General features: G+C 43.4%; 1 protein-coding gene across 3 annotated transcripts; it reads right to left on the bottom strand.

The window, feature by feature from the left end:
• Positions 1–20,856: 20,856 nt before the first annotated feature.
• Positions 20,857–41,335, bottom strand: Prxl2c (peroxiredoxin like 2C). 3 transcript variants are annotated; one of them, XM_045142945.1, is made up of 6 exons: positions 41,147–41,335; positions 40,333–40,401; positions 35,979–36,032; positions 35,009–35,114; positions 24,757–24,888; positions 20,859–22,333 (listed from the first exon to the last, which is right to left on the bottom strand). In XM_045142945.1, exons 1-6 carry the CDS (start codon positions 41,333–41,335, stop codon positions 22,206–22,208), a joined length of 678 nt encoding a protein of 225 aa, XP_044998880.1. In that variant the 3' UTR covers positions 20,859–22,205. The 3 variants fall into 3 exon arrangements, 2 of the variants coding, with proteins under 2 accessions (XP_044998881.1, XP_044998880.1); XR_006635731.1 differs by having other exon boundaries at positions 22,199–22,333; positions 24,757–24,883; XM_045142946.1 differs by lacking the exon at positions 24,757–24,888 and having other exon boundaries at positions 20,857–22,333.
• Positions 41,336–72,089: the final 30,754 nt, after the last annotated feature.

Raw genomic sequence — 72,089 nt, 5'->3', positions numbered from 1 at the left:
TTAATGCTTTGTGGAAGGTGATTATGTCATGAGGGTCTCACCCTCTGAAGGAATCAACCCACGAACTAGATTTGTGTCTAAGAGAACCAGTTATTATAAGGGAGACTGGCATTTCCCCTGAATCTCTCTTCTGCATTCACTGCTTACTTCTTTCACCCTCTCCTACTCACTTCCGGCTTTGTTATCTACCATGAGATCCTCACCAGGGTTAATAGATACTGGTGCTATGCTTTTGTTTTGTTTATTTTGTTGCATTTGAGACACAGTCTCATTTGGCCCAGACTGGCTTTGAACTTGCTAGTAAGCCAAAGTTAGCCTGAAATTTCTGATCCATTTGATTCTTCCCCTAATTACTGTGTGTGTGTGTGTGTGTGTGTGTGTGTGTGTTTAAGGGTGCACCAGGGCCTCTTGCCACTGCAAGCAAACTACAGATGTATGCACCACTTTTTGTGTCTAGCTTTATGTGGGTACTGGAGAATCGAAATCAGGCCTTTAACCTCTCAGCCATCTCCCCAGCCCAAACCTCTTTTTAAAAATAAATAAATAGCTGGGCATGGTGGTGCATGCCTTTAATCCCAACAGACGTAGGAGAATCGCTGTGAGTTCAAGGCCACCTTCAGACTACGTAATGAAAACCAGGTCAGCCTGAGCTAGAGTGAGACCCTACTGAAAATAAATAAATAAATATAAAAAGTATTCAGGGGCTGAAGAGATGACTCAGCAACTACAGAGTTTGACTGCAAAGTCTAAGAACCTGAGTTTGACTCCCCAGTACCCACATAAAGCCAGATGCATACAGTGATACATGCATCTGGAGTCAGTTTGCAGCAGCTGGAGGCCCTAGTACACCCATTATCTCTGTCTGTCCCTCTTCTCTCTCTGTTTGAAAAGAAATTAAAGAAATATATCGCTTTTAAAAAAGCACCCAGCCTCTAGTATCATCTTATAGCAACACAAAATGGACTGAGAAGCTCCATGCCCACATGAGCTTGCTTTGCTGGGTCAGACCTCTGTGACCACTCTCCTGCTTCTGATTCTCTCCCCTTGCTGTGGCTTTCATTTTCTATCATAGACACAACTTGCTGGCCTCAAACCTGCTATGTACCTGAAGGTAACCTTGAATTTATGATCCTCCTGTCACTACTTTCTGTGTGCTGAGAGTACAGGTGTGCACCATCACAACTGGTTCATATGATGCTGAGGTTGATACCAGGGCTTCAAGGATGCTAGCAAACACTACCAATGAACCACATCCCCAGCCTCATCCTTGGCACAATTTCTTGGCTTCTGAAATTTCCCACTGGCTCTTTTCTCCTGACCGAGTTGGACAAGCTCTTCTGGCAGAGTCTTGTTCCTCTTAGTCACCTGAGGCTTGGAGAGTCTCTCTTGGACTCTGCAGAAATTGCCACAGATCCAAACTGACGACATTAGGATCCAGCTCCTAGGCCAGCCTCATTGGGCCTCCTCCAAGAGAACCCAGCACGACAGGACAGAGTGTGCCTTGCCGTCCCAATCCACTAAAATAATCAGGTAGTCTGAGGTAGCTAACAGCCTTCTTTACCCTTAGTACATATGATTATCTTGCTAGCTATGGCAAAACAAGAAGACAACCTTGTCTAACTCTCCCCTTATCCTCACCGAAGTAATTGAAAGGTACCCACTTCAAGTCTCTGCTGTGGTTAAAGAAGTGCTGTTTTTGTTTTTCGTGGTAGAGTCTCTCTCTAGACCAGACTGACCTGGAATTCACAATGCAGTCTCAGTGTGGCCTTGAATTCACAGCGATCCTCCTACCTCTGCCTCCCAAATGCTGGGATTCAAGATGCCACCATGCCCAGCCCTTTTATCTAATTCTATTCCCAATGAGTGTACTGACTAAATCTCTTTTTTCTGCTTATCAACTTTTAAAGAAGTGAATGGGGCTGGAGAAATGGTTCAGGGTTTAAGTGCTTACCATACAGGCATCAGAACCTGAATTCAGATTCCTAGCACTTACATAAAATGCCAGGTATGGTGGTACATGCCTGTAATCCCAGCTCTGGGGAGGCAGAGACAGGAGGACCCCTGGAGCCAGACTAGCTAGTGTAGCCAAATCAGTAAACTCTAGGTTCAGTGGGAGACCTTGTCTCAAAGAATAAAGTAGAGAATAATCAGGTAAGGGCTGGAGAAATTGCCCAATGGTTAAGGTGCTTGCCTGCAAAGCTGAATGACCCAAGTTTGATTCCCCAGTACCTAGGTAAAGCCAGATGCACAAAGTAGCACATGAGTCTGGAGTTCAACTGCAGTGGCTAGAGGCCCTGATATGTCTCCTCTCTCTTTCTTTCTCTCAATCTCCCTCTCTCTCTCCCTCTCCAGAGTATGGTGGCTCATGCCTTTAATCCTAGCACTCAGGAGGCCAAGGTAAGGGGATCACTGTGAATTCAAGGCCAACCTGAGACTACATAGTAAATTCCAAGTCAACCTGAGCTAGAGCGAGACCCGACTTTAAAATCTGAAATTAAAAAAAAAAAAAAAAATCAGGGCTGGAGGGATGGCTTAGCAGTTAAGGTGTTTGCCTGCAAAGCCAAAGAACCAGGGTTCGATTCCCCAGGACCCACATTAGCCAGATGCACAAGGTGGCACATGCATCTGGAGTTTGTTTGCAGTGGCTAGAGGCCCTGGCGCACCCATTCTCTCCCCCCTCTTCTTCTTTCTATCAAGAAAATAAATAAAAATAAAATATCTAAAAAAAAAAAAAATCAGAGAAACTGGGTGTGGTGGCGCATACCTTCAATCCTAGCACTCAGAAGGCCGAGGCAGGGGGATCACTATGAGTTTCGATGCCAGTCTGAGACTACATAGTCAATTCTAAGTCAGCCTGGGCTAGACACAGACCATACCTTGAAAAACAAAACAACACAAAACAGCCGGGCGCGGCGGTGCATACCTTTAATCCCAGCATTTGGGAGGCAAAAGTAGGAGGATCGCTGTGAGTTCGAGGCCACCCTGAGACTACATAGTGAATTCCAGGTCAGCCTGAGCTAGAGTGAGACCTTACCTCGAAAAAACAAACAAACAAACAAAAAATCAGGTGAGATATGTCCAACCTTGACCTCCACATGCAGGAATTCACATCCACTTACATGCATGAACATGCATATATGATAATATTTTTCTAAGGAAAACCAATTGTATTTTCACATTGTTATGTTCATTAGTTTTTGCTCCATATATATTAGATTTTTTAAAACTTATGCACACATACATGCACCCCAACAAACAAAAAACACTCCACCACCAAAAAACAAAACCTCTCATATGCTTTTTAATTAAATCTAGTTGCCAAGCTAAAATGAAGCTGTTTTTAGCTTGTAAATCAGCTGTTCTTAGGCCTTCAAAAGGGCAACTCAAGTGTTTTCCCTTCAGCAGTTAAGATGCCCCTGGCCATTTAGCAAAAGTCTACCTGACTCTAAACATTTGTAAGCATGATCTTTCCTTGTTTGTTTTTAGTTTCTGTTGTTTTTGCTCAGAAATTTTCACATCTGTGGGCACACTAACTTATAAAGAAGCATTTAATTACTGAGCCATCTGACAGTATAACCTGTGTGCCCCCCTGCCCTTCTTTTAGACAGGGTCTCACTCTAGAACAGGCTGATCTAGAACTTACTGTGATCCTCCTACCTCAGCGTCCTGAGTACTGGGATTTAAGGGCTAAGCACAATCTGCGTCTTCCAGGAGCAAAGACATTCTTACATAATAACCACGTAACTGTAATTCAGTTGTTAAATTCAGGAAGCTCCTTGGGGGCTGGAGAGATGGCTCAGCAGTTAAAGGCACTTGCTTGCTAAGCCTGAAAGCCAATTCCCAGTACCCACATAATGTGTCTAGAGTTCATTTGATGCAGCAGGAAGCTGAGATTTCACTAAGTGTCCAGAGAATATCCTTTTTAGCAATCTCCCCCTGTCCCCCGGAAGCAATCCTAAATTTTCTAAGGATTCTCCTCAGGAATTTTCCATAGTGATACTGCGTCTTCATTAGATTAGGAAGCCCGTGGCAACAGCTTGTCCCATAAATCCATTAAGGTAGTGTTTACCCATTTTATCTCTCAATACTGTCATTCTTTTCTCTGAAGTGACCCTTTATGGGGAGATACTGTAAAGACCACAAACTCATGAACACTGATTTGGCACATGAATGATTCTGGACTAGTTGTTATGATAATGGTTATAGCATTATCTGCATTTATTATCATTCTATAGGGAGATGATCATGTAATTGTGTGTGTATTTATGTGGATGGACGATTTAATTTTTGTTTTACACAATGAGTTATAATCCCTTGCTGTTCTTTTTTTTTGGTTTTTCAAGGTAGGGTCTCACTCTAGCTCAGGCTGACCTGGAATTCACTTTGTAGTCTCAGAGTAGCCTCAAACTCTCGGTGATCCTCATACCTCTGCCTCCTGAGTGCTGGGATTAAAGGCATGCGCCACCACGCCTGGCTAAATGTGTAGCCCAGGCTGGCCTCGAACTCCTGATCCTCCTGCCTCCGCCTCTTCAGCAACATCCTACCAGCGTGCGCCACCACGACTGGCTACTGTTCTTATTTTGATGCTCAAATTGTCCCAGGTTTGACTAGTAAGGACTGTATCACATTGACTTTTCTGTCCCCATCATTTTTTCAATGCTTTCTGGCCTCAGCATGTTCCAGGTTTCTTGGGTTTTTGTTTATTTGATGTTGGGGATGGAACCCAGACCTTGAACATGCTAAGCAGTGCTCTGCTGCTGCTGAGCTACATGCCAGCCCTGTTTCATGTTTAACTCCTTTTCTCACCCCAGCCGTGTAGTTAACCCTTTCTTTCCCCAGGCAGGCCTTCTTCCTTTCAGGGGCAATGGTGTTGAGAAGCGGGCCAGCCTCCCCACCTCACAGTGCACCCTAAGCAGCAGCATGTCCTCCTACTGGTCTTTCCCCTGGCCTGTGTGTGTCAGCCACATGCCCTCCCAGTTTGAGCCTCCAAAAGTGCCACTGCCCCTTCACATGCCAGCTTTCATCCATGCTGTGCATCTTCTAGAACACCTTCACATTCTCTTCTCTGCGGCTGGTTCCTACGCCCTGCCATGGGTGGTGGCTCACACCTTTAATCCCAGCACTCGGGAGGCAGAGGTAGGAGGATTGCCATGAGTTCAAGGCCACCCGGAGACTACACAGTGAATTCCAGATCAGCCTGAGCTACAGTGAGACCCTACCTCGAAAAACAACCCCCTCCCCCCAAAAAAGAGTTAGCCTTTGTGAGTGTTTCCCTGGCCTTCTTGGAACCCACCCTGGGCAAGACTAACACAGCACCTCCTCTTTCCCTCTCCAAGGGAGAAGCACAGCATCTCACTGCTTTAATTAACATTCCCCAGGGCTGGAGAGGTGGCTTAGTGGTTGGATTGCTTACTTACCTGCAGGCCCAAGTTCAATTCTCCAGTACCCACGTAAAGACACAAAGTGGCACATGTATCTGGAGTTGGCATAAAGGCATGTTATGTTTCTCTCTCTCTCCCTCCCTCTTCCCCCATCTCAAATAAATACTACTTAAAAGCAAAAACACATAGCCGGGTGTGGTGGTGCACGCCTTTAATCCCAGCACTCGGGAGGCAGAGGTAGGAGGATAACTGTGAGTTCAAGGCCATGCTGAGACTCCATAGTGAATTCCAGGTCAGCCGGGGCTAGAGTGAGACCCTACCTTGAAAAACCAAATTAATTAATTAATTAATTAATAAAAGCAAAAACACAGGGCTGGAGAGATGGCTGGAAGGCGCTACATGATCTATCGGGAGAAAGTGGCCAACGTGTGTGCAAGCAACTCAAAGTCTAAGTGACTCAGAAGCAAACAACCTGATGTGATGCTCACGTAAGTGCAATAGTGCCACACAGCCTTAGTGGGTAACCAAATGCTCTTGGATTGACTTGAAAGGCAGGATAGAAAATTTTCAAGTAAACTTAGTGAAGAAACAGCTGGTTGCTACAGCTAGGGGACAGCCTGAACTGTATATTCAGAAAGGAGTAAATCAAAAATAGGCTAAAAGATAGGCTGCAGGTGGCCCAAGATATGGGTTGCTCAGGTCAACCTAAACTTTGTGTCCTGGGAAGAGGATAAACAAAAATACAGTTTTGAGAAAAACCAAAATAATAAAATAGTTTCCCAAGACAGCCTGACCAAGGACTTAAACTCTGGTTATGCACAAATAAGATATGTAGACATAACTGTACAAGCTTGGCAAATGCCCTTGTGAAACCCCCTCCCCTTTCCCTTCCTTGCTAAAAACCCTATAAAAAGAAACACCCAATAGGGCTCAGGGTCGACTCCTCTGTCTCCTGCATGAGATACATGTCGGCCCCAGAGCTCTGGTTTCCCGAATAAAGCCTCATGCTTTTGCAGCAAGTTTGGTCTCCCGTGTGTCTTTGGGTGCGTGCTATCTCGAGACTTGAGTGAAGGTCTCCCTCTGGGGGTCTTTCAGGCTAACAAATCCACTCAGTGTAAAGGAAGCCATATCTTGAACTGGGAAACAAGTCAGAATCATATCCAGATAATGATTCTGCTTTACATTGTCAAGCTCCCACTAGCCTTACACTAGAAGAGGGTCTGAACCCTTTAAATTCTCTCTAAGTTAATAATGGTTATCCCATCTAACCAGTAGTGCTGACTTCACTATCCATTGGAGAATCTGCTTCTCTTTTTCTGACAGGAGTGGAACCTGAGGAGATAAATGATCCAGTGCACTTCAGCCTGGCCCCAGATGAAACCACAGAGGAATTGGGGAATGAGCAAGAGTGCTGCTTGCTTAGTGAATCTAATATCAGCACAAGGGTGATGGAGATAGACACTCAACACCTACCAAACCAGAGATCCAGAGGCTCCTAAGTGCCCATCTCTGAAGTAGACTTAAAATGTTCCCAGTATAGCTCAAGGAATTTTGTGGAATAGAGGGTGGAAAGATCGTTAGAGCCACAAGTTGGTACATTTTTCACAGAGACATTGCCTCTCCCCCACCCCACAAGGCATGACCCACAATCCTCATGGGGTTTACCTGCATCCCCAGCGAGGAAGGCCTCTTCAGAAAAGGGATCGGGAGGAGGGAAAGGATGTTACTAACATGTGTTGTTTACATACTAAATATGCCCATATCTAATAAAAATATAAATAAAAAACAAACCTCATCTCATTAATGACTCCAAATGTCCAATATCTTCCTTATAAAGTGTTTGCAAAGCATAACTTATTATGTACAAGCATGTGCATGTGCACGTGCACACACATATATGTACATACACTACATATACATGTATTCCCTATATATGGTCTATTATGTTTCTATCTTATGACAAAATAAACTTGAAAAAAAACCCAATATATATTCAGATATATTCAATGCTGGGGATTGAACCCAGAATCTTTCACATGTTTAGCCCAATGCTTTACCAGTGAGCTATATCCCCATCCCTACTTTTATAGTTTTTAATAGAGCTACATGTGGTCACATTGGAAGCCTAGGGATTCTAAGTCAATATTAGACTGTTTAATTTCCCCCAACCTAGGGAAGTGATGTATTTTCTCTCTTGAAAAGTAGCAGAGAGGTATTCAGGTTACTTATATGTAGTTAGTTACAGTTTTCCTACCAGGATGTCTCTGAAGCTATATTTTAATGTCCCAAAAACATAACATATACAGATAACTTCTTCAGATGTGTGTGTTTGTATAAATCCCTAGCCTTAAGCATCCTAAGGCAAGTGCTCAACCACTGAGCTACCCTTCCTGCTCTTTTCCTCTATTTTGAGACAGGGTCTCAATAAGATGCCCAGGCTAATTTTTATTTTGTTTTGTTTTGTTTCCAAGGTAGGGTCTCTCTCTAACCCAGACTGACCTGGAATTCACTCTGTATTCTCAGGGTGGCCTCGAGCTCTCGGCAATCTTCCTACCTCTGCCTCCTGAGTGCTAGGATTAAAGATGTGTGCCACCATGCCCAGCACCAGGCTAGTTTTGAATGTGCAATGTCCCGGCCCTATCCTCTCAGTATCTGAGATTACAGGTCTGTTTCCATACTCAGCTTCTTCCCTAAGCGTTTCCTTTGCTTCATTTTCCTTTGGGGTAGCAAACACCCAAGTCACAGGAGCCTCTCAGACTTGCCAATATAAACATGAGCAGCAAAATATCAAAATGTGGGCTTTCCATCTAGAAAAATGGAGTGGAAAGCCCAGGGATTTAGGCAGAAAGAGGGAAGAATGTTGTACTTGCAAGACATAGATGCATGCTGCTTGGAAATAACAAGCTATTTTTTATTTACATCTAGTTGGCAAATACATTCACATATGGCATTTTAAGTCCTTATGAGTTAAGTCTGGAAATGTCAGCACTCACAATCTGCTCTTTGAGGGAAGTTCAACAACAGAGTTCTATAATGATTACTTTAGAAACCTTCAAAACATTCTCATTACCTACCTATTTTTAAAAAATGGCATTGTGAGAAGACTGGCATATTTAAAATAATTTTCTAGACAAGTATTCCTTCCATAAGAGCTTTGATCAATTACCTCACATGATGAATAGGGCTAATTACACCTGCAGTTTCTGTGAGAGCTTTTAAACCTTCCACACAGACCGCTGAGCACTTCAATTGACTGATCCTCCAAGACTGTCAAACTCCTTTAAGACTGCACCACGCAAAAGGATGCTTGTCATTTATCATTTATGTGTCGTCCCCCCCACCTTTTGCTCTCTCGTAAAATAAGAGATTTATTTAAAAAAAAAAAAAGTGGGTGAAAAAGCTACGGAGCATCCTCCAGAATCTACAGAAAAGGAAAAAAGAAAGAGATGCAGGCTGGAGAGATGGCTTAGTGGTTAAGTGCTTGCCTGTGAGGCCTAAGGACCCCAGTTCAAGGCTCGATTCCCCAGGACCCACATAAGCCAGATGCACAAGGTGGTGCATGCATCTGGAGTTCGTTTGCAGTGGCTAGAAGCCCTGGTATGCTTATTCTCTCCCTCTCTCTTTCTCTCTCTTGTGTATATGTATGTGTGTGTGTGTGTGTGTGTGTGTGTGTGTGTGTGTGTGTGTTTTGAGCTCTCTCTCTCTCAAATAAATAAGGTGCTAGCATGCACATTTTCTATATGTCTCTCTTTTCTTTCTCCCAAATAAATAAAAATATTAAAAAAAGAAAGAAAGAAAAAGGGCTGGAGAGATGGCTTAGCAGTTAAGCACTTGCCTGTGAAGCGTAAGGACCCTGGTTCGAGGCCGAATTCCCCAGGACCCACATTAGCCAGATGCATAAGGAGACACACCCATCTGGAGTTCATTTGCAGTGGCTGGAGGCCCTGGTGCGCCCATTCTCTCTTTCTCTGACTCTTTCTCTCTCTGTCACTCTCAAATAAATAAATAAAAATAAACAATTTTTTTTTAAAATAAAAGAAAGAAAAAGATCTGCTTTCTGAATTAGAGCCTGGAGAAGTGGGTGGGCTCAACAATGAGGACCTGCAATAACTGCCATTGTCCTCTTTTGTTGTGTTTCTTCTCTTTCTTTTCTTTTCTTTTTTTTTTTTGAGACAGGATCTGAGCGTGAACTTCTGTTCTTTCTGCTTCCACCTCCTGAGTGCTGGGATTTCAGTCACGCACCACCACACTTGGATTATGTAGTGCTGGGGATTGGACACAGGACTGTGTGCATGTTAGGCAAACACTCTACCTACTGAGCCACACCTAAGCCTCCCTTTTGTCTGTGGTATTCTCCCAGCCATCTTCATGGTCATGTGGAATGATTAAAGACCCACATGCTGCCTTAGTTATCCTTCAAATCTGGCACCAAACACCAAACAGCCTTGGGGCTGGGCAAATGCTCAGTGGTTGAAATGATACAGGAGCCTTGGGAAGAAGAATCAGATCTCCATAAAGATGCAGAAGATCCCCAGACCCAGGACCTCCGGGTCCTTGTCCAAGTAATCACCAAAATGAAAATGTGGATTCAGAGAAGGGTAAATTATGAGATTTATTTCAGGGAAAGTTAAGAGAAGAGGGAAAGCAAAGCAGGGAAAGTCGAAAGAAGTTCTCCCTGTTCCCAGTCTAGGAGATGAGACTGGGAGAATTGCTCTTACGTGCTTTGGAGAAAGGGAAGAAGAGAGAAATGAGAGAAGAACAGAAGGGAGAAGGCACTTACATGCACAACGCAGGCCCATTTACATGAACCAGACATCTAATTAGAAAGAGCCTCATTATCAGCTCAGGGCTCAGGACTCAGGAAGGGCCCAATCATGGGGGCTAAACCTGTGGAAATTTAGGAAGAAACAGGAAGTTGTTGCTGAGGAGGGATTAGGAGATTGCTGTTTTTAGCCATCTTGGATAAGACTGGATCAAATCCAAATTTTAATCCTACCAAGGCAGGCACGGCAGTATCCATGTTTCTGTGGGCCAGTCTCTAGCTAAATGCCTATCAGAAAAAGCTGTCTTGCTTCTCCTGATCCTCATCGGAAGTACCTGCTGTGCAAGCTGGGCCACCAGAGTTCAGGTCCCCAGAACCAGACACAAGTAGTCCATGCATCTGGAATCCCAGACACTCCTATGGCAATAGGGGGTTAGTCAAGAGAACCCCAAAGTTTCAGTACCAGCTAGTTGGCATTTGGAGTAGTAAAGCAAGAGACTATCTCAAACAGCATGAACGATGTGGCACCTCAAGGTTGTCTTCTGATCTCCATATGTATGCTGTGGCTCATATGTGCCCATACAGACACACATAAACAGAGATACACTCATACACGAAGAGAGGGAGAAAGGGGCTGGAGAAATGGCTTAGTGCTAAGGTGCTTGCTTGCAAATCCTAAGGATTCAGGTTTGATTCCTCATGATCCATGTAAGCCAAATGCACAAGGTGGCACATGCTTTTGGAGTTCGTTTGCAGTGGCTGAGGCCCTGGCATGCCCATTTTCTCTCTCTGTCTCTTTCTCTATCTCTCTCAAATAAATTTTAAAAAGTAAAAAAAAAAAAAAAAAAGAAGAAGAAAGAAAGAGAGAAGGGAAGGAAAAAATGAGTGTCAGGTTCTTGGCACTATCTTTAAAACAATGGTTTCAGTTGGGCTCGGTGGTGCAGGTACACATTTTTAATCCTAGCATTTGGGAGGAAGAGGTAGGAGGAGCATTGGGAGCTTGAGGCTAGCCTGGGACTTATGGAGTGAGTTCCAGGTCAGCCTGGACTACAGTGAGACCCTGCCTCAAAATAACAATAAAAGAATAAAAATGGGCCAGGCGGGTGGTGCACGCCTTTAATCCCATCACTTGGGAGGCAGAGGTAGGAGGATCGCCATGAGTTCGAGGCCACCCTGATCCTCCATAGTGAATCCCAGGTCAGCCTGGGCTAGGGTGAAACCCTACCTTGAAAAACCAAAAAAATAAAATAAAATAAAATAAAATAAAATAAAATAAAATAAAATAAAATAAAATAAATAAATAAATAAAAGAAGAAGAATAAAAATGAGGGCTGGAGAGATGGCTTAGTGGTTAAACACTTGTCTGTGAAGCCTAAGGAACCTGGTTCGAGGCTCGATTCCCCAGGACCCACATAAGCCAGACGCACAAGGTGGCACTTGTATCTGGAGTTCGTTTGCAGTGGCTGGAGGCCCTGGTGTGCCCATTCTCTCTCTCTTTCTCCTCTGTCTTTTACTCTCAAATAAATAAATAAAACTAAACAACAACAACAAAAAGAATAAAAATGTAAAGCTGACAAGACAGATATTCGTGTACACACTATGCTGCCAAGTCAACCAAAGCTTCTGGGTCTGTAGCTCCCTGCTCACTTAGGTCTTCATCCCTAAGGAGACTTGCGATCTTTAGGTGCCACTGTCTTTCTTTCTATGTTTTTGTTTGTCTGTTTTGGGGGCAATAGCATAACACTCTAGCTCAGACTGACCTGGACCTCATTTTGTAGCCAAGGCTGGCCTCACAGTGGTCCTCCTATCTCAGCCTTCCCAATGCTGGGATCACAGCTGTGAACCACCATACCCAGCCTCTACTCTTTTTTAATTTGTTTATTTTTATTTATTTATTTGGGAGTGACAGACAGAGAGAGAAGGAGGCAGAGAGAGAGGGAGAGAATGGGTGTGCCAAGGCCTCCAGCCCCTGCAAACGAACTCCAGACACGTGCGCCCCCTTGTGCATCTGGCTTATGTGGGTCCTGGGGAATCGAGCCTCGATCCGGGGTCCTTAGGTTTCACAGGCAAGCCCTTAACCACTAAACCATCTCTCCAGCCCACCCAGCCTCTACTCTTGAAAACACTTCACAAATAATGTAGACTTCACATAAAATGGGATTTTAATTTTTTTTCCTGAGCTGCTGTTTGCTGGGATCTTCTCTGTATGACTCAGCTTTTCTGACACACACAGTTTTGGTTTGTTTTTCCTGGGTGTACATAATATTTGATTGCATAAATACACCGCAGTGTCGTCACCTGTTTTCCTGTGAGTGTTTAGCATGTGGCCAGCTGCAGCTATGGCGACAGTGAGACTGTGCTGCAGGTGGCGTTCTTGTGCATTTCATCTGCTTGCTACGTGAAGCTGACTCCAGAGATGTAAACATGGTCCTTTCGACTAGGATTTGCCAAATTGTTTTCCAAATTGTTTTTCCAGCTGATTCATCCCTGGCAGCGCACACAGGCCCCTAGGGTCCTACATCTTCTACACTTGTTACTGTCAGATTTGGGGGGCAAACTGCTCAGTATAATCAGCATAAAATTGTATCTTTGAGCCGGGCGTGGTGGTGCACGCCTTTAATCCCAACACTCAATAGGCAGAGGTAGGAGGATCGCCGTGAGTTCAAGGCGGCCCTGACTCTACATACTTAGTTCCAGGTTAGCTGGAGTCAGAGTGAGACCCTACCTCGAAAAACCAAAATAAATAAAAATAAAATTGTATCTTTGGCTTGGCGAGGTGGCACATGTCTTTAATCCCAGCACTTGGGAGGCAAAGGAGGAGGGTCACTGTGAATTTGAGGTCATCCTGGAACTACCAAGTGAGTTCCAGGTCACCCTGGGCTAGAGTGTGACCCTACCTCAAAAAAAACAAAAACAAAACAAAAAAAAAACCCAAAAAATAGTATCTTTGGTTTAGGAAGATGGCTCAGTGGATAAAGTGCTTGCTGCTCAAATCTGATTATCCAAATTCATATCGCCAGCAGTCAAGAGCTGTGGCAGGCTTCCACAATCCCAGCATGGTGACAGTGAGATGGGCCATGCTAGCCTTAAGAGTGCAGCAATGAATGTCATCAGGCGTGGTAGCATGCGCATTTAATCCCAGCTCTTGGGAGGCAGAGGTAGGAGGATCTCTGTGAGTTCAAAGCCACCCTGAGACTACAAAGTTAATTCCAGGTCAGCCTGGGCCAGAGTGGGACCCTACCTCAAAAAAACCAAAACAGAGTGCAGCAGTGCACAACAATGAACAAAAATAGAAACCCTGCCTCAAAATGTGGTGGAAGCTGAGGACTGACTCTGCACAATGATCCTCTGACCTCCACTTGCATGCTGGGCAAGTGCACGCACAAACACACACATGAACACATGCACACACATCACGCACACGTACAAAGAGAAATATTATTTTCACTGTGGCTTTTATCTTCTAGGTATTATGTGTGTGTGTGCAAGTGCACACATGCCTTGGTGCACATGTGGAGGTCAGAGGATAACTTTGGGGATGACCTTGTTTGAGACAGGGTCTCTTTGTTGTTCACTGCTGGCCTGTGAACTTCTTCCTACCTTACCTTAGGAATGTTGGGATTATACATACACACTATTTGTGTCCAGATTTATTTTATTTTATTTTTAAATTTATTTTTTATTTATTTGAGAGTGATAGACAAAAAGGCAGAGAGAGGGAGAGAGAGAATGGGCACTCCAGGGCCTCCAGCCACTGCAAATGAACTCCAAATTGCATGCACCCCCTTGTGCATCTTGCTTACGTGGGTGCTGGGGAATCGAGCCTCGAACTGGGGTCCTTAGGCTTCACAGGCAAGTGCTCAATAGATAAGCCATCTCTCCAGCCCCCATGTGTCCAGATTTATAAGGGTTCTAGGGATCTGAACTCGGGACCTTATGCTGTAGTCCAAGCTGACCTGAAACTCATGGCAATCTTCCTACCTCAGCCTGTCAAGCACTGGGATTACCATGACTGACTTGATTTTTCACTTTAAATAACATTATCAGTAACTTCCAAAGTTGCATTTTATAGCTAAACGTCTTAAAATTGTTGACCATTGACTTCTCTGTAGATAGAGTTTCAAACTGAGATGATTCTCTGTCTACGGGTAGCTGGCATGTCTGGTACATTTCCTACATGGAGATTATTTACAGATCCATTTTCTGTATTAAGAGCATAACTACGTTAGCTGGAACATTTCCACATACTGCTGTTTGCTTCCATTCAGAGTTCCTTTGCTTCAGCCATAATTTAAATAAAATGTCTCTTGTTAAATAAATTATCCACTTACACAGTTGTTTTGAAAGTTTCCAATTTTGATGCTGCAAAATCATGGACCACTTTACTCCTGTCTTTTCTCCCCATTCATGCATTCCTCATGTAGAATTCATTCTTCTAATTAAAACCAGGAGTTCAGCCAGGCATGGTGGTGCATGCCTTTAATCCCAGCACTCCACTCGGGGAGGCAGAGGTAGGAGGATTGTCATGAGTTCGAGGCTACCCTCAGACTACATAGTGAATACCAGATCAGCATAAGCTAGAGTGAGACTCTATCTTAGAAAAACAACAACAACAAAAACCTAGGAGTGCCAACACAACACTCTGTAAGTTGAGATGCTGCAAAGCAAAGCTGTATGATAATAAGACCAGATACTGTGTCCCATTTCTGTCCTCAGTGGTCTGTATTTGTCTTGGTTTTCCCCCTTTCTTTAGGTGCCCAATTTTATTTCTTATTTATGAGGCTTGATTTCAAATTTACTAAAACTTTAGAGGTTCTTTTTTTTTTTTTTTTTTGCACACCATTCACTGAATAACTTCATTCAAGATTTCTTACTTAAATAAGAGAAACCAAAACATATACCACACAAACAAAAACTACATGGAAAACCAAAAAGCTACTACCTAGCCAAGCATAGTGGCTCACACCTTTAATCCCAGTGCTGGGGAGGCTAAGGTGGATTGTTAGGAATTCAAGGCCAGCCTGTGCTACAGAATGAGTTCCAGCTTTGAAAAAAAACAATCAAAGTCATCATTCTTCTGTTTTGTTGTTGTTGTTGTTTTGTTTTTTTGAGGTAGGCTCTCACTCTATCACTCTAGCCTAGCCCAGGCTGACCTGGAATTCACTATGTAGTCTCAGGGTGGCCTCTAACTCACAGCAATCCCCCTGCCTTTGCTGTTCAAGTGCTGGGATTAAAGATGTGAGCCACCACACCTGGCTGTTTTTCCTTTTCTTGCAGGTATATGTGTGTGGTCTGTATGTATGCAAGCGGGCACACATGTGGGTGCATGTGTGCATGTGCACATGGAAGCCAGAGGTTGATGTTGGCTGTCTTCCTTGATTGCGCTTCACCTTAGTTTTTTAAATTTAAATTTTTATTCATTTATTTATATGTGTGTGTGCATGTGTATGTGTGCCAGGGCCTCTTGGTGCTTCAAATGAGCACCAGATGCTTGTATCACTTTTTGCATCTGGCTTACATGGAAGGATTGGGAAAGTTTTACAAGCAAGCACCTTTAACAGCAGAACCATCTTCCCTCTCCCTTATTGAGACAGGGTTTTTCAGAGTCCAGAACTCGCCAATTGGGCTAGTCCAGCTAGCCAGCTTGCTCTAGGGATCCTCTTTCACTACCTCCCTAATTCACATGTCCTATGTGTGGGTGCTGGGACCTGGACTCAGGTCCTCACATTTGCATAGCAAGTGCTTTTTAACAACCATCTCCCCAGCCCGTTTGTTCTTCCCTTTCTTCTTCCTTTCCCCCCTTCTTCCTCCTTTCCTTTCCTTTCCTTTCCTTTCCTTTCCTTTCCTTTCCTTTCCTTTCCTTTCCTTTCCTTTCCTCTCCTCTCCTCTCCTCTCCTCTCCTCTCCTCTCCTCTCCTCTCCTCTCCTCTCCTCTCCTCTCCTCTCCTCTCCTCTCCTCTCCTCTCCTCTCCTCTCCTCTCCTCTCCTCTCCTCTCCTCTCCTCTCCTCTCCCCTCCCCTACCCTTCCTTTCCTTTCCTAACCTTTCCTCTCCCCACCCCTCAAGGGCCCCACTCTAGCCCAGGCTGACTTGCAATTTCTATGTAGTCTCAGTGTGGCCTTGAACTCACAGCAATCCTCCTACCTCTGCCTCCCGAGTGATGGGATTAAAGGCATGCACCACCATGCCCGGCAAGATCCTTCATATATTTTTTAAAACACTTTTTTTGTTTGTTTGTTTTTCCAGGTAGGATCTTACTTTAATTCAGGCTGACCTAGAACTCACTATGTAGTCCCAGGCTGGCCTCAAACTCACGGTGATCCTCCTACCTCTGCCTCCCAAGTGCTGGGACTAAAAGTGTGTGTCACTATGTCCAGCTCTAAACAAAACATTTTTATTATTGGCAAACAGGGAGGGGTGGGGAAATGAGCACATCAGGGGCCCCTGCCACCACAAATGAACTCCAGATGCCTGCATCACTTAAAAAAAACTTATTTTTATTCATTTATTTCACAGCGACAGACAGAGAGAGGAAGAGGCAGAGAGAGAGAGAGAGAGAGAGAATGGGTGCGCCAGGGCCTCCAGCCACTGCAAATGAACTCCAGACGCATGCACCCTCTTGTGCATCTGGCTAACGTGGGACCTGGGGAATTGAGCCTCAAACTGGGGTCCTTAGGCTTCGCAGGCAAGCGCTTAACTGCTAACCCATCTCTCCAGTCCGCATGCATCACTTTTATATCTGGCTTCACATGGGTACTAGAAAATTGAACCCAGGTTGTTATGTTTTGCAAGCAAGCTCTTCTAACTGCTGATCCACCTCTCCAGCCCCTCTCTCCTGCCCTTAAAAATTGCTACGGATGGAACCCAGTGCCTTGTACATGCTAGGCAAGCACTCTGTCAAGGAGCTACATCATTAATCCCTAAAACTTGAACATAATTTATAGTACTGAGGCTCAAACCCAGGGCTTCACACATGCTGGACAAGCACTCTAGCACTGAAAGACAAGTCTGACTTTCTGCTTTGTTGTGTGAAACAGGAGCTGCAGATTGCCCAGGCTGAGTAGCTAGGACTACAAGCATGCACACTGCTCCTGGCTCTCAACCTCCCTCCTTTTTTTCTTCCCAAGGTAGGTCTCACTCTAGCCCAATCTAACCTGGAACTCAGTCCGTAGTTCTAGGCTGGCCTCACACTCTCAGTGATCCTACCTCTGGCTCCCAAGTGCTGAGATTCAAGGTGTGTACCACCACATCCTGCTCAGGACACTCTTTATGTTTGGGTCTTAAACTCTACTGTCCCAGGTGTGTGAAGTGGCCAAGGAAGAGCCTTCTCATAATCCTGGGGTTAATGAATTTCTGACTCAGGGCAGTCCATGGCTTTATTGTCAGCCTGCTTTCTGGGTCTACTTTTGGTCATGATGGAGTTTCCATACTTTCTCAGCTTGAAGAGAGACCACACTTCTCTGTAAAGTAGGTGCACTGCTGCTGTTGCTAATAGCAGTTCTGCAAAGTTCATAAAGCACTTAGATAATCCCTGACAAATGCTTAGCACCATGGAAAGTTAGAGGTCTGTGATGTTGAGGGTGAACCCAGGGCTTAAACACGCAGACAAGCACCGAACCACAAGAATTTCTACATACATGCATACATACATATATAGTGTGTGATGTGAGGTACATGCACATGTACAGATGTGTCATGCACATTTAAGTAGAGGCCAATGAGAACTTCAGGTGCCCTTTTCTATTGCTCAACCCTGTATTTCCTTGAGACAAGGTCTTATTCTCAACTCAGAGCTACCATTTATCCATTTGCATGTGTGCATATGTGCGTGCGTGCATTTTGTGGGAAGCACATGAACATCAGCCCTCTTGGGGCAGCAAATGAACACCAGGTGTTTGTGCCACTTTCTACACCTGGCTTAAGTGGGTGGTTGGAGTTGAGTCCATGCCAGCAGACTTTGCAAGCAGGTGTCTTTAACAATTTGGCCATCTTTCTAGATTCCTTGGAACTGCTAGTTTTGATTAGCAAGCACCAGTGATTCTCCTGCCTCCATTCCTCTTCCCCTCATCCCACAGACTGGGGCAATAGAAATGCATGGCCATGCTGTTTGTTGCTGCTGTTTGAGGTAGTCTCACACTAGCCTAGGCTGGCCTGGAATTCACTATGCAGTCTCAAAGTGGCCTCAAATTCAGTGATTTTCCTACCTCTGCTTCCCAAGCACTGGGATTAAAGTCGTGTGTCACCATGCCTGGCTCCTTTTTTCCTTTTTTGACATGGTTTCTGGGCATTAACTCAGAGGTCTCTGGCCCAGGAGACCTTCATGCTTAAGCAGTGAGCACTCTTCAATAATAAGCCATCTCTCCAGGAGCAGCATTGTTTTATGTGCTATTTCTCTATTTCACAGGGCATGTTTCAGAATGTCGAGTCTAGCATATGACTGGATTTGCAGGTATGCAGCTATGCTCATACAGTTCACACAGCACATGTACACACAGTGCTGTCCTGAGATCCTGGTTCCCGTGATCCTCGAGCCCCAGCCTCCCAAGTATCTCAACTACAGGCACACGCCACCAAATCCAGCTATGCTCAGGTATTAAATACACTTGTTTACAACTCACCTGTGCTATTCTTAGGTAGCTGCGAAGGCACATGAAGAGCATTTATTCATCCAGAAAAAATGTGGACACTTGCCATTGTATAATTTTGGGTAAAGCTGGCAAAGGCATCTCCGTGATCTCTTATGTTAAGATAGTGCAGGCTGGGTGTAGTGACACACACTTACAACCTCTGCACTTGGGAAGAGAGGCAGGAGGACTGAGAGTTCAAGGCTAGCCTGCTATATAGGGAGTGCCTGAGCCTGCAAAACAAAACAACTACAAAAATACCACAAACAAAAAGAGCACAAAAGTTTGTTCTGAAATTTTTCATTTTTATTGACTAAGAATGTGACTGTGTACATACTGATGAAAATACATTGAATATATAGTTCTGTGACTTTCATGTGCTTTCCATATAAGTATCCTAAGTTCATAGCAGTATTGCAGTTGCTAATAATAACCAATATTTTGATTCTGTGATACTTTTTATCAGGATTACCAGAGACATTCCCCAAAAGAGTAAGAGCCTAGAAAAGTCCAATATGACAATAGTTCTCTAAAAAAGCAACTAGAGGGTAAGAAAAAGTGCTGTCTAGGAATGTCCATCCAAGCCACAGTGCATGTTTTTTGTTTGGTTTTCTTTTGAGACATTGTTTCACTCTATAGCCCAGGCTGGTCTCCAGAGAACACTTCTGTTGTCTCTGCCTCCTGAGTACTTGGAAAACAGGCATGGGTTGTGACCCAGCTACCAGATTAGACACAAGTTACAAAGTTTTGAAAATTTAAATAATTCTTAAAAATCCTTTGGAAGCTGGGCGTGGTGGCGCACGCCTTTAATCCCAGCACTTGGGAGGCAGAGGTAGGAGGATTGCCGTGAGTTCAAGGCCACCCTGAGACTCCATAGTGAATTCCAGGTCAGCCTGGGCTAGAGTGAGACCCTACCTCGAAAAACCAAAAAAATAAAAAAAAATAAAAAATAAAAAATCCTTTGGAGACTAATGGAGAGAAGGGGATAAAATGGAGAATAGAGTTGTGAAGGGGAAAGTGAAGGGGAGCGAATTATCATGGTTTATTGGCTATAAGTATAGAAGCTGTCAGTAAGAAAAAATAATTCAAAACTGAAAAAAAAGTCCTTTGTATATACTAGGAGTTCATTTTAGTTATTTAAAATAAGTTCGGTCCTAAGATGGGAAAAGGCAGTTTGAAGAGGAGGGAGTGACTAACAGAACACACGGGGTATGAACATAAATTTCAGAGGCAGAAGCACAGGCGGATCAGGGGATGAGGGAGAGGATGATCAACAAAAACAGATTATATATGAAAATGACATAATGAAACCTACTACTTTGTATGCTAATTAAAAATAAAAATAAGTGCCGGAAAGATGGTTCAGTGGTTAAGGCACTTGCCTATAAAGCCTAACAACCTGGGTTCAATTCCCCAGAACCCACATAAAGCCAAGTGCACCAAGTGCAGCATGCATCTTGAGTATGTTTGCACTGGCACACCTATTCTCTCTCTTTCTGCTTGCAAATAAATAAATAAAAATGGTTAAAAATAAAAAAGCAGAGCATGGTGGCACACACCTTTAATCTCAGCACTTGGGAGGCAGAGGTAAAAAGGTATTACCATCAGTTTGAGGCCACCCTAAGATGACACAGTGAATTCCAAATTAGCCTGGGCTAGAGTGAGACCCGACCTTGAAAAACAAACAAACCATAATAATAATAATAATAATAATAATAATAATAAAATATGGTCAGGGCTAGAGGATTAGCTCAGTGATTAGAGTATGTACTCTGTGTGCATGAGAACTTAAAAAAATTTATTACTCTTCTGAGAGAGAGAGGCAGATAAAGAGAATGGACACGTCAGAGACTCTAGCTACTGCAAATGAACTCCAGATGCATGCTGTATCTTGTGCATCTGTCTTACATACGTACTGGGGAATCACACCTGGGTCCTTAGGCTTTGCAGGCAAGCACCTTAACCACTAAGCCATCTCTCCAGCTTGCATGAGAACTTTTTTTATTTTTCGAGGTAGGATCTCTAGCCCAGGCTGACCTGGAACTCACTATGTAGTCCCAGGCTGGCCTCAAACTCTCAGATATCTTCCTACCTCTGCCTCCCAAGTGCTGGGGTTAAAGGCGTGCGCCACCACACCGTACAAGGCATGAGAACTTTTAAAACAAAACCCCATAGTATTTTTTTCGACCCTCCTCACTCCATCAGTAACTCCCAGTGAACTGGGTGGTGGGTGTGTAGTGTGCAGGAGCTCTGGGCCAGTGGCTGTGAGATGTTTGAGGTTTCATTAGCGCAAACACAATGGAAGTTCAACCTGGGCACTCCGCTCCCTGCGGGAGAGTTCTGTAGGCAGGTGTTGGCCCTTTCAAGACCATTCTGGTCAGGCAAGTCACTCAGGCTCACCAGAGAACAGGTGAAGTACTGTGAAGTTTGGAAGAGCAAAAACACCTGTCATCACCCTGCACACACACGGTGTATCATTTCGTCTTTTCTAAGCATACAAAAATATTTTTAAAAAGTGGTTATACTACAAATTTTTTTCTTTAACTGAATAAAATGGTCTTGAGTGGCTTTCCCTTCCCTTCATTCTTCCCTCTCTTTCACTGTTTGATGACTGACTGTTTTTCTGGGGCAAGGTCTCACTGTGTGGAGCTCGAACTGGCCTCCTGCCTCAAGCTAAGCCTAAGATTATAGCTATGCACCATCATATCTGACCTTGCCTTCCCTTTATACAGTTCAATTGCCAAAAATTCTTTTATTGAATGGATTTACTATATATAAAATGGTATTCATAATGTTATAAGTATTAAAATGTTTTCTATAATTATTTGGTATAAAACTGCAAAAGCCATAAAAATGTATAAACTTTAGAAATGGTGAAGATGGCTTGGTCAGTAAAATCATTTGCCATGTAAACATGAGGACCTGAGTTCAGATCCCTAGAGCCCATGTAAATAAAGGGCATGGCAGCTACAACCTGCAATCCCAGCACTGGAGAGGCAGAGACAGGTAGAACCCTGGGACAAATTGGCTAGATATGCTAGCCAAATTGGTGAGATCTGGGTTCATAATTGGTGAAATTCTGTTTTGTTAAAAATAAGGTAGAGAACCATGGGATACTTTTTATAATCATGGAAAATGTTAATAAAAATTTTAAAAAAAATTGAGAAAAAAAATAAGGTAGAAAGTGACTGAAGAAGGCATCCAGTATCAGCCCCTGGCCTACACACACGTACAATGTGCATATACACCTATACACATACATGTGCTCACACACACAGACAAAAATATTTAAATGTGTATCACATTTTTGACAACAGGTACTCTCTGTGTTCATTACACATCAAGGGCTGGGAAGGGCGAGCAGGTGAGACACTGAACAGAGCTGTGACACCTTGCAGTGAAGACACATTTCCAGGACAAGAGGCAGATTCAGTGTCGAGTCACACATGGATAATGGAGGGTCTGCTTGTAAAGTTCACGTGCTGAACTCCTACAAGCTGTAACACAGAGTTTATGGGCTTGTGATCCAACCTATTCCTATCACGGTGTATAAAATGGATGATGTTACCTAGAAGAGAAGAAGAAGACTTAAGTACTAGTCGTTGGACTTACTGCTTAAAATAAAGGAGCTTTCCAACTTCCAATTAGTTCAGAGGGAGAAATTAATTACTGGGAGTGCATTATATTCTCTATACAGTGCTGTAATAATTTTGCATTACGGCAATAAAATATGACAAGGATATGATTACTTAGTGGTCTATGAGATCCAAGGGAGAAGGATCCTTAAATTATAGAGTTTATTAAACATCATTAAATAAAGAGTCCTGTCAGGCAGACTACAGAACTAAGTTAAGATACCAAGCTGGAAAAACACATCTGTCTCCTAAACATATGTAATAGAATAAATCACTGGCTTCAAAAAAATTCCCTCATACCTGAGACTCCATAGTGAATTCCAGGTCAGTCTGGGCTAGAGTGAGACCCTACCTCGAAAACCCAAAATAAAATAAAATAAAATAAAATAAAATAAAATAAAATAAAATAAAAAATAATTAATTAAAAAACATCAAAGAAGGGCTTCTTTTTAAACTAATCTAATTCTGTGAAACAGAGGAAAAAATGGTAGCCAGTGTGCCAGCTGCAAAAAATGACAGCAGTCGAAATCCTTCTCCTGAAGGCTTCCTTCTAGAAATCCAGAATTTGTGGAAGTGCTTAGTGCTAGTTTTCTAACTCGGCAGGTGTGCTCACTAGCAGCCTCAACAGTAATGAGGAAGAACCAAGAAAAATGATCCCATGTCACAGGGACTTATTGGTCCTGCCATATGTGTTGTTTGGGCCTCTTGCAGAACTTGAACATGACAGAGTCAGCTCTCCACGTGCAGCAGAGAAGCCTGGGGCATCTCAGCAGCCGAGAAAATCAATGTAGTCATTACTAACATGTGGTGCCCAACACTTCCACTGAATGAGCTGCCCTGACACTGACTTGCTTTCTGACACTGGGCAAGTCTCTTACTTTTGTTAAGTATAAATAAATAACTAGAAAGATTCTTTATTGTCAAAAAGAAAGTGTTGGCAATTTTGATTGTCACCTTGAATTCTATACCTATGGCTGAGCCAAGTATGATGGCTCAGACCTATAATCCCAGCACCCAGGAGGCCAAGGGAGGAGGATCTCCATGAGTTGTAATGCAATCTGGGTTCCATAGTTAAGTTCTAGGCCAGCCTGGACTACAAAGTGAGACCATGTCTAAAATGAACAAAGAACTGCCTCAGGCATTCATGAGACACATCTTTTCAGGAACCAGAGGGTGTTTCCACAGAGAGTTAGCTAAGGCAGAAAGACCCACCTTCTATGTGGGTAGCACCACCCTATGGGCTGGGTTGTGGACTGAATAAAAAGGGAAAAAGAGGGCTGGAGGGATGGCTTAGCAGTTAAGGCGTTTGCCTGCAAAGCCAAAAGACCCAGGTTCAATTCCCTAGGACCCACGATAGCCAAATGCACAAGGGAACACACGTGTGTGGAGTTCGTCTGCAGCAGCTGGAGGCTCTAGCATGCCCATTCTCTTTCTCTGTCAAATAAATTAAAATTAAAATTAAAAAATATATATATAAAGGGAAAAAGGAGAAGAGAGCTGAGCACTAGTATTCATTGCTCTCTGCTTCCTGGTCTGATGAGATGTGCGCAAGCAGCCTCACGCCACACCACACGCTGCCTTCCTCACCAGGCTTAATGGTATCCTCAAACTGTGAGCCCGAACCAACTCTTCCCCACTTAAGTCACTTCAGCCACTTTTCTTATAGCAATCAGAAATCCAGCGAGCTGTTTATACATTTATTTGTTTTGGTGCTGGGCACTGAACACAGGGCCTCATGTATGCTAGTGTGTGCTCTCCTACTGAAATAACACCCTCAGTCTCCCCTGAGCTTTTGTGTTTGGTTGGTTGTTTCAAGGTAGGGTATCACTCTAACCCACGATGACCTGGAACTCACTCTGTAGCACTTTGCTGGCTTCAAACTCATGGTGATCCCCCCACCTTAGCGTCCTGAGTGCTGGGATTAAAGGCATGCATCACCACACCCCGCTCCAGCTAACCTTAATGAGCATAACCTGTACCAATCAGCAGCTGACAACTAACTTTTCTGTCCCAAGTCCCTGTCCTGCTCAGGCATGGAATGATAAGAAAACTCATGAAACTCAGGCATCAAAACACAGAAGCCTCTGGAAACAAAGATTATTTCAGTGTGATATTCTACTAGGGCAGGTTGTCCCTCACTGCAGCGTGATGCCCCACTAGGGCAGGTTGTCCCTCACTGCAGCGTGACGCCCCACTAGGACAGACTGTCCCTTACTGAAGTATGACATGCTACTAAGTCAGGTTTCCCACTGTCATATGGTATCTGTCTTAGAATGAGCAGTCTTTGGACTTGTAAAACACATGACCTATGAACTTGCAGAAGGCACAAGAATGTAATCTGGGCCTTGATGCTCACCTGGACCCAAAATGAGGGTTCCACCTTGCTGAGCTGGGTCACCTTGGAAATCAAAAAGAGGGCCCGTCACTGCCCGCCACAGGCTTTGCAGGCTTCCCGAGAGCAGGTTCGATTTTACATGGGGGCTCTGTCCTGAAACAGTGAGAGCTTCTTTAGATGTTTGATGTACATCCCGTTGAGCTGTTAAAATTACCTGAGCGTGCTCAGGGAACCACCTTTATTATGCTACATTGTGCTTTCCACACTCAGCAATGTAAAGCACAGCACTGAATTTGCACCTGTTTCTTCATCCTCCCAACAATGGCTTCTTAACGTTCCACTGCTGTTTTGGCCCAGGCAATCCTTTGTCTACAGCAATGTAAGGCCCTTAGTAACACCCTTGCCTTCTACACCCACTCACTGCCAATAACACTGTTCACCAAGTCTGACAAGTGAACATGTCTCTGGACAATGACACACATCTGAGTTGAGAGCAACTGCCCTACAGAAGCAGTGAGGGGGCTGGAGAGATGGCTCAGCAAATAAAGGCATTTGCTCGCAAAGCCTGCCATCCTGGGTTCAATTTCCCAGCACCCACATAAAGCTGGATGCAAAAACATGGCACATACATCTGGCATTAGTTTGCAGTGGTAAGATACCCTGGCATGCACACACATACAAATAAAAATTTTAAACAGGTAATGACATCAATTGTCTGCCACAGAAAAGTGTTATCTACAGATTTTCAAAATTATAGTATTTCCATCTCCGTTTTATTTTACCTCTCTCCTATACTTATCAGGCAGCTATAAAGTGTACTCCTTTTCAAGACATATTGTGGCATAGACTTTTAAATGTTTGTTGTTGGTCAAAAACACCTTCCTCCTTTCCTCACTCCTTTGTGCTCGCTATATTATTCTATATTATATGGTTTTGTTTTTGTTTTTGTTTATTTTTTTGAGACACAGTCTCAGTATCCCAGGCTGGCCTCAAAATTGCTATGTAGCTGAGAATGACCTTGAACTTCTGATCTTCCTGCCTCCACTTTCTGCGTGCTAGGACTACAGGAATGTGCCTCCATGCCAAGTTGATGCAGTGCTCGGGATGGAACCAGGCTTTATATCCTAGGCACTCTACCAACTGAGCTATACTCCTGGCTCCCTTTTCCTCCTCCTGGGCCCATGGCTAACTTGCATTTTTCTGTTTTTCTCACACTCAGGGTGGCACGTGTCTATATTCTAACCAGTGATGAAATGGGAGCTTTCAGACCAAGCTCCTAGAACCTCCCACCAGTGATTCTCTACATTCTTGGACGGCTTGTGTGGAAGTGATGAAACCCCGGGTGGAAGGAGTATGGGTTTTGGAAGTGCTGCCTGGAGACTCGGCATTCAAATACACACATTCTTGAAATTTAAAATAAATACCCCTGTTATGTTATACTACTGAGACGAGGGTCCACTTTTCCTAGCTGGTCTGTCAGTGTTGTTTGTTTTTAATATTTTATTTATTTATTTGTAAGAAGAGAGCAAGAGAGAGACAGAAAAAGAAAGGAAATGAGAACTCCAGATCCATGTGCTATTCTGTGCATCTGGTTTTATGTGGGTACTGGGGAATTGAACCTGTTTTATAGGCAGACACCTTAACTGCTGAGCCATCTCTCCAGACCCCATCCCCCCATCTCTTTTCTCATAGTGACACTTCAATTCCACACCTTCTGAGCACAGAAACTCAGGTCTTTTTACTAGCCCCCCCCCCCCCCTTTTTGAGGCAGGGTCTCATTCTATTCCAAGCTAACCCTAGCCTGGAACTCAGTAGCTTAGGCTGACCTTGAACTCCCCACAGTCCTATCTCAGCCTCCTGAATGCAGGGATTAAAGGTATGAACCACCACACCTGGCTCTTTACTATTCTTATAATTAACTTTTTAACCTATCCTTGCCATATTTATGTCTTGCTTTTATTACTTTCACTTTAATAACTGTATTTAAAAAAAAAAAAAACTGACTTGGTGCTAGGGAAACGACTCAGCAGTTAAAGGCACTTGCTTACAATGCCTAATGGCCTAGGTTCAATTCCCCAGTATCCATGCAAAGCCAAATGCTCAAAGCAGCCCATGTAGCTGAAGTTTGTCTGCAGTGGCAAGATACCCTGGTATGCCCACTTAATTCATTTTCATTCTCTCTCTAAAAAAAAAAAAAAAAGAAAGAAAGAAAGAAAAAAAGCTGGGCATGGTGGTACACACCTTTAATCCTAGCACACAGGAGGCAGAGGTAAAAGGATCACCAAGAGTTCTAGGCCACCCTGAGAATACATGGTGAATTCCAGGTCAGCCTGAGCTAGAGTGAGACCCTACCTCAAAAAACAAACAAACAAACAAACAAACAAACAAATAAAAAAAAAAACCTGACTCAAATTCAGCTTCCTTCTCCTACTGCCATCTCCCAATGCAGCCTGGGGCTGTTTCTCCACAGGCCAAGCCAGCAATCCATTCTGTAGTGACAACCAGCGGGGTATTCCCTAATTCAGTTGAATCATGACACTACCAGAAGGCAATGTCAGCTCCACAGGTGGAGGACTAAGTTTTCAAGACTGGCCCCCCAATAAGATATTGGACAGAAACCCCATATGGTTTATCCTGTGATTGTGATTAGCTATCATTTGGGGTTCCCATAATCCCCACCTTGGGTTCAGTTAATTTTCTTGCATGACTCAGAACTCAGGAAAACAGTCACTCAACATTGATTGTTTACTAGAGAGAATACTGCACAGCTGGCGTGGTAGTGCATGCCTTTAATCCAAGCACTCAAGAAGCTAAGGTAGCAGGATCACTGAGTTCAAGGCCAGCATGGAACTACATAGTGAATTCCAGGTCAACCTGAACTACAGTGAGACTCTACCTAAAAAAAAAAAAAAAAAAAAATGCTGGAAAGATGGCTCTTTGTAGTTAAGGTGCTTGCCTGCAAAGCCAAAGGACTCTGGTTCAATTCCTCAGGACCCAAGTAAAACACATGTGTCTGAAGTGTTTTTTGCAGTGGCTGGAGGCCCTGGCGTGCCCATTCTCTCTCTCTTTCTCTCTTGCCTGTACCCTCTGAAATAAATAAAAATGAAATATATATTTTTAAACACAGAAGAGATACATGGAGCAGGGCATGGGAGGGTGCAGAGCCTGTATGCCAGCTCTGGGTGCCACACCCTCCAGTCATCTCCCTGTGGTCAGAATCTGGAGGCTTGCCAGACCCCATCCTGTGGGTTCCACGGAGGCTTTGCCACACAAGCAGTGACAAGGCAACAGGAGTGTGGCAGGATGGGAAGCCTGGGATCTAATGCTTGACCAACATGGGAACTCAGTGAGGCCTCCCCTCATCTCTCACTTCCTAGCCAGCTTGTGTCCGGACAAGACCCACCATATGCAGCCTCTGGCTTGTGGATCCGCCCCCCCCCAACCTCTGAGGCCTTCTGACCCTGAGCCGCAGCAGTCTTCTTTGGCTCCTCTCCTTCCCCTTTGACTCCTTGGTCTATAGGTGCCGCCTGCTGTAGTTTGAATGTGACAGTTTGAATGGACAGCCCCATAGACTCGAGTGTTTTATTAAAACTGAACTCGTAACCTGCACCCCTAGCAGGCAGACCCCTGCTTCAGGGGCATGTCACTGGGGATGATCTTGGAGTGCAGCCCAAAGGTAGGTGGAGAGCAGTTTGGAGCTTTGGCTGTTTGATGGTATCTCTGTTTATCTATGGAAATGGGCCAGCTTCTTCTACCACTGGTGGTGTTCCCTTGGAGTCTGTAAGGCTGACACAAACCCCTTCTTCCATAAGTTCCTTCTGGACGGATGCTTGTCCAGCAATGCAAAGCTGGCAGCAACACTCCCATTTCTACAACTGTGGTCTCACAGCATGGGTATTTGAGCCTCTGTTGTTTTCACATACACCTCACACTTACATGTTAATAGCTTACATAATATTTAATGTATATAACTTCACATATATAATATAAACACAGCTATATGTGACTATACTGTCCATTTTATGTAAATATGGAACATAAAATTAAAGGAATTGAAAAGATTTAAATATTACCCTCTTGTAATTACAAGCATGTATTTGGTTTAAATTGTTTGATTTGCATTCAGTATCTTTACTGTGCCAATGAATGAGGTGTTACTAAAGTGACACTCACAGTTTGCATCTAAAGTGCTAAATGTTGAGCACACCTTACACATGCAGGACCGTTGCAGCACATGCAAACAGTGAACCGAAGAGTATGGTTTGCAATCTGAATGGCTGACAGTCCCTATGCTAAAGACAGGGGCGAGAACAACGGCTAGTTCACATCGTTTTAATAAAGTTTAGATTGCTCTCTTTCAAAACGGTGGTGAAAGGACACAGCCCCACAAGCAGCTCAGATTAGTCTCCATGAGGCCTCCCCTTCCTTCTGTCTGATTATTAGAACTTTTTTTCATTTTTTTTTGTTCATTTTTATTTATTTATTTGAGAGTGGCAGAGAGAGAGAGAGAAAGAGACAGATAGAGAGACAGGGAGAATGGGCGCACCAGGGCCTCCAGCTACTGCAAATATACTCCAGATGGGTGCGCCCCCTTGTGCACCTGGCTAACATGGGTGCTGGGGAATCGAACCTTGAACCAGGGTCCTTAGGCTTCACAGACAAGTGCTTAACCACTAAGCCATCTCTCCAGCCCTAGAACTTTTTTTTTTTTAACTTTTTTTTAATTTTGTTTTTTCAAGATAGGGTCTCACTCTAGCCCAGGCTGACCTGAAATTCACTATGGAGTCTCAGGGTGGCCTCGAACTCACAGCAATCCTCCTACCTCTGCCTCCCGAGTGCTGGGATTAAAGGTGTGCGCCACCATGCCTGGCTTTTTTTTTTTTTTTAAACACTTTTTATTTTTAAATTTTTTATTTATTTGAGAGAGACAGACACAGAAAGACAGATAGAGGGAGAGAGAGAGAATGGGCACGCCAGGGCTTCCAGCCTCTGCAAACGAACTCCAGACGCGTGCGCCCCCTTGTGCATCTGGCTAACGTGGGTCCTGGGGAACCGAGCCTCGAACCGGGGTCCTTAGGCTTCACAGGCAAGCACTTAACTGCTAAGCCATCTCTCCAGCCCCCACCCTTTTTTTTTAATTTGAGGTAAAGTCTCACTCTAGCTCAGGCTGACCTGGAATTTTTACTACATAGTGAATTCTAGTTCAGCGTGGACTAGAGTAAGACCCTACCTCGAAAAAACAAACAAACAAAAAAACCCCTCCAGGTTAGCTAAAATTTACTAAGGTTAATTACAAGGATAGGGAACATTATGAATTTGAATAAACATCAAACTCTTCCTCTAACACCCACTACTAACTACTTACCTACAGTGAATAAATGGCAGACTTTTCATCTAACTCCTGGCATAAGAGCCAGTCACCTAATGTGAGTAAACACCAACCTCCTCATCTAACTCTTGCTATGGCTAGCCACCTCATGTCCAGTAGCAAGGCATACAGTGAAGCACAGGGACTAGTCAAGTCCAAGGAAAGAAGCAATTCTTTCTGCTTGAAGTATTTGGACTAAGCATGATATACACATCTTAAATAAGTATTTTTAAGTGTTATTTACTTATTTACAAGCAGAGAGAAATAGAGAGAAGAGAGAAAGAGAAAGAATGGGTGCACCAGGACTTTCAGCTACTACAAACAAACTCCGGATGCATGTACCACTGTGCACCTGACTTATGTGGGTACTGGGGAATCAAACCCAAATTGCTAGGTTTTTTTAGGCAACTGCCGTAATTGCTGAGCCATCTCTCCAGCCATTTACATATTTTATTTATTTGTAAGCAGAGAGAGAACTGCCCCCCCCCCCCACATACAACCCTCAGAGAGAGAGGGAGAGAGAATATGGGCATGCCAGGTCCTCTAGACACTGCAAGCGAACTCCAGATACATGCACCACTTTGTGCGTCTGGTTTATATGGGTACTGGGGAATCAAATCTGGGTCATTAGGCTTTGCTGGAAAGCCCCTTAACCATTGAGCCATCTCTCTGGCCCCTTAAGTGGGATGTTTCCAGTTAAAGGACATGGAGGAGCCAATGCCATAGTACTATAGCATGTGAACTTAACATTGTTTTTCTAGTAGCAACAGAAGTCAGTAAAACATCTTCACAAGAAGTACAAATGTAGGGCTGGAGAGATGGCTTAGTGGTGAAGCGCTTGCCTGTGAAGCCTAAGGACCCCGGTTAGAGGTTCGATTCCCCAGGACCCACGTTAGCCAGATGCACAAGGGGGAGCACGCGTCTGGAGTTCGTTTGCAGAGGCTGGAGGCCCTGGTGTGCCCATTCTCTCTCTCTGTTGCTCTCAAATAAATAAATAAAAATAATCAACAAAAAAAGTTTTGTTTTTTTTTTTTTAAAAAGAAGTACAAATGTTGGGTTGGGTTGAAGCATTGTGGGGAGAGAGAGGAGAAGCACCAATTTTCTCCCTTTTCCTTTCCCCTTCCTCCTTTTGTTTTGACACAGGGTCTCATCCTAGCCTAGGCCGGCCTTGAACTCAAAGCAATCCTTCTACCTCAGTCTTCCAAGTGCTGGGATGGTAGGTGTATGTCACCACACATGACTCTGCCACAGTGTAGTCTAGGTTGGCCCTGAACTTAGAGCAATTCTACCTCAGCTTTTTTTGTTGTGTTTTTGTTTTTCGAGGTAGGGTCTCATGCTAGCTCAGGTTAACCTGGAATTCACTACGCCGTAGTTGCAGGCTGGCCTAGAACTCACAATGATCCTCCTACCTCTGACTTCTCAGTGATGGGATTAAAGGTATATGCCACCATGCCTGGCTCTACCTCAGCCATAAAAAAAAAAACAAAAACAAAAACAAAAAACACAAAACTATAAGAGCAAAAGAACTGATGCGCCAGGACCTACAACCATTGCACTCTAACTGAAGACACATGTGCTACTTTGTGTGCATGTGTGACCTTGCACTTACATCAACTTGTGCATCTGGTTTATGTGACATCTGGAGAGTTCAACATGGGTCCTTAGACTTTGCAGGCAAGCACCTTAGTCACTAAGCCATCGTTCCCGCCCTGTAGTCCATTTTAAAACCTTTTTTCGGGGCTAGAGAGAGAGCTCAGTGGTTAAAGGCAAAGTTGCAATTCCCCACTACCCATGTAAAGCGAGATGCACAAAGTGGCACATGCATCTGGAGTTTGTTTACAGTGACAAGAGATCCTGGTACACCCATTCTTATTCTCTATCTCCAAATAAATAAATAAATGAAACTCTTTCCAACACACACACCTTTACGTTTATGAAATAGGCTTCTGGTTTCACCAAAATGGGATCAGACTGAAAACATTTCTCTGGGGCTGGAGGGATGGCTTAGTGGTTAAGGTGTTTGCCTGCAAAGCCAAAGGACCCAGGTTCGATTTCCTAGCACCCACGTTAGTCAGATGCACAAGGTGACACACTATGTCTGAAGTTCGTTTGCAGTGGCTGGAGGCCCTGGCACACTCATTCTCTCTCTCCCTCCCTCTTTCTCTCTGTCAAATAAATGAAAATAAAATATTTAAAAAAATTTCTCTGCAACTCATTTGTGTCAACTCAGCATAGCTTTGCCAACAGCCTCATGTCACTTGCCATGGCATAGAAGGGTCCTCCCAGAGAAGTCTTAGAATGCTGCAAGCAGAGCTTAGTGGGATATGTTGGTGGGACTTTAGATGACCAGAATGCTGAAGGAAATGCAGTTAATAGACGTCAGGCTCATGGAGTTTCAGAGGAGAACAAGGATTCTGTCTGCAAGTGGACTACAGGCCATTCATGCTATAATCTGGCAAAAGAAAATCTGGCTACATTCTGCCTATGCCTGATAATTTGAGAGAAGCTCAATTCAAGAGTAAAGGACTAAGTTGCTTGTTGGAGGAAATTTCATGACCTGTAGGCTGTAACCATTACTGCTCACTACACCTACTCAGCTCTACAGTGACAAAAAGCAGAAAAGATAAAAAACACCCAGCTTGGCAAGGAAAGGAACGAGCTTAAAGATACAGACAAGACAGGTATAGGGAAAGCAGCTATAGCTATTAAAGAGATTAGTGTCACTAAAGGGACCTATTCACTGGAACCACAGGAAAGACATCCTGAGGGTAAGACTCTACCCAGTGAAGTCTCCAACTTGTGAAAATGCAAATGCATTTGAAAGAAGAGGGCTGAAACTGAGAATGCTGCTGAAGAGGTTCTCTGCTCAAAAATAACTGCCTAGGGAAAGGTCTCAGTAGGTTCAATCTGCCAAGTACAGAGGTCACGCCAGCTGTGACAGAAGGGAGCCAGACTACATGTTAAGCTGACAGCAGAATCTGGCAGTGTTGCTGTGGCAGTTTTAATTAGACACCCCCATAAGCTCATGTGTTTTAAATGCTTGGTCTCCAGCTGGTGGCAATTTGGGAGGTGGAGCCTTACTGGAGAAGGTTATGTTGATGGGCTAGAGTGAGAGGTATTATAGCCAGCTTCTTCTCCTGGACAGAGCTCAGCTCACTCTTGCTATTTTTCACCTGCTGGGGTAAGAGGTGATGCCCAGACTCTGCTCTACCATCCTTTCCCTGCCATCATGGAGCTTCCTCTCCAGACTGTGAGCCAAAATAAACTTTTCTCCCACCAGCTACTTTGGGTCATGTGTACTATTCCAGCAATGTAAAAGTAATTAGAATAGTTGCCACATGGTGCTGGTTTGGTTAGGCATGCAGAATTCAAGGGTTGCAGACCATAGAGGCTAACACCAAAGTTCTCCAAAGCTGCTAAAGGCAGGCAATGTGAGGCAGAGTACAAGCCCCTACAAGTAGACCCAGGGGCTATCAGTGAAGCTCTGAAGGTGAAGCAAGATGTAACAGAGGCCCCAGGACGTTGAAGGTACCGGCACTGTGGGACATCCACTGAGGAAAACTGCAGGGATGGAGAGAGGTTACACGTGCTGTAGACAGCAGAACTGGATCAGCAAGTCTGCCCAAGCTCACTGAAGCCCACATGCCACACAAGGAGCTAGAATTTGGTTGGGTTTTGGTTTTTTCTTGTTTTTCCCACATTCCTCCTTTTTGAAATGGGAATGTTTCATCTGTACCACTATATAGTACAAGTATTTATTTATTTATTTTTAATTTTTTTTTTTTGTTTGTTTTTTTTGAGGTAGGGTCTCACTCTGGCCCAGGCTGACCTGGAATTAACTCTGTAGTCTCAGGGTGGCCTTGGACTCACGGTGACCCTCCTACCTCTGCCTCCCGAGTGCTGGGATTAAAGGTGTGCACCACCACGCCCGGCTATTTATCTTTTTAAAAAGAGTTTACAGCCGGGTGTGGTGGCACATGCCATTACTTCCAGCACTTGGGAGGCAGAGGTAGGAGGATTGCTGTGAGTTTGAGGCTGGGCTGAGACTGCACAGTGAATTCTAGGTCAGCCTGAGCTAGAATAAGACCCTGTCTCAGAAAAACCAGGGGCTGGAGAGATGGTTTAGTGGTTAAGGTGCTGGCCTATGAAGCCTAAGGACCCAAGTTCAACTTCCCAGAACCCACATAAGTCAGATACACAAGGTGATGCATGTGCTCAAGGTAGCACATGCATCTGGTGTCCAATTGCAGTGGCTAGAGGCCCAGGAGAGTTAATTCTCTGTCACTCTTTCTTTCTCACACACACACTCATAAAATAAATTTTAAAAAAATTTACAGAGGCTCACAGTTAAGAGACTGCCTATAGAGGCCAGGGGTGGAATGTTACAATTTAAAGTGATATGTTTGGGTGTCAAATTGACACAAGGGAGACTTATGTTGGTAAATCTTCACTGTCAATGTGACAGGATTTACAATCATCTAAAAGATAAATTCTCCGGGCATGTCTGCAAAGGTATTTCCAGAGAGATTTAACTGAGGTACTAAGGTGACCCTGAATGTAGGCATCACCACCTTTTAGCTAGGGTCCCAAGCTAAAGAAAAAGGAAAAAGAGGAAACTAAGCACTAGAATTCATCTCTCTCCACTCTGTGATTAAACATGCAGGGTGACCAGTCACCTCGAGCTCCTGATGCCATGCCTTCTCATGGTAAATGGCATCTGCTCAAAATGAGGCAAAATGAAATCCTTCCTTCTTTAAGCTGCTTCTGCAAGTGCTTTGTCACAATAATGACAAAAGCAAAACAAACAAACAAAAAAAAACCACAACAACTTCCCTATCCCTATATGTACACGTGTGAAAACACACAGCGTTATGTCTTTTTTCCTTGAGGCATGTTACATCTTACCTGAGGAGACAACTTCTTCACCTCTTTTCATCCCCAATCTTTTATAAATTTCTCTCCCAGGATCAACATAAATTTCATGAGAATATCCAGTCAGTTTGCAGAAAGGCTAAAGGCAGGATTGAAATCTTTATTAGAACAAATAAGAGCAAAGTAATGACACACTAACTTCAGCCAATTTCACCTATACTCTGGCTCAACTAATGCAATTTTTATATCTGAAACAGATTTAACATGTTTTGTAAGACCCCCAGAACGAGGACCCCGCGCTCTGCCTGGGGCGACACCCCAAATCACTCACGAGAAACGGTCTTGATGCAAACAGCAAGAGGATTTTTATTCCAAGTGCGCTGGGGCCCACAGTCGTACACCACGCAGGGGTAGAGGACTGCAGAGCCCCAAATGCAGGAACGGGACAGTTTTTATAGGGTTTCTAACAAAGCCTGTGCATTAGAGCAATCATTTTTTTTTTTAACATCAGGAGCCCATGGGGTGCGAGCCAGTTAGTTTGTGCCACTCCATAGTTTCTAAGCCAATTAGTTTAACTTGTTCAAGCCCCTCGTGGACCAATCAGCCTCCTATGACCTTGGTGGTCAGCATTTGCGCAGGTCCTTGGGTGGGAGTAGCAGAGTGTGGTATCAGTCTCCTATGACCTTGGTGGTCTGAGGCAGGCTGCTACGGCTTATGGTGCAGGCTACTAAGGCTTATGGTGCAGGCTATTTACAGAAACCAAATATTATTACTCATTTCCCATCCTTTAGGGCTATCTCATGCCCTTTTTACCTAGTTTTATATTAGGAGCGGGCTCTGATATAATGAGAAGAGGGATTCTTTACTTGCTTCTAACAGAGAGTAAAGCCTGGAGTTTGAGGTATGCAGGGGTCCACTTAAGCTCCCTTTGGAGCGTGATAGTATTTCTGGGCTCTGAATTCTTGGGCCTTTCAGTTTCCTCCCCAATTTGCTAGATATTTACCTCAATGTGATGGTAAGAAGACTGTCCAATTACTATAAGGGTGACATTTGCTTCCTTTAGGAGAAAAAAAAAAAAGACATGTATGTATTATTAGAAATTACACCTTCCCCTAACCTAACAAAAGATTTGAATGCCAGGGCTGGAGAGGTGAAGCCTAAGAACCCAGGTTAATTCCCCAGTACCCACGTAAGCCAGATGCACAGGGTGGTGCATATATCTGGAGTTTGTTTGTACTGGCTAGAGGCCCTGGTGCGCCATTCTCTTTCCCTGACCCCCCCCTCAAATATATAAATAAAAATTTTCAAAAAAAGATTGTAATGCTACCTACAGACTTCTAGACAAATGGAATATAGCAAAATTGTAAGTCAAAGCAAAGACATATATATGCTAAAATATGTGATTGATTCAGATTTTTTTTTTGCTGCATAAGAATTTCAAGAATTAAACCTAAGTTCTAAAACTTTTAAGTGCTAGAAGAAAGCTTAAGAGAAAGGCTTTACAACACTTCTTTTAAACAATGATTTCATGGGGTGCTGGAGAGATGGCTCAGCAGTTAAGGCGCCTGCCTGCAAAACCTAAGGATTTGGATTTAATTACCCAGCATCCACATAAAGCCAGATACACAGGGTGGCACATGTATCTAGAGTTCATCTGCAGTGGCTGGAGGCCCTACAGCATGCCCAATTTCTCTCTGTCTGCCTCTCTCTCAAATAAATAATAAATAATTTTTTTTAAATTTTTTATTTATTTATTTGAGAGCGGCAGACACAGAGAGAAAGATAGATAGAGAGAGAGAGAGAGAATGGGCGCGCCAGGGCTTCCAGCCTCTGCAAACGAACTCCAGACGCGTGCGTCCCCTTGTGCATCTGGCTAACGTGGGACCTGGGGAACTGAGCCTCGAACCAGGGTCCTTAGGCTTCACAGGCAAGCGCTTAACCGCTAAGCCATCTCTCCAGCCCAATAAATAATTTTTTAAAAAATATAAAAACAATGATTTCTTGGATAGTTTCCCCAAAATATGGCAACCAAGCAAAAAATACACAAAGATAGTTGTCTAGAGTTAAATGCTTCTGTATAGCCAAGGAAACAAGATATGACCTATGGGTTAAAGAAAATATATGCAAACTGTACATGTTAGATTAAAATACATAAAATGCAATGAACTCAAACAACCTCATAGTGAGAAAATAACCCAATTTAAAGGAATGACAAAGGTGGCCTGTACATATGGATCAGTGATAGGCAGCTTGCCTAGCATGTACTTGAGCCTGAATTTGATACCTGGCACTGAAAAACAAATGGACAAAGGTCATGAAGAGAAATATCTTTTTTTTTGTTGTTTGTTTTGTTTTTGTTTCTCAAGGTAGGGTCTTACTCCAGCCCGGGCTGACCTGGAATTCACTATGGAGTCTCAGGGTGGCCTCAAACTCACGATAATCCTCCTACCTCTGCCTCCCGAGTGCTGGGATTAAAGGCATGCACCACCACGCCCGGCAAGAGAAATATCTTAAAAGACATACCAATGGCCAACAACTATATGATAAAAATGCTCAACAGCACTAATGTCTCAGGGGTAGGGGAAAGCAAATTCAAACAATTATGAAATACCACTTTATCCAAGTAGAAATGGCTATTGATCTAAAAGATAAGAGGCAAGTATTTGTGATATGGAGAACAGAGAACCTTCTACACTGTTGATGGGAATATGTATTAGTAAAGCTTTCATGAAAACAGTAGAGGTTCCTCCAAAAAAATTAAAAACAGAACTATTCCATATGCTCTAGCAATCCCAGTACTGGATCGATAGCTAAAGGAAATGAAATCAGTATGGTCAGAATGTCAAGGAGAAGACTGCATTCCCATGTTTATTGCAGCACAGTTCACACCAGCTGAGACACAGAAGCAACCCAAGTGCCCCTAAGTGTTTGAATGGATAAAGAACAGCATGGTTCCCAATGGGATATAGCTCAACCATGAACACAGATTTATTTTGTCATTTGTGACAACATGATAAACCAGTTAAGTGAAATATGCCAGGGACAGAATGACAATATTACATGATCTCATTTATAATATATATAGAATTCATAGACGTACGGAACAGTGGTTACCAGAGGCTGGGCAAGAGAAATGCAGAATGTAGAGTTAGTTGCCCAAGGGTACAGTTCCAGTGAATACACGGAGAATTATCTACGAACCTACTGCAGTGTAATGACCATAGTTAATAATGTATTATATATTTCAAAAGCACAGAAAGAGACTTCAAATGTTCTTTAAAGTATATGTGTGTGCATGTTTATTGCTGCACTATTCACAACAGCTGAGCTATAAAACCAGCCCAGCTGTCAAGTCAGTAGATTAGTGGATAAAGAAAATGTAGTATACATACATAATAGAATTTGATCCAGATGTGAAAAGAAGGAAATTATGACATATGCAGGAAAATGGGAAGAACTGAAGAGCATTCTGTAAAGCAAAATAAGCCTGGCTCAGGAAAATATTGCATACTCTCTCTCATGTGCAGAATCCAGATTTCAATTCATACACATACACGTGTAGTAGATGCGGGCAGAAAGGGGATGGAAAGAGAGGAGGAAGAGATCTAGATGGAGAAAGGAATGACAGGGTAATGCAATACAGTGTCAAAGTAGAGGGTGGCTCAGCACTTAAAGGTGCTTGCTTGTACAGCCTCATGGCTGGCGTTTAGTTCCCCAGTATCCAGGTAAAATCAGATGCACAAAGTGGTGCATGCACTGAGACCCTTTCTTTCTTTAAATTTTTTAAAAATATTTATTTACTTATTTGAAACAGGCAGAGGGCAGGTAGAATGGGCATGCCAGGGCCCCTGGCCACTGTCAACTTCATACACGTGTGCCACCTTGTATGCATGTGTGATCTGGGGAGTCAAACATAGGTCCCTAGGCTTTGCAGGCAAGTGCTTTAACTGCTAAACATCTCTTCAGCCCCAAAGCATTTTTCCCCCCAAGGTAAAATCTCACTCTAGTCCATGCTAACCTAGGAGTTACTATGGGGTCTCAGGCTGGCCTTGAATTCACAGTGATCCTTCTACCTCTGTCTCCCAAATGCTGGGATTAAAGGCATGTGCCACCACGCCCAGCCCTCTTTCTTTTTTTAAAAAATATTATACTTATTTTATTTTATTGGTTTTTTTTCGAGGTAGGGTCTCACTGTAGCCCAGTCTAATCTGGAAATTCACTATGTAGTCTCAGGGCCTTGAACTCACAGTGATCCTCCTACCTCTGCCTCCAAGTGCTGGGATTAAAGTTAAGTGCCACCATACCAGCTAAAAGTAACAATTTGGGCTGGAGAGATGGCTTGGTGGTTAAGCGCTTGCCTGTGAAGCCTAAGGACCCCGGTTCGAGGCTCGGTTCCCCAGGTCCCACGTTAGCCAGATGCACAAGGGGGCGCACGCGTCTGGAGTTCGTCTGCAGAGGCTGGAAGCCCTGGCGCGCACATTCTCTCTCTCTCCCTCTATCTGTCTTTCTCTCTGTGTCTGTCGCTCTCAAATAAGTAAATAATAAATGAACAACAAAAAAAATTTAAAAAAAAATAAATAAAAATAAAAGTAACAATTTTTTAAAGCAGAAAAGGACTATTTTAAGGAGGAAGGAGATCATCAAGAGATGAGTGTGGTGAATAAAAATATAGTATAATGCCACGCGCATGAAAATGTCACAGTGAAACCCATTCTTTGTATGATGAAAAATGTCCGATGCTGAATATGTTAATACCCTAATGTAATTACCCTATAATTAAAAAAACAGCATTAAAACATTGCCTCATAAACTAAAGGAATAAAAGGACAGGCTGAACAAACCATTTTCCCCCCACAAACTAGCCAAGAAAAGTGTGCTGAACCAGATCTTAGTTTTACAAATGTCAAATGCCTTTGCTCACAAAGTTCATCTGGAGCGGAACCTATCTATGCCTGAAGAAAATCAGTAGGGAGCGAACCTGTAGTTTATTAACAAGTACAAATGATATCTTTAAAATATATTAGCATTTCCATATAATGAACAACTATTTGTAGCGTGACTAAATAAAGACATTCCATTTGCATATTGTCAGCAACCTCTAGCCTTTGTTTTGGGGCATTATCATGTAAATACAACATATTTGTAAATACAAGGTTGCCATGCAACATCAAAATCATTACAATTCAGTACTTTCACAGGTGGGTAACCACGAATACATCAGGACAGAAATACATCCAGGGGGCCTCTGGGGCAGAAGAGATGTGCCAGCAGAAGGGAAGGCTCCCGGACCAACGGCAAACGACCCTCCCAAGGATACCCTGCAGTAGGACCCTGACGCCCACTCTCAGGAAACTTACTTGCAGGAAACTCTTGGGGATTTTAGCCAGATCTTCCACGTATTCTTTGCAAATGTAACACAGGAAATGCTGAAACACAACAAGGGGGAAAGGCAAGTTAGCAACATGGCACCTTCAGGATCTAGAAGAGACTGAAGGACTCAGGAACCAGAGGAATGCCATGACAGGCTTCAGAGTCACCAGTAGGCCTAAGTTTCTGTTTCCCAGCAAGGTTTAAATAAGAATTTAACAGTTACTGAAAAATGATCACAAATTGCTTATGCCATACATTTCTATAGTCATACGACAAGTTGTTTAAGTTCCTCAAACACACATAGCCAATCTGCTTGAAATTCCCCTAGTCCCCTGCCCACCAGCTCTGGCCCCCTGCATCCTAAGCCTATCAGAAAAATACAAGTGCATTTACTACTTAAATCTACCTATCATGTAACCATTCCCCAACTTCTTGGTTCAAATCCCTATAAATAAAAAAAAATAACCTGTCCCCCTGCTGCTCAGGGCTCTTGAAGGGATCTACTGCATAGGTGAAGTCAAGAGTCTGAGCTTAAACCCGAAATAAAGCTCCTTGCCTTTGCATAAGTGTTTGGTTCTCCTTGGTGGTCACTGGGGGCACCAAGAACTGGGCATAACAAGAGGAGATGCTGTGCATCACCTGAGTCAACCGGAGGGTCCAAGTCTCAGGTGCGCACCGCAATCTCAGCCCTCGCTAGGCCGCCCGCGGGTGGAGGGCCAGGCCCAGCCGAGCTCTTCCGGGCCCAGACGCGGGGCGGCCGCCCCCTTCCCGCCCCGTCCCGCGCCCGCCCGCCGCGCTCACCCGCACGAACACCACCACGGCCCGCCGCTCTGCGAACAGCGCGCCAAACGGCACCAGCCTGCCCGCCGCGTCCAGTACCGGGAGCTCTGCGACGGCGGCCGCCAGGCGCTGCCAGTGTTCCGGGCCGGCGGAGGCCGGGGCCGGGGCCGGAGCGGAGCCGCTGACCTGCCGGGTCACCGGCGCGGCCATCGCAGCCCGGGTCCCAGAGCACCGGGTCTGCGGCCGCCCCAACGGGTGGGGGCGCCGGGCTGAGGACCAAAGGAGCAAGGGGCGGGGCCTTGCGGGCGGAGGAGGGGCGGGGCCTCGCGGGCGGGATGAGGGGCGGGGCCTCGCGGGCGGGAGGAGGGGCGGGGCCTCGCGGGCGGAGGAGGGGCGGGGTCTAGCGGGCGGGAGGAGGGGCGGGGCCTCGCCGTAGCTTTTGCAGCCGGTGCTCAGGCCTGAGGGTGGAGGGTCAGGGACGAGGCGTGGCGGAGTCCGCGAGGCTCTGTGGGGTGGCCCCTGGAGCCTGGAGTTGGATGGCCGAGGTCGGATGCTCCTGGGGGTGGTGAGGTCGGGCTCGTTCTTTTCTGCCTAGCTGCGTTCTCACCAAGCTTCCCGAATGCGGGGCGCGCTCAGCTGCTCCGGAGCGAGACGTTTCCTGAGGGATTTGGTGAAAGGCTCCCCTCCCCTCCCCGTTCCCCCATAGGTACCTGGACCAGCTTTAGACCTACTCAACAACAGCCCCTGAGCAGATGGAAACAGATTTCCTACGCAGGACTAGTATACCTACTGTTATTAATGAACTTTTTTTTTTCTTTTGCTCCACCTTTAAAAACATGTTTTATTTCTTTATCTGCAAGCAGAGGGAGAGAGAACCTAGAGCGCCAGGACATCCAGCTGCCACAAAGGAACTCCAGACGCACGTGCCACTTTGTGCAGCTGGCTTTAAGTGGGTACTGGGGAATCAAACCTAGGTCGTTAGGCTTTGTAGGCAAGCGCCTTAACTATTGAGCCATCTCCCCAAGCCCCCTTTTGCTCCATTTTAACCAACCATCCTCCTAGGGTCAGGGTTGTTTTTCTTTTTTTCTTTTTCATATTAGGGTTCGATCAAAAATTTCCAAAATTTTGGGCCCGGCGTGGTGGCACACGCCTTTAATCTCAGCGCTCTAGAGGCAGAGGTAGGAGGATCACCATAAATTCGAGGCCACCCTGAGACTTCATAGTGAATTCCAGGTCAGCCTGGGCTAGAGTGAGACCCTACTTCAAAAAAAAAAAAAAAAAAAATTCCAACATTTTATCCAGGAAAGAAAATACTTTGGGAAGCAGGGTCTCACTCTAGCACGAGCTGATACAGGCTGACTCACTTTTGTAGCCCAGACTGGCCTCCAACTCACAGCAATCATCCTACCTCTGTCTCCTGAATGTTGGGATTAAAGGTTTTAGTCACCACACAGGGCTTACCACGAAAAATTTTAAGCATAAAGAGTTTAATCTTTTGGTTTTTCGAGGTAGGGTTCACTGTAGCCCAGGCTGACCTGGAATTCACTCTGTAGTCCTAGGCTGGCCTTGAGGCCTCAAACTCAGATTCTCCTACCTCTGCCTTCCAAGTGCTGGGATCAAAGGCATGTACCACCATGCCCAGCAGAGAGTTGAAATAATTTTACAGTGAGCCCTCCTTTATCCACCACTCAGATCCTGACATTTATTTATACTCTATCAGGTTATCATAATATCGTAGTTAGATGACCTTGCATTATTCACTCCTATTATTCACACCCTTATGAAAATTTGAACAGTTTTGCATTGGGAAAATGGTAATTAGAATCTATCTGTGGAGCTAGAGAGATGGTTCAGTAGTTAAGGTGTTTACCTGCAAAGCCTACTGACCAGAGTTCAAATCCCCAGTACACACATAGAGCCAGATGCACAAAGTGGTACATGCTTCTGGAGTTCCTTTGCAGTGGCTGGGAGCCCTGGCATGCCCATTCATTCTCATATTCTCTCTCTCTCTCTCTCTCTGCTTGCACATAAATAAATAAAAATCCAAGAAAATTATTTGTGTGTATAGGCGCATGTGTTGGTCAGGACAGCTTGGAGGTAGGTATCTGTGATCCACCTTCTTAGAGACAGGGTCTCTTCAGCTGCTACCAGACTCCAAAGTCAGCCTAGGTGACCCACAAGCTTAGGGTTCTTCAGACTCCACCTTCCATTGATGCATTGGGATCACAGAATGTAGAACTCGCCTATTCAGCTAGATCCTCCTGTCTCTACCTTCCAAGTGATAGGTGGTTCACCAAACCCATCCAGCATTTTACCTGAGTTCTGGGGATCTGACCTCAGGTCCTCATGCTTGTATGGCAAACACCTTACCAACAATCTTCACAGCCTCTAGATACCCTGTTTCTAGGGATCCAGAAACAGCTTGCATGATTCTGGCCAGTCCCTTCCCATCTCAAGATACTGCATGCCCAGTATATTCCACAGCTCTTGTTTTTTGAAAAATATACTTTAACAGGGCTGGAGAGATGGTTCTGCAGTTAAAGATGCTTGTTTGTAAACCCTGCTAGTACTAGTTTGAGTCCCCAGTACCCAGATAAAGCCAGATGCACAAAGTGGTTCATGCATCTGGAGTTTGTGGGGCAAGAGGCCTTGGTACACACTTTCTCTTTGATTCCCTTTTTCTGCTTGCAAATAAATAAATAAATAAAAGTATTATAAATGGGGTTGGATAGATGGCTGCATGCAAAGCCTAATGACCTGAGTTTGATTCTTCGGTACCCACATACAGCCAGATGTACAAAGTGGCACATGCACCTGGAGTTCATTTGCAGTGGCCCTGGTGTACCCATTCTCTTTCTCTTCCAGGCATGGTGGCACACACCTTTAAGTCCAGGACTCGGGAGGCAGAGGTAGAAGGATCACTGTGAGTTCATTGTGAGACTACATAGACCCTTCCTCAAAAAACCACCACCTGAAAAGAGAAACTTCTTTAACCAAAGGTGAGAGCAGCACTAATATAGAGGCATAAGGATGAGTATTTAGAGGGCAGTTTGGTGGGAGTAATATATCCATGTAGCCAAACAATAGTATTAACTTCCCTGCTAGTGTTTGTGACCTTCCCAGCCATAGGCTTTTCACTCGGTTTTGAGTATCAGGCATAAATTCCCTCCTGTGGAGCCAGCCTCAGCTCCAGTTAGAAAGCAACTGCTTGCTCCAAGACGGACACGCCACTATTGCACTAGTGGGTGCATCATCTGGGTCACCAGTTGTTCATCTTGCAGAGTCTACTGTTGGTTATGAACACTAAGGGCTTCTCTTCCTCAGAAGTCTGCATAGCACTTCCCAGCACATGACCACTAGTGAGTAGGGAAGAGGCTTCCAGCTTGGTTCTAGCTTGATTTCTCAGCGTCCTGCAATCGAAGTATGTGGTAACTTCAGCAATAGGGTCTTATAATTCTAGTGGGCAAGCAGGTGCCTTGACCCTACAGCCTTTATTGTTTTGGGGATGTCAATGGCCTCCCTGACCAAGAACTCTTGGATGTATCCCAACCCTGGCACTAAATTTTTTCTGTAACAACCTATGGCTCTGGGCATAGAATTTACACCCCAACATGGTACTTCTGCCAAAACTCTTTTTTAAAAGATACTTTATTTATTTCCAGGGATGTGGGGGAAAGAATGAACATGTCAGGGTTTCCTGCCACTGCAAACAAACTCCAAATGCATGTGGTACTGTGTGCATAGGGCTTTATGTGGGTATTGGGGACTCAAACCTAGCTCATTAGGTTGTGCAGGCAAGTGCTTTAACCATTGAGCCATCTCTCCAGCCTCCCCTTTAAAAATAATTTAAATTGGGGGTGGGGAGGGAGGGAATTACCATGGGATATATTTTATAATCATGGAAAATGTTAATAAAAATTTAAAAAAATAATAATAATTTAATTATATATATCATACATGCTAGGTTATGCTCTTTTTAAAGTTAATTTCTGTTTTCTTAACTTTTTAATTTTATTTATATGAGAGAGATAGAAAGAAGCAGCCCCTCTTTTTTAAATTTATATACATACATATTTTTAAGTATTTTTATTTATTTGAGAGAGAGGTAGAGTGAGAGGGAATATGGGTGCACCAGGGCCTCTTGTCACTGCAAACAAACTCCAGACTCATATATTGCTTGTGTATTTGGGAATTGAACCCAGGCCAGCAGACTGTGCAAGTAAGGATCTTTAATCGCTGAGTCATCTCCCTGGCCCTAACTTATATATATTTAAAATAGCTAACAAAGAAAATAGGTTTCCATGTGGCTTATTCATGACTTTTTAGTTTAAAAAACAAACAAACATTATTTGAGAGAGAGAGACACAGAGAAAGAGGGGGGGGGGGAGAGAGAGAGAGAGGGAGAGAGAAAGAAAGAGAGAATAGTATGAATGTGCCAGGGCCTTCTGCTACTACAAATGAGCTCCAGATACATGTACTGCTTTGTGCAGCTGGATTTTTGTGAGTACTGGGGAATCATATCCCAGACCATCAGGTCTTGCAAAGCAAGTGCCATCTCCCCAACCCAACTCTTTAATTTTCACTAACCTCATCCCACAGTTATTCTTGAGAACTATAAGTAAAATGGGAGAGATGTCCAAGGCTCCCCAGAGAACTGTCTAGAATAACTTGACATTCAACCAGCTTTCTTTTTAGCGGATTACTCTGGAGATTACCCTCACCTAAGATGCCCATATTTATTTGGCTTTTTCACTGAACACTGGCGCTAACCACGGTTTCATGCCATCCAGAGCAGCAAGGTTGGTTCCCATCTCTTACGTGCTCCTCTCAGAGGCCTGAACTGAAGACAATGACCCAAGAGCCCAGCTGAACCTTCCTACGCCTTATCCAAACCCCCCAGCAATGGCAGATGCTGCTCTGTGCCTGAGTCCTGGTCAGTGGGTAGACTGAAAGCATGGGTGCTATTAGTGCATAGAACATTCTGGCCCAGCCTTGACCTCCTGACCTTTGATTATTGGCATGCTGCTTTCATTGATTTTGAAGCATTTGTTACAGTTATGAATAAATATGTATTTCTTATTTAGGCTGTAGGCTCCCTAAAAATAAGGTCTGTGTCTCATTCTTCATATCTCTAGAATCTATCAGAACCTGGTACATAGAAAGTATAGAAGGGGCCGGGGAGATGGTCCAGCAGGTAAGGACAGATGCTACACAAGCATGAGGGCCTAAGAGGGCCCAAGTTTGCTTCTCTAGCACTCACATAAACAACTGGGCATGGCCACACATGACTGCAACGCCAGTCCTGTGGGAGTGGAGACAGGATTATCACTGGGGCTCACTGGCCAACCAGTCTGACCAAAGACAGCAGCTCTGGGCTCAGTGAGTGACTCCATCTTAAGGAAATACATGGATGAGTGACAGAGGGGGACACTGCATGTGCTCCTCTGGCCTCCTGCATGCACATGCATATGTGTATACACTATACACCCACACAACACACACACACACACACACACACACATCATACCACATATACTACCCCTTCCCACACACATGCAAAACATGCTGAATAAATGCTCATTAGTGAGCCTTTTTCTTTTTTGGTTTTTAGTTTTCTTCTTTTACTTTTTTTTAAAAAAAAATTACATCTGTTCTCCCCCTTTGTCCCTGCCTCTCATTTATTTTTTCTTTCTTCACCACAATGTCTCTGGTATGCTAATATGACCCACATACCTTGCTCAGTTCTACAGTGTGCCTCAGTCTGAAAACAGTGTCCTAATGATATTCACTCATCTCGGCTGCTGTCACTAATGAGCTCTGGTTTTCCCAAAGGAAGTAACCTAGGTCAAAGGGATTCATTAATCAACATGAACCCTGTCAGCCTTTTATGTAGATCAGAGAAAGGCAGATTGTGGTGGTTTGGCTCTGGTGTTCCCTATAAACTCATGTCTTCTGAATGCTTGACCCCAGTTGGGAGGAAGTATGTTGCTGGCAGTGGACCTTGAGGGTTTATCAGCCCCTAGCTTGCCATTGTTAGTCACCTCACCCCCTGCTGTTCTTTTCCACCTGCTGTGGCAGACGTGATGTCCAACCTCTGCTCATGCCATGATTTCCTTTGACATCATGAAGCTTCCTCTTGAGACCATAAGCCAAAATAAAAATGTTTCCTCCCATCAGCTGCTTTTGATATAGTGCTTTGTTCCAGCAATGAGAAGGTAGCCATGTTTCTTGTAAGTTCCTTAACCTATGCATTCAGGATACAGCAGGGAAAAATCATTCACACAGTCATCAAATATGTACCTAATCACTTCCAACATGCCAGGCATTGGGTTAAAAATTAGTAAGATTAATATAATTATCAGAAGTTCAGGGCATGACTCACACAGTCTAATTGGAGAGATAAAGACAAATCATTGTGATAAAGAACAATAAATAATTTAAAAATATTGTAAAGTTACTGAAATCTGAGCATGTTGGCTCATGCTTTTAATCCCAGTACGTGGGAGGCTGAGGTAGAATCACTATGAGTTCACGGCTAGCCTGGGTTAGGGTGACACCCTGCCTCAAAAAACATAGGGCTGCCAATTGCTCAGGCAATAAAACCACAGATTAACCACTGGGACCTCATGACATTACAAAGATTTTGCACTGCAAAGGACACTGTGAATAAAGCGAAGAGGCAACCTACAGAATGGGAAAAAATCTTTGCCAGTTATATATCTGACAGAAGATTAATATCTAGGATATACAAAGAACTTAAAAAGTTAACTAATAAGGAATCAAACAAGCCAATTAAAAAATGGGCTATGGAGCTAAATAGAGAGTTCTCAAAGGAAGAAATACGAATGGTATATAAGCATCTAAAAAAATGTTCTACGTTACTAGTCATCAGGGAAATGCAGATTAAAACTACATTGAGATTCCATCTCACTTCTGTCAGATTGGCAACCATCATGAAAACAAATGATCATAAATGTTTGCGGGGATTTGGAAAAAGAGGAACCCTTCTACACTGTTGGTGGGAATGCAATCTGGTCCAGCCATTGTGGAAATCAGTGTGGAGGTTCCTAAAACAGTTAAAGATTGATCTACCATATGACCCAGCTATAGCACTCCTAGGCATATATCCTAAGGATTCATCTCATTTCCTTAGAAGTACGTGCTCAACCATGTTTATTGCTGCTCAGTTTATAATAGCTGGGAAATGGAACCAGCCTAGATGTCCCTCAACTGACGAGTGGATAATGAAGATGTGGCACATTTATACAATGGAGTTCTACTCAGCGGTAAAGAAAAATGAAGTTATGAAATTTGCAGAAAAATGAATGGATCTGGAAAGGATTATACTAAGTGAGATAACCCAGGCCCAGAAAGCCAAGGGCCTCATGTTCTCTCTCATATGTGGATCCTAGCTGCAGATGATTGGGCTTCTGTGTGAGAAGGAAAAAACTCAGTAACACTGGCCAGTAAGATAAAAAGGAGATATAAAGGGAAGAGAAAGGAAGGGAGGAGGGTACTTAACAGGTTGGTATTGTATATATGTAAGTAGAATGATTGAGATGGGGAGGGGATATGATGGAGAATGGAATTTCAAAAGGGAAAGTGGGGGGGGTATTACCATGGGATATTTTTTTATAACCATGGAAAATGTTAATAAAAATTGAGAAAACCAAGAAAAAAGAAAATAAAAAGATTATCCTGTGCATAAAAAAAAAATAGGGCTGGGCTGGAGAGATGGCTTAGCGGTTAAGACGTTTGCCTGCAAGGCCAAAGGACTCAGGTTCAACTCCCCAGGACCTATGTACGCCAGATGCACAAGGTGTCTGGAGTTCATTTGCAGGCCCTGGCATGCCCATTCTCTCATTCTGTCTGCCTCTGTCTTCATCTCTCTTTCAAATAAATAAATAAATAAAATAAAATAAAACATGGGGCTGGGGAGATGGCTCAGTAGTTAAAGGATCTTACTTACAGAGTCTTCTGGCCTGGGTTCTATGCTCTAGCACCCAGGTAAAGTCAGACAGAAAAAGTGGCAGAAGTATCTGGCAAGAAATCCAAGTATAAATACACACACACACACCCCCTCTCTCTCTTACTCTCTTAAAATTAAATGAAACCTTAAAAGAAACTGCAAAGGGGGGTAGGGAAGATAGGAGAGGACAATGGGACGAATCAGAACCAATGCCATAATGAAACACACTACTTTTTTTTTTTTTGCTAACTTAAATTAACCTTCAAAAAGATATAAAAGTGAAATAAATAAAACAACTAGGTATACCTATCAAAAACAGGGCTGGAGAGATGGCTTAGCAATTAAGGCACATACCTGCAAAGTCAAAGGACCCAGGTTCAATCCCCCAGGACCCACATAAGCCAGATACACAAGGTGGTACATGTGTCTGGAGTTCATTTGCAGAGGCTGGAGGCCCTGCCATGCCCACTCTCTCTCTCTCAAATAAATTAAAAAATAAAAATATCTTTAAAATAGCCAAAATGAAATAAAGTTACTTAGTGGATTCCACAGCAGTGTGCTAGGGTGGAGCAAATGGGAGCAGGATCCTTGACAGCTTCCGTGGGGCAGGTTGGAGAATCTGCTCTGTTTTACAGGTGGAGGAGAATACTGGGAAGAACAAGGATGCATCAATACATCAGGAAGAGAGAGGCACTCACTTCTACTTCATCTACCTAGGCGTCACTGCAGAGGAAGTGGTAACATGAGTACTGCTCTCACAGAGACCCTGAAAACCAGCTCCAAGGAAATGGCAGCAGACACTGGTCACTCACACCTCACCAAAAGAGAGATCCAGAGGCTACAGAGAAAGTGAAATCAGATCCCTTTCTGGTCCACCAAGGCTCAAGGAACATTTTGGTAGAGGGGGGTGGAGAGTTTGTAAGAGCCTTGGGGGTGGGTGGGGATAACCGGAGGCATCTATGTTGGCCCCTCCCCCCACAGATAGACAGAGGCCTCTTGGTCCCCACAATGAATAACAGTAACCCCACCAAAGAAGACCCTCAGCAGAACTGGGGCAGGGGAGAGGGGTTATAAGAGCACAACCTTTTATTTATTTATTTTGTTTTTTCAAGGTAGGATCTCACTCTGGCCCAGGCTGACCTGGAACTAACTATAAAGTCTCAGGATGGACTCGAACTCAGAGATCCTCCTCTACCTCTGCCTCCCAAGTGCTAGGATTAAAGGCATGTGCCACCACTCCTGACTTAGAGCACAACCTTTTAATAAAAAAATTAATAAATAAAAAAAATCATAAATATTTTAATGCTATCATAAAAGAAAAAGGTTACTGAGCACTTGTATCAATTATGATGCTTTTGGATTCAACTAACAGGAAATTTTAACCTAAATGGTTTTGTGTGATACAGATTTTTGTTATCTGACATAAGAGGCAACTCAGAGGGCTGGAGAGATGGCTTAGCGGTTAAGCGCTTGCCTGTGAAGCCTAAGGACCCCGGTTTGAGGCTCGGTTCCCCAGGTCCCATGTTAGCCAGATGCACAAGGGGGCGCACGCGTCTGGAGTTGGTTTGCAGTGGCTGGAAGCCCTGGTGCGCCCATTCTCTCTCTCTCCCTCTATCTGTCTTTCTCCCTATGTCTGTCGCTCTCAAATAAATAAATTAAAAAAAAAAAGGAACAACAACAACAAAAAAGAAGTAATACAAAATACAAACACATGAAAAGGAGAATCTAGGAATTTGTGTATGGAGATTACAATAAATAAATTAAATTAAAAAAAAAAAGAGGCAACTCAGAGATAGGTCAAGTTTTAAGGGCTACTTTCCTCAGGTATTCTCTTGGCTCTACCCTCTTTGGTTGGCATTGCCCTTAAGCTGAATTCCTGAACAATTCTAAGATGGCCTTGCAGCATCAAGCACTTCCTAGCTCAGGTCAAATATAGAGACCCAGAATGCCTTCATTCCCAGAGCTCAAAGCACACTTCTTTATTGGTGTAAATTGGCTTTGGATTGACCAGTCCTTCCCTAAAGCAATCTCTGGCAAAGAAATTAAAATATCCACAGTAGACTCATGTTGATTATTTGGATAAAATGGACTTTGGTAAATAAATGGAAAAGACCATTACAAAGCAAGTAAGTAGTGAGTGATCAATTTTTTGAAGGATGACATTACCAATGAAAAAATAAGAATGAAGTTGGAGATGAACTCAGCTGGTTGAAAACCTTTGAACAAGGGTGATTACATCCTGTATTGTGTGTCAGTTAATGTATGTATCTTAGCTATAAATCCACCCTTTACTAGGGGCTCATGGTGATGTGCCATTTTCCCTGTGAAGTTGCTATGGCCTATCCCCCAAAGGTCCATGTGTGGGGAGCTTGGTCTTCAGCATTTTGATGTTGAGAGGTGGTATGCTAATTTCGTATTCTGTTGCTTTACTGAATTTGCTCATTAGTTCCTTTTGTTGTTGGTTTTAGACAGTGTTTCACATAGTTCAGGCTGGCCTCAAATTCACTATGTAGTGGAGGATAACTTTGACTCCTGATTCTCCTATCTTTATCTCCCAAGTTCTGAGATTATAGTCATGTGCAACCACATCCAACTTGTTCATTAGTTCTAACAGGCTTTTATAAAAGAATCTTAGGGCTTACTACAAATAAGATTAGATTGTCTGTAAATAGGGATAATGTTAATTCTTCCTTTGTGATTTGAAAGTCTTTTTTTTTTCCCTAATTGCATTGGCTGGGGCTATATTGAATAGAAATAGTAGGAATGAGTATATTTTGTTTATAATATTAGAGAAAGGCTTTTAGCTTTTCAGCCTTAAATAGGATTATTAGCTTGACTTTTTCATAGGTGGCTTTAATTATATTAAAATAATTTTCTTCTATTGCTATTTTACTGAGTGTTTTATCATGAAAAGTTGCTAAATTTTAGTCAAACTCATTTTATGCATCTATTGATGAGGTGTGATGGTTAGTTTCTGGTTATCAATTTGACAGGATTCATTAACACCATGGAAACAAAACTATGGGCATGTCTATAAGGGATTTTGTAGATTAGATTAATTGAGGTTAAATGTATTGTATTTTTTTTTTAAATTTATTTGTAAGCAGAGAGAGATAGACACCTGAGAGACAGAGGGAAAGGGCACATTAGGGCCTCCTTCAGTTACTGCAAATGAACTGCAGATGTATGTGCCACTTTGCGCATCAGGCTTTAGCTGGATACTAAGGATTTGAACGGATCATTAAGCATTGTTGGTAAGTGCCTTAACCGCTGAGGATCTCTCCAGCCCTAAGTGTATTCTAACTATGGATGACATCATTCCGTGGGCTGAGGTCCTGAATGGGCTAAACGGAGGAAGCTGGCTGAGCAGCATCAGTCGCTCCCTGCTTTCTGATTGCAGACACAGTCACAGTGTGGCCAGCTGCTTCCTGTTCCCGCTGTCAGGCTCCCCCACGATGGACTGTAACTTTGAACTCTTAAGCTGAAATAAGCTTTTCCTTTATTAAGCTACTTCTGTTCAGGTATTAGGTCACAACAATGAAAAATGAACTAAGACATACTGTCATATGATTTTATATCTTATTCTATTAATGTGTCACATTAAGTTATTTTCAAATGTTGACTCATTCTTATACCACAGGAATAAACTTCACTTCATAATGGTGTATGAATCCTTTTACTATTTGACTAAATTCAGTTTTCTAGTATTGTTTCTTTAAGGATGTTGCCATCTACTTTGTGTATGCTAACCTTTCGGTACCTTTTTGAGATAGGGTCTCACTATCTAACCCTGGCTTGCAATTTGTTAGGTAGCCCAGGGCAGCCTTGAATTTATGGCAATCCTCCTGCCTCAGTCTCCTAAGTAATGGAATTACAGTTCTGTCCATTGTGTGTGTGTGTGATGTATGTTGCAGATGTGCATGTGTGTGCACACTTGTAGAAGATAGAGAAAAGTGGGTGTCCTCCTCCATTGCTCTTTTGCTTTATTTCCTTGAGACAGAGTCTCTTGTAGAATCTGAAGCTATTATTAGTTTTCAGTTAGACTGGCCGACTGGTGAGCCCCGGTGTTTCCCTGTCTCCATCCCTCTCAGTACTGGGGTTACAGGCATGCACACTCACACTCTAGCTCCCATTTTGCCTATTTTAAATTATGGTTCTCATTTTCTTATTGTTCAGTTTTATTTTTTAAGTTTTTTTTTTTGTTCATTTTTTATTTATTTATTTGAGAGCGACAGACATAGAGAGAAAGGCAGATAGAGGGAGAGAGAATGGGCACGCCAGGGCTTCCAGCCACTGCAAACGAACTCCAGACATGTGCGCCCCCTTGTGCATCTGGCTAACGTGGGACCTGGGGAACTGAGCCTCGAACCGGGGTCCTTAGGCTTCACAGGCAAGCGCTTAACCGCTAAGCCATCTCTCCAGCCCCAGTTTTATTTTTAAAATTAATTTATTTATCTATTTTGTGTGTGTGTATGTGTGTGTCTACAGGCACACACACACCATTGTGTATGTCTGGAGGTGAGAGACAACCTTTTTGTGTCTGTCTTTGTCTTCCACCTCATCTGAAGCAGGGCCTCTCATTCTTCACTGCTCCATTTTCAAGCTTCCATGATCTTCTGTCTGTGCCTCCCTTCTTTCTGTAGACACATTGGGGTTACAGCTCTCCACCACAGCTTTTATGTGGGGTCCATAGTTATGAACTCTGGTACTCAGAGTCATGGGACAGGTGCTTTATCCACTGAGCCACTTTCCCAGCCCCTTACTGTTGAGTTTTGAGAACTACCAATCTTATCTTTTCATTCTCCTACAAGATCTTTTGCAGAACTCAAGTTTTAAGCTTTAGTGAAGTCTAGCTTATTAATTGCCTGTACTTTTGGTATTATTAAACTTTATTTTTATTTTATTTTAATTTTTAATTTCTTTTTTTTTTAATTTGAGAGCGACAGACACAGAGAGAAAGACAGATAGAGGGAGAGAGAGAGAATGGGCATGCCAGGGCTTCCAGCCTCTGCAAACGAACTCCAGACGCGTGCGCCCCCTTGTGCATCTGGCTAACATGGGACCTGGGGAACCGAGCCTTGAACCGGGGTCCTTAGGCTTCACAGGCAAGTGCTTAACTGCTAAGCCATCTCTCCAGCCCTAAACTTTATTTTTTTAAGAGTTCTTTTATTTCCAAATGTAAAGCAAGTGCTTTTTATTTTTATTGTTATTTTTTAAACTTTATTTTTATTTATTTATTTGAGAGAGAAAGAGGCAGAGAGAGGGAGAGAGAGAATGGGCGAGCCAGGGCCTCCAGCCACTGCAGAGAAATTCCAGCCACATGCGCCACCTTGTACATCTGGCTAACGTGGGTCCTGGGGAATCGAACTGAGGTCCATTGGCTTTGCGGGTAAGCACCCTAACCACTAAGCCATCTCTCCAGCGCTGAACTTAATTTTTTTGAAGTAAGGTTTCACTCTAGTCTAGGCTTACTTGGAATTTACTCTGTGTTCCAAACTAACCTCAAACTCATGGTGATCCTCCTACCTCAGCCTCCAGAGTATTAGAATTATACGTATGCACACCATGCCTGGCTTAAACTTATTTTTTCCCCCAAACAGTGTATAATCCCTAGTTTTGTCACTAAAGAAACTTGAAGAAACATGAGCGAGGAGTCCAGACCAAGTTTTCCAAGTGTCACATCTGGAGAAATCAGTGCTCCACTCCAGGCACGGTGCCACACACCTGTAATCTTGGCATTCAGTAGGTTATGGCAGGAGGATTGTGAGTTTGAGATCAGAATTTTAGTGAGCTTCTGTCTCAAAGTAACCATGTGTGTGGGGGGGGGAGGGGGTGTAGGACACTTGGAACACAGCTTACTGGGAGAATGCCTGCGTAGCATTGCCTAGCATTTGTTACTGGGTTCCATCCCCAGTACTGAGAAAAACAAAAAGCAAAACAGGGAGCTAGAGAGATGGCTTAGCAGTTAAAGTACTTGCCTGCAAAGCCTAAGGACCCAGGTTTGATCACCCTGTACCCATGTAAGCCAGATGCACAAACTGGTGCATACATCTGGCATTTGTTTACAGTGGCTGCAGGTCTTGGCATGCTCATTTGCTCTCATTGTCACTTTCTCTCTCTAATAAATAAAAAATATATATATTTGTTTAAAGTAAAACAACAATCCTAAACATATATGCACCTAACATGGAGGCTCCTAACTTAATCAAACAAATGCTATTAGAACTAAGGTCAAAGCTAACACCAAACACAGTGGTAGTGGGGGACTTCAACACCCCACTCTCATCAATTGACAGGTCATCCCAGCAAAAAATAAACAGAGAGGCATCTGGACTAAATGAGACCATAGAAGAAATGGACCTAACAGATATATACAGGACATTTCATCCAAATGCTTCAGAATATACATTCTTTTCAGCAGCACATGGAACAGTCTCTAAAATAGACCACATATTAGGACACAAAGCAAATCTTAACAATACAGGAAAATTGAAATAATTCCTTGCATTCTATCTGACAACAATGAAATCAAACTACATATAAATAGCAAGAAAAGCTACAGAGCATACACAAAATCATGGAAACTAAACAATACACTACTAAATGATGAATGGGTCAATGAAGAAATCAAGAAGGAAATCAAAAAATTCATAGAGTCAAATGATAATGAGAACACAACATATTAAAATCTTTGGGACACAATGAAGGCAGTCCTAGGAGTGAAATTTATAGCTTTAAATGCCTATATTAAGAAATTAGAAAGGTCTCAACTAAATGACCTAATGCTTCACCTTAAAGCCTTGGAAAAAGAAGAACAAGGCAAACCAAAAATCAGTAGATGGGAAGAAATCATAAAGATTAGGGCAGAAATTAATGAAATAGAAACCAGAAAAGCAATCCAAAGAATCAATGAAACAAAGAGTTGGTTCTTTGAAAGGATAAACAAGATTGATAAACCCTTAGCAAATCTGACCAAAAGAAAGAGAGAAGAGACAGAAATTAATAAAGCTAGAGATGAGAAAGGCAGCATCACAACAGATACCAGGGAAATTCAAAAAAATCATACGGACATGCTATAAGGGCATATACTCCACTAAGTATGAAAATCTGAGAGAAATGAATGATTTCCTTAATTTACATGACCTACATAAATTAAATAAGATGAGATTAATCACTTAAATATACCTATAACAAGTATGGAGATCCAAGCAGTCATCAAAAAAATCTCCCAACTAAAAAAAGTCAATGCCCAGATGGATTCACTGGTGAATTTCACCAGGCCTTCAGGGAAGAACTAACACCATTGCTTCTTAAGCTTTTCCATAAAATAGAAAAAGAAGGAATCCTACCAAACTCCTTCTACAAAGCCAGTATCACCCTGATACCAAAACCAGGCAAACATAGAACAAAAAAAGAAAATTACAGACCAATCTCCCTCATGAACATAGATGCAAAAATTCTCAGCAAAATATTGGCAAACAGAATACAAGAGTATATCAAAAAGATCATTCACCCCAACCAAGTAGGCTTTATCCCAGAGATGCAGGGATGGTTCAACAAACACAAATTGATAAATGTAATACATTATTTAAATGGACTGAAGGACAAAAATCACATGATTATCTCATTAGATGCAGAGAAAGCATTTGAAAAAATCCAACATCTCCTCATGATAAAGTCCTACAGAGACTGGGAATAGAAGGAACATATCTCAATATAATAAAGGTTATTTATGACAAGTCTACAGCCAACATATTACTAAATGGAGAAAAATTGGAATCAGGAATAAGACAAGGGTGTCCACTGTCTCCACTTTTATTTAATATAGTACTGGAAGTCTTAGCCATAGCAATGAGGCAAGAGACGTACATGAAAAGGATACAAATTGGAAAGGAAGAGATCAGGTCATCATTATTTGCAGATGACATGATTCTATACATAAAGGAACCAAAAGACTCTACCAGTAAGCTCTTAGAGTTGATAAACACATATAGCCATGTAGGAGGATACAAAATATGTACATAGAAATCAGTAGTCTTCCCTATATGCCAACAAACACACAGAGGATGAAATCAGAGAATCAATCACAATTGTATAAAAAAAATAATAAAGTAACTTGGAATAAACCTAGCCAAGGAAGTGAAGGATCTCTACAATGAAAACTTTTTATTTATTTATTTATTTATTTTTATTTTTATTTTTTTATTTGAGAGTGACAGACACAGAGAGAAAGACAGGTAGAGGGAGAGAGAGAATGGGCGCGCCAGGGCTTCCAGCCTCTGCAAACGAACTCCAGATGCGTAGCGCCCCCTTGTGCATCTGGCTAACGTGGGACCTGGGGAACCGAGCCTCGAACCGGGGTCCTTTGGCTTCACAGGCAAGCGCTTAACCGCTAAGCCATCTCTCCAGCCCTACAATGAAAACTTTAAAACTCTCAAGCAAGAAATTGCAGAAGACACTAGGAAATGAAAAAAACATCCCTTGTTCCTGGATAGGAAGAATCAATATTATGAAAATGGCAATCTTACAAAAAGCAATCTACACATTTAATGCAATCCCCATCAAAATTCCAAAGGCAGAAGCTGGAGACTTGGCTTAGGGGTTAAAGCGCTTGCCTTCAGAGCCAAAGAACTAAGGTTCAATTCCCCAGGACCCACATAAGCTGGATGCACAAGGTGGCACATGCATCTGGAGTTTGTTTACAAGGTCTGGAGACCCTGGGGTGCCCATTTTCTCTGTCTATCTGCATCTCTCTCTCTGTCAAATAAATAAAATATTTTTAAAAATTCAATGGCATTCTTCACAGAAATAGAAAAAACCCAAAAAATTCATTTGGAATCACAAAAAATCTCAAATATCTAAAACAATACTGAGCAACAAAAATAAGGCTGGTGGTATCACCATACCTGATTTTAACCTATACTACAGAGCCATAGTAACAAAAACAGCATGGTACTGGCAAAAAAGCAGACATGTAGATCACTGGAACAGAATAGAGGACCCAGATGTAAGCCCAGGTAGCTATAGCCACTTGATGTTCAATAAAAATGCCAAAAATACTCATTGGAGAAAAGACAGCCTCTTCAGCAAATGGTGTTGGGAAAACTGGATATATATCTGTAGAAGGATGAAAATAGATTCTTCTCTCTTGCCATGCACAAGAATTAAGTCCAAATGGATTAAAGACCTTAACAGCAGACCTGAAACTCTGAAACTGCTAGAGGAAAAAGTAGGGGAAACCCTTCAACATATTGGTCTTGGCAAAGACTTTCTGAATATAACTCCAATTGCTCAGGCAATAAAACCACAGATTAACCCCTGGGACCTCATGAAATTACAAAGATTTTGTATGGCAAAGGACACTGTGAATAAAGCAAAAGGGCAACCTACAGAATGGGGAAAAAAAAATCTTTGCCAGCTATACATCTGATAGAGGATTATTATTTAGGATATACAAAGAACTCAAAAAATTAAATAACAAGAAATCAAACAAGCCAATTAAAAAATGGGCTATGGAGCTAAATAGAGAGTTCTCAAAAGAAGAAATACAGGGCTGGAGAGATGGCTTAGCGGTTAAGCCTGTGAAGCCTAAGGACCCCGGTTTGAGGCTCAGTTCCCCAGGTCCCATGTTAGCCAGATGCACAAGGGGGCGCACACGTCTGGAGTTCGTTTGCAGAGGCTGGAAGCCCTGGCGCGCCCATTCTCTCTCCCTCTCCCTCTATCTGTCTTTCTCTATGTGTCTGTCGCTCTCAAATAAATAAATAAAAAATGAACAAAAAAAAATTAAAGGTGTGTGCCACCACACCTAGCTAAAAAAAAAAAAGAAGAAATACAGATGGCACATAGCATCTAAAAAATGTTCTACATCCCTAGTCATCAGGGAAATGCAGATTAAAACTACATTGAGCTTCCATCTCACTCCTGTCAGATTGGCCACCATCATGAAAACAAATGACCATAAAATGTTGGCAAGGATGCAGAAAAAGAGGAAACCTTCTACACTGTTGGTGAGAATGCAATCTGATCTAGCCATTGTGGAAATCAGTGTGGAGGTTCCTAAGGCAGCTAAAAATAGATCTACCATATGACCCAGCTATAGCACTCCTAGGCATATATCCTGACTCATCTCATTACCTTAGAGATACTTGCTCAACCATTGTTTATTGCTGCTCAATTCACAATAGCTGGGAAATGGAACCAGCCTAGATGTCCCTCAGCTGATGAGTGGATAGTGAAGATAATGCATATTTATACAATGGTGTTCTACTCAGTGGTAAAGAAAAATGCAGTTATGAACTTTGCAGGAAAATGGAAGGATCTGGAAAGGATTATACTAGGTGAGGTAACCCAGGCCCCAAATGCCAAACATCGCATATTCTCTCTCATATGTGGATCCTAGGTATAGATGACTGGACTTCTGTGTGAGTAGGAAGAAAATTCAGCAGCAAAGGCGAGTAATCTAGAAAAGAGATATAAAGGGAACAGAAAGGAAACAAGGGGGGTACTTAATGTGATGGTATTGTATATACATAAGTAGAAGAATAGGTTAATGGGGGTGAAAAGGCCCAGGTGAGGTCAGGGGAAGAGATTGAGTAAAGGAAAGGTGGAAGGAGGGCTAATCAAAATCTAAGAGGATATAAATAAATCATATGGAATCCTACTTTTTTGGACATGGAACACTCAAGGGAGTAGATTGTTGCTAAAATATTTTCAGCACCAGGGATAAGATACCTTCCACAGAGTTGTTGGCCAGGGAGGTCCCTGGTGTCCCCAAAACATTATAGGCTATTGCTGAAGCCCTTGGTTTCCCACCAGGAATAGATGGCTAGACCCTATTGCTGAAGACTCCACATACTTGTGCTGCAAGACCATTGAGAAATCCTTGTGGAACTGAGCTGATAACCTTCTCCATATAGACCAGCTGATAGAAAGCTGGAAGAAGCCATTCTGCATGCAGTTCAATGGAAGAGAGAGAAATCATCAGTGAAGATACTCAACATTGGACACTGCAAACCTTATATTTGGCCAGCCAGGCCAAATGAGACAACGGGCACAACATTGGCACGTCTGTCATGGTGGAAATCAACTGCCATCTAATTGGCCTGGAGGCCCCCTCCATGGGAGGGAATATATCCCTGATACTGAAAACCTACAACAGTGGTAGTCATGAGCTCTAGGGGTGTAACATCTGCTGCTGTCTGGCTAAATATATATACTATGCTTATCAAACTGCCCAGTAAGTGCTTCTCTTAATGTTCATACCCTTATATTAATGCTACTGTCACTTTTAGTAGAGAATCTTCTCTTTTCAGATGGCAGTGACCTCAGGATGACTCAGAAGGCATCATGGTGGTGGAAAGAAGTGACTGGATTGCTCAGTACTGCAATATCTATCACACCTTCTAAGACTCAGGGTCTAATGCGGAAGAGGCAACAGAAAGAATGCAAGAGCCAAAGGAAGGGTAGGACTCCTTACAACGTGCTCCCTCCAGACACAAAATGGCCTGAATATCCATGACCTCACAGTGCCTGACACTACCTACACAAAACCATCATAATAGGAGGAAAAGATTATGACATCAAAATAAAAGAGATACTGATTGAGATGGGGAGAATGGAGTTTCAAATGGTAAAGTGGGAGGGGGGAGAGGGTATTACCATGGTATATTTTTTATAATCATGGAAGATGTTAATAAAAATTTTGAAAAGAAAAAAAAAGTAAAACAAATGCTAGGGCTCTTTGGGACATAGTACCTGACCAAAAGCAGCTGATTGGAGGAAATGATTTATTTTGGCTTGCAATCTCGAGAGGAGACTTCATGATGACAGGGAAAGTGTGATATGATCATAGGCTGGACATTAGATCTGCCACAGCAGCTGGTGAACAGCAAGAGAGTGACCTGAGTTCTCACTCACTGGGAGCTGTTTATAATACCATTAAACCCACGCCCCAGAAATATACTTCCTCCAGCAAGGTTCCACTTCCCAAATTGCCACCAGCTAAAGACCAAGCATTAGGAACACATGAGTTTATGGGGGACATCTGATTCAAACCATCACACAAGTCTAATTGCAGGTCTTGTCACAAAGTGTGCAAAGTTTAAAAGAAAAACAAAAACAAGCCGGGCGGGGTGGTGCACACCTTTAATCCCAAAACAATCGGGAGGCAGAGGTAGGAGGATCTCTTTGAGTTCAAGGCCACCCTGAGACTCCATAGTGAATTCCAGGTCAGTCTAGGCCAGAGTGAGACCCTACCTAGAAAAACCAAAAAGTAAAAACAAAAAAAAGTGCAAAGTGACCCTGCAACTTCATGTAACTCTAGTACACTATCATTATTTGAGGCAAAAGGACAGGAGCCAATTTGCAAACACTGAATGACAAGATTTGTTAGTTTTTTTGTTTGTTTATTTGTTTGTTTTTGATTTGTTTTAAGGTAGGGTCTCACTCTATTTCAGGTTGATGTGGAATTCACTATATAGTCTCAGGGTGGCCTCAAACTCACAGCAATCCTCCTACCTCTACCTCCTGAGTGCTGGGATTAGAGGTGTGCGCCACCAGGCTCCTCATTGTTACAGTTTTTGAACTAAAAAGGTTAACAACTGCAATGAGTTAAAATACAACACAAGGGCTGGAGAGATGGCTTAGTGGTTAAGCACTTACCTGTGAAGCCTAAGGACCCTGATTTCAGGCTCAATTCCCCAGGACCCACGTTAGAAAGATGCACAAAGGGGTGCACGCGTCTGGAGTTCATTTGCAGCGGCTGGAGGGCCTGGCGCACCCATTCTCTCTCTCTCTCTCTCTCTACCTCTTTCTCTCTATGCCTGTCGCTCGCAAATAAATAAATAAATATAAACAAAAAAATTTAGAAAATAAAATAAAATAAAATACAACACAAACTAGCATAGTGGCTCAATCTTAAGCATTTGGGAGGCAGGTGGATTGCCACAAGCTCAAGCCCAGTTTTTGTTGTATAATGAGAGTATCAGCTTTAGCCAGGGTTGCATAGAGAGACCTTGTCTCAAAAATAAACAAGAGGGCTGGAGAGCTGGCTTAGCAGTTAAGGCACTTGCCTGCAAAGTCTAAGGACCCAGATTTGATTCCCTAGTACCCATGTAAGCCTGATGCACAAGGTGGTGCATAAGTCTGGAGTTTGTTTTCAGTGGCTGGGCCTTGATGTGCCCATTCTCTCTCTCTCTTTCTTTTTCTCTCTAATAAATAAATTAAAATTTAAAGGGCTGAAGAGATGATTTGGTGGTTAAGACACTTGCTTGCAAAGCTAAAGGACCAAGGTTTGATTCCCCAGGACCCACGTAAGCCAGATGCATAAGGTGGTGCATGAGTCTAGAGTTCATCTGCAGTGACTAGAGGCCCTGGCACATCCATTCATTTCTCTCCTTCTCTCCCTGAATTTTATTCTCCCTCTCAAATAAATAAATAAATAAAAATAAAATATTTTTTAAAAATGAAAAAAAATAAACAAGGAACTAGTTTATTGCCACAGAGGTTAAAGACAGTTGCTTGCAAATCCTGATTGCCTGGATTCAATTCACCAGTACCCACCCACGTAAAGCCAGGCACAAAAAGTGGTACATGTATATGGAGTTGGTTTGCAGAGGCAGGAGGCCTTGGCAAGCCTATTTCTCTCTGAAATAAATGTTTAAAAAACAAACAAAAACTGCCTTGGCCATCAGGAGAACAAGAGAATTGGTTCCAGTTCATTGAAGACACACCAGATTTAGAGCAGAAAGGCTGGCTGGGAAGAGGACATTGTCTGGCAATGCCTCTACCTCTTGGCCCCAGCACAGGGCTTTTATTAAGATGCATATAAGGAAGGCTGGGAGGGAGTGTCGACGCACGCCTTTAATCCCAGCCTTTAGGAAGCAGAGAGATAGTAGGATCACCATGAGTTCAAGGTTGCCCTGAGACTACACAGTGAATTCCGCGTCAGCCTGGGCTAGCGAGAGATCCTACCTTGAAAAAAAAAGCAAAGAAAAAAACTAAAACCAAGAACAAACAAACAGCAACAACAAAAGCAGGCATATAAGGAAATGGTTAACAAGCTTACATGCCAGTGAGGAGGGTCCCTGCAGAGGGGGGAGGACGGGGAGGAGGCTAACGATGGCACCCACTTGACTGTATACACTGAGTACAAAACTAATAAAATAAAATAAAAAACTAGAAAAGATAGAATATTTCTTTGTGTCCTATGTTAGTATACATTGAGGATTTAGTGAGAGCTTAAAGAAGAGCATTATGACCTAAAAGCCAGAGCACTGCAACTTAAACTTAGCAAACAGAAAACAGACTGACTTGTATGGGAAATACATACATTGAGAAGCTTTTGTACTTCACCCATTTCATGGAGTCAGCAGTTCACTCGTGAATACGTGTAAAGTGTTCACTTGCAAACTTTCCCACTTCCTCCTGCTATGCAGGCCAAAAAAATAGTTCAGATAGTCTTCAACAACAACAACAAAAAGTTTAAAATAAAAGAGTAACGTTACGGTAATTAAAACAAAAGCTGGCCGGGCGTGGTGGCTCACACCTTTAATCTCGGGACTCAGGAGGCAGAGGTAGGAGAATTACCATGAGTTCAAGGCCACCCTGAGACTATATAGAGAATTCCAGGACAGCCTGAGCTAGAGTGAGACCTTACCTCAAAAAAATCAAAACCCCCCCAAAAAGCAAAAAAGAAACCAAAACCAAAGCAAACAAAAAACAAAAGCTGGCCTGGAGAGATGATTTAGTGGTTAAAGGTGCTTACTTAAAAGCTGGGCTAGAGAGATCGCTTAGTGGTTAAGGTGCTTGCTTGCAAAGCCAAGGGACCCATGTTCAATTCCCCAGGATCCATGTATGCCAGCTACACAAGGTGGCACGTGCATCTGGAGTTTGTTTGCAGTGGCTGGTGAAGGACTCAGGAACCAGATGGACGCCATGACAGCCTTCAGAGTCCTCAATAGGCCTAAGTTTCTGTTTCCTGGCAAGGTCTAAGTTTTTATTTTCCAGTAAGGGTGGGCTTAACAGTTACTGGAAACTGACCATGCCATACATTCCTGAAGTCATAAAGTTCAATTCCCCTAGCTCCAGCCCGGCGACCTTGCCGTAAGGGTAGGCTTAACTGTTAAACCGATTATGCCATACATTATGCCATACAGTCCTGAAGTCATGAGACATTCCCGTAGTCATAGATGAGCTCAATTCCCCTAGCTCCAGCCCGCCAACTTTGTCCGCCAAAATCCTAAGCCAACCAGAAGATTACAAGTACAGTTACTGTTTAAATCAACCAATCATGTACCCATCCCCTTCTTCTATGTTCAAATCCCTATAAAAGCCCTACCCTCCCCCTACTCGGGGCTCTTGCATGGATCCACTGCATTGGTGAAGTCAAGAGACTGAGCTTAAGCCGGAATTAAAGCTCCTTGCCCTTGCATACGTGTTTGGTTCTCCTTGGTGGTCACTGGGGTGCCAAGAACTGGGCCTAACAGCTGGCTGCCCTAGCATGCCCACTTTCTCTCTCTCTCTCTGTGCCTCTTTCCCTCCTAAATAAAATAAAACGTTTAGGGCTGGAGAGATGGCTTAGCGGTTAAGCGCTTGCCTGTGAAGCCTAAGGACCCCGGTTTGAGGCTCGGTTCCCCAGGTCCCACGTTAGCCAGATGCACAAGGGGGCGCACGCGTCTGGAGTTCGTTTGCAGAGGCTGGAAGCCCTGGCGTGCCCATTCTCTCTCTCTCCCTCTACCTGTCTTTCTCTCTGTGTCTGTCGCTCTCAAATAAATAAAAATTAAAAAAAAAATAAATAAATAAAACGTTTAGAAAAAAGAAAAGAAAAGAAAAGAAAAGAAAGAAAGAAAGAAAGAAAGAAAGAAAGAAAGAAAGAAAGAAAGAAAGAAAGGCCTAATCACTCAAGTTCAGTTCCCCAATATCCACATAAAGCCAGATGCACAAAGCGGTGCATCCATCTGGAGTTTGTTTGCGGTGGCAAGTTCCCCTGCTGTACCCATTCCTCTGCCTCCCTATCTCTGCTGGCAAATGAATAAAATATTTAAAAAAAAAATGTCGAGGTGGTTGTGGTGGTTTGAATTAGGTGTCCCCATAAACTCATGTGTTCTGAATGCTTGCTTCCCAACTGGTGGCAATTTGGGAACTGGAGCCTTGCTGGAGGAGGAGCGCTGTTGGAGGCGGGCTTAGGGGTGATAGAGGCTGCTGCTCCTTGCCATAGTTTGGTTCACTCTCCTGCTGCTGTTGTCCACCCGCTATGGCAGAGGTGATGCCCAGCCTCTGTTTATTGTATGTTTTCCCCTGCCATCGAGTCACAGAAAGCATCCACGTGGTGGATCTGGTATGTCAGGGAAATGTACATGTTTTAGATTCAAGACCAGAGGAAAATCATACATGTAATTAAAGTGAGACATTACCCCAAAGTCTGAAGCAGAGGCAAACAGAAAAATCACTCAAACCAAGAAACAGTACTTTGTGCTCCCCACCCCACCCAGGTGTGTGTGTGTGTGTGTGTGTGTGTGTGTGTGTGTGTGTGTGGTGGGGTGAGGGTGCCAGACTCACATGTATGCAAACAGCACGGGGTAAGGCAAGGAGGAGCACAGAGAGAATGAAGATTGGGAACAGCCTTTATAGTTGGTTGAAAATGGATCCTTTAGTCCGATTCAGGTATGCAGAGGGACGACCTGATTTGTTTGTAGATTGGAAGGGGCAAGCTTGAGGGCCAGCCCACCTGGGTAGGGAAGGCCATAGCCTGCTAGACTGTGGACAGGAGGTGCTACTGCAACTGTTGTAGATGAATCTGGATCAGACACAAGTTCAATTCCTGAGCTCCATATGTGCCAAGGTGGGTGGCATGGGGGGTGGCATCTCCTGTTTTTTTCTTTTGGATTTCTGTTTCTAACTGAAACTGCCTAAAAGAAGCTAGCTTTCTCCTATTTCTCCTTCACCATCATGGAGCTTCCCTTCCAGTCTGTAAGGCAAAATAAACCCTTTCTTCCCACAAGTTGCTTTTGGTTGGATGCTTTGTGACTGCAAAGAAAAGGTAACTGTGCGGGGCATGACGACGGCACATGCCTTTAATCCCAGCACTCGGGAGGCAGAGGTAGAAAGATCGCTGTGAGTTCGAGGCCACCCTGAGACTACAGAGTGAATTCCAGGTCAGCCTGGACTACAGTGAAACCCTGCCTGGAAAACCTGAAAGAAAAAAAAAAAAAAGAAAAGAAAAAGAGAAGAAAAGAAAGAAAAAAGAAAAAGGTAATGATAACAATTGTCTATTTGACCAGATTTAGTATCCCATGGAACCAAATCTCTGGGTATATCAATGAGTGACTTTTCTATTTTAAGTTAGTTGAGTGCGTTGAGGAAGGCCCACCCTCTCTATGATTGGCACCATTTGTGTGCTGCGCCCTGGACTGTAGAAGACGCAGCAAGAGAGCTGGACAGGAGCCCATGGCTCTGATTCCTGAGTGCGGATGCAGCGTGACCAGCTGCGTCCTGCTGCTTCTGCCTTGCTCCTCCCGCCGTGGTGGAATGCACCACCTGGAACTGAAATAAAGCCTTCCTCCTAAAGTTGATTTTGTCTGGTATTTAGTAGCAGCAAGAGAAAAGTAATTATACAGATATAATTATCCATTTTAAGTTCCACCCAAGCCCCACGGGGAATCAGAAATTTTACAATAACCTTGTAATGACTCCTAGTGACCACTTAAGATTCTCTAATAATACTTACTGCTGGGAAAGGGCCAGGGGGTGCAAGAACTCTTGGGATTTCCTGGGCCATGATAACCTTGGCAACAAAAACCGAGCATATTCGCTCACTCAGAAATTCTACCTCCAGCAACTAATCCTAGGCACTTGTGCAAAATTGTTGTGTATGTATAAATACAAATGTGCTATTTCAATAGAAAGAAATAGGAATTATCTAACTACAAGGTAACCAGTTGATTGTATTTTTTTATCAAATCAAGGAAAAACTATGCAGCAATATTTTAAACTCCTAATATAAAAAATTCAAATACACTGGGCATGGTGGCACATGCCTTAAATCCCAGCATTTGGGAAGCAGAGGAAGGAGCATTGGTGTGAGTTTGAGGCCAGTCTGAGACTGCATAGTACATTCCAGGTCAGCCTGGACTAGAGTAAGACCCTACCTTGAAAAATGAGGAAAAAAAAGTTCAAATACACATGTGGCCTGGGATTCAATCACCAGCACCACAAAAAAAAAAAAAAAAAGACTCAGTATACAACAGAGCAATGTAGTGAACAGTCATCTTAACTATCACACACCCTCTTTCATGCATTCTTTTGTCATTTTTTTTTTTCTTTTTTTGCAAGGTAAAGTCTCACTGTAGCTCAGTTGACCTGAGTGGTCCTCCTTCCTCTCTCTCCCAAGTGCTAGGATTAAGGGCATGCACCACCATGCTCAGGTTTTTGTAATTTTCTTCTTATTGAGGTGGGGTGTCACTGTAGTCCAGGTGATCCACCTACCTCTGCTTCCCAAGTGCTGGGATTAAAGGCATGTGCCACCATGCCCAGCTATAATCGTATTTTAAAAAATCATTTACTTGAGAGAGAGAGAGACAAATGGAGAATGGGTATGGTTGCACCAGGGCCTCCTGCTATATTCGAGAACTCCAGATGCATTTGCTTTGTGCATCTGGCTTTATAAACCTGGGCATTGAGGAACTGAGTCCAGGGTGTCAGGAGCCATCTCTTCAGCCCCTTTTATCATCTTTTTTTTTTTTTTTCTGTAATTGTTTGAGGCAAATCCCAGGATCATATTATTTTACCTGTAAACATTTCAGGGTTTATTTCTCATAGATAAAGACTTTTGAAAACACATAATACCTCATTATTCTCACACCAAATAAAAATCATAATTATGGGCTGGAGAGATGGCTTAGCGGTTAAGCGCTTGCCTGTGAAGCCTAAGGACCCCGGTTCGAGGCTCGGTTCCCCAGGTCCCACGTTAGCCAGATGCACAAGGGGGCGCACACGTCTGGAGTTCGTTTGCAGAGGCTGGAAGCCCTGGTGTGCCCATTCTCTCTCTCTCCCTCTATCTGTCTTTCTCTCTGTGTCTGTCGCTCTCAAATAAATAAATTTAAAAAAATCATAATTATATATATTTGTGGGGGAGGGGTAGGGTTTCCCTCTAGACCAGGCTGATGTGGAATTCACTATGTAATGTCAGGCTGGCCTTGAACTCACAGTGATCTCCTGCCTCTACCTCCTGAGTGCTGGGATTAAAAGTGTGTGACATCACACATGGAAGAGAAAGCGAGCGAGCGAGCGAGAGAGAATGGGAGTGCCGGGCCTCTAGCTACTGCAAACGAACTCCAGACGCATGGGCCACTTTGTGCATCTGGCTTTATGTGGGTACTGGGAATCCAACTCAGGTCATTAGGCTTTGCAGACATGTTCCTTAACCACTGAGCATCTCTCCAGCCCCTACAATTCTTCACTATGCACTTAAAACGAGTTTATGGTTTCCAGTTCTCAATGATTTTATAATTGATTTGTTCAAATATGGGGCATTAGTTAATGTCTTGTTGCTGTGACCAAATACCTAACAAAAGCAATTTAAGGAGGAAAGGTTTATTTCCACTTACAATCAAAACAAGGGATATAGTCCATCATGGCGGGGGAGGCGCTGCAGAGGAACGTGAGGCAGATAGTGGTCGGTAGTTGGGAGGCAGAGAGAGAGAGAGGACTGTTGGCACTCAGCTTTCTTTCTCCTTCTTATACAGTGCAGGAACCACTACCCCATGGAATTGTGCTGCCCACATCTAGAATGTCTTTTCCCACCTCATTTAATCTCATCTGGAAACTGCCTTCACAGACATGCCCAAAAGTTTGTTTCTATTATGATTCTATTTATTTCTTTATTTATTTTTGTTCTTTGGAGGTAAGGTCTCACTCTGGCCCAGGCTGACCTGGAATTCACTATGTAGTCTCAGGCTGGCCTTGAACCCATGGTGATCCTCCTACCTCTGCCTCCCAAGTGCTAGGATTAAAGGCGTGCGCCACCACGCCCGGCTCTATTATGATTCTAAATCCCGTCATGTTGTCAAGATTAAGTATCACAGCCTCCAAGCACTCTCTCACTCTCTCTTCTCTTTCTCTCCTCTCCTCTCTTCTCTCTCTGTTTGAGGGCCTTCAATTTCAGATGATCAGGAAAGGGGATGGTGTATTTACATTGTGACCCTTTGCTGGGGGATCTCAGTATACCTTTGGTCTATATATAGAGAGGGAACTTCTTTCTTTTTTTTTGTTTTTTTTTTTGGTTTTCGAGGTGGGGTCTCACTCAGTCCAGGCTGACCTGTAAATCACTATATAGTCTCAGGGAAGCCTCAAACTCAGGGCAACTCTCCTACCTCTGCCTACCGAGTGCTGGGATTAAAGGCATGCGCAACCACGCCCGGCTAAGAGAGAGGGAACTTCTTATCTTTTGGGAAATAAGAGGCTGGTGGCTAACACTGAGAACAAGCTGCTTGCCAGAAATGACCAAATTCATCGTAAGTAGTGTTCTAGTAGTGCAAATGGAAGTACAAGTAAGAACAGAGTGGTTGTGTGTTTTGACAGCTTTAATTAATTGCTGATTTCAGTGCAGGAGACGTTTTCTTTAACATGACTGCTCTCCGGGTTGTATTTCATTTTAACTATAAAGAACCATGTGAATTAGTCATTGTTATTGTAGCAGAGCAATGCTCTCAGACATCATTAAAAAGCAATTTAGTAGGAGGAGTGTAGCTGTGCGGAATGCAGACATTAAAAAGCATTATCTAAGGAGCATCAGCACATAACAATCTGAGGGACAAAGTGTCTGAGTGATAAAGTTAGCAATTCTCACAATTAATCCTTCAATGTGTGCTCTGATGGTAGACAGATTTCCTTCAAGCCTATATAGATAAGCACCACATTAAGCATCTTTGGTAGAGGGTGTTGACAGGGCACCATAGGAGAGCATTCAACCAGCTGCCACTATTCAGGCCTTTGGGTAGAGTTTTGTCTGTAGTCATGTCCGGGGTGTCCTGAGGCCATGGCCTTGTCTAGCAATAATACTGTAGCACCTTCCTTGCCTGATATGGGAACCAGAGCCCAAAGGATCCTAGAGCCTCCACCATCTCCTCCCCTCACTCAGAGGGTTGTCTTGGAGCCACCATGAGCTACAGGGCTGTGCAAGGCTCACCTGAATGTCACCATTCTCTCTGTTCATCCATGCCATGGCTGCCTGTCATCTGCACTGCGGTGGGCTGCTTCTCGGCTGTCTTCTGACGGTGGGCCAGGCCCAGCCTGGGTGGGCCAATTCACTTCTAAACTATCAACTGCACCTGTTCCAATGAGGCACGAACCCAGAGTTGGGGAAGGGAGTCCCCCAGTAAGATTGTCTTCCTTATGAGTTTGCCCTGAGCCATACAGTTTCCTTATATTTTCTAGATGAATCAGTTGCTTTCTCATTGCTGGGACAAAATACTCAACCAGAAGCAAGTTAGGGAAGGAAAGAGTTTATTTTGGTTTACAATTCAGGAGGGTAGGGCAGAGTTTATCATGCTGGGGAAAGTATGGCAGGAGCAGGAAGCCTGCATCAGATCACATCAGCATGGAGGAAGGAGAAAGGGAGGAAAAAAAGAAAGAGAAAAGGACTAGTGAGCATGGCTGGGCTATAACACTTCAAGGCTGACCCTCAAGGACACACTTCTTCCAGCAAGGCTCCACCTCCTAAAAGTTCCACAACTTTCCCAAATAGCATTACTTTGCTGGGAACCGAGTATTCAAACACACGAGTCTATGGGGGGTATTATATTCGGACCATCATACCAGTCAGACTTTTACTCACTTTTAATTCCTTATATATGTTTGCTCTGAATGCTTGATCCATATATAGCATGATTGCAGTCTCATTCTTAACCCCTGTGGTGGTTTGATTCAGGTGTCCCCCATAAACTTAGGTGTTCTGAATGCTAGCTCCCCAGCTGATGGATATTTGGGAATTAATGCCTCCTGGAGGGAGTGTATTTTTGGGGGCGGGCTTATGGGCTTTATAGCCAGTTTCCCCATGCCAGTGTTTGGCATACCCTCCTGTTGCTGTAGTCCACCTTATGTTGGCCAGGGGGTGATGTCCACCCTCTGCTCATGCCATCGTTTTCCCCTGCCGTCGTGGAGCTTCCCCTCGAGCCTGTAAGCCAAAATAAACCTCTTTTTCCCAGAAGCTTCTCTTGGTTGGGTGATTTCTACCAGCAATGCGAACCGGACTGCAACAACCCCCAAAGCAGTTGCCCTTAGACAGTATAACTAAGGACATATAAATGTGAACTAGTAACCTTTCTATCTGTTGTCACTTAGGAATGATCTGCTAACATTTGGTGGCACAGTGAAGGAATAGTCTCTTTATGTGCTTTGTGGCTAAAAGTAGACCTTAGAGGACACAAGGAGACATCACTGCTCATGTGCAGCTAGCAGCACCACCACCCAGCTGTCAAGAAAACCCTCTTCTTGCCTGTGTGGTGGCGCACGCCTTTAATCCCAGCACTTGGGAGGCAGAGGTAGGAGAATCGCCATGAGTTTGAGGCCACCCTGAAACTACATGGTGAATTCCAGGTCAGCCTGGGCTAGAGTGAGACCCTACCTCAAAAAACCAAAAAAACAAAAAACAAAAAAAAAAAACAACCAAAAAAAAAAAACAAAACCCCACTCTTCTAGAAACTCCTTCCACAAGCCCAGCAGTAGATGACAAGAGGGAAAGCCCAAGGGAAAGAGACAGAGGAATGTGCATGTTTCCCTTTGTGGAATTCCAAGTGGTACATCCAGTTGAGTTTATTTTGTCTTGGTGTAGAGTCGTGGTATGTAGTGATGGCTTTCATAAACACATTGTCACATAAGTATATCATGTACTTTGTATTCACCCCCTTTCATCCTTCCTCCCCCCTCCACTATTCCTGCTCATTTCTCTAGACAGATTTGTGCGTCCCATGCACATATACAACTGTATGTTCAAGGCCA

The sequence above is a fragment of the Jaculus jaculus genome, chromosome 2 (genome assembly GCF_020740685.1).
Source record: "Jaculus jaculus isolate mJacJac1 chromosome 2, mJacJac1.mat.Y.cur, whole genome shotgun sequence".
In the NCBI taxonomy this organism is placed as follows: domain Eukaryota; kingdom Metazoa; phylum Chordata; class Mammalia; order Rodentia; family Dipodidae; genus Jaculus; species Jaculus jaculus.
This window is presented reverse-complemented; position numbering and strand designations above follow the sequence as displayed.

What these genes read in the sequence shown, in the direction of transcription:
- Prxl2c (XM_045142945.1), bottom strand. Translation starts at nt 41,335, where the DNA reads ATGGCCGCGCCGGTGACCCGGCAGGTCAGCGGCTCCGCTCCGGCCCCG. An exon ending in TCCCCAAGAGTTTCCTGCAA is followed by an intron (nt 36,033 to 40,332) that starts GTAAGTTTCCTG and finishes TTTCTCCTAAAG; the next exon opens with GAAGCAAATGTCACCCTTAT. An exon ending in AACCCTCATTTTGGGTCCAG is followed by an intron (nt 22,334 to 24,756) that starts GTGAGCATCAAG and finishes CTTCTCTTCTAG; the next exon opens with GTAACATCATCCATTTTATA.